This window comes from Carassius auratus, chromosome 44, assembly GCF_003368295.1.
Source record: "Carassius auratus strain Wakin chromosome 44, ASM336829v1, whole genome shotgun sequence".
Lineage (NCBI taxonomy): Eukaryota > Metazoa > Chordata > Actinopteri > Cypriniformes > Cyprinidae > Carassius > Carassius auratus.
The window spans coordinates 2,990,491-3,061,039 of record NC_039286.1 but is presented as its reverse complement, the minus strand read 5'-3'; the positions used below and the strand labels follow the sequence as shown (position 1 = coordinate 3,061,039).

The following is a 70,549-nucleotide window of genomic DNA, read 5'->3' as shown; positions in this document are numbered from 1 at the left end:
AATGTAAATCAGAAAGCATTAAGTATTCACTAGCCACTGTCTAAGTACATTTTTGCTTTGTGTATTATAGCTAATAAGAGAAGACTTCCTGCAGAACTATACTAACCTGTTATACTGTAATAAAAATCTATTGTCCTCTATTTGAGGTCATGTCCCTTATCAGGAAGAATGTTGTGGAGTAAAATCAGAAGGTTATTTTAACACTTATCAAAAGTTCCTTACAGTGGCGGCGTTTCACAAAACCATTATGGAAGTGGCATAAATTACTAAGCACTGGAGTTTTCATTTATATAATTAAAAACTGCATCGCCAGAGTTGGTATGTGGCTTATCAGACACTTGCACTTAACATGAAAATCAAGCTCAAATGGAGTTGACGGAGATGTGTTTTGTCTGTCATTACAATGGCCGCATTCTCTGCTATTTAAACACACACACACACACACACACACACACACACACAAACTAGTGTATTAATGAAGATAATGCTGTAATTGTTCAAACATCAATTATTTATTATTTATGCTTGCGTTGCAAACAAGCTGAGATCTGTCTCCAAGCTGTGTAAAAAATACCCATGTACCCATTTTTTCTAAATCAAGGGATGTGCTCTGTTCTCTCTGTGCTGCATGATTTAAGTACTGGTGCTAAAAGAATCAATTAATCTTAAGAAAAATACATTTTAAATACCTATCTCTCCCATTTAATCATGTATGCATTCTTGCATTATACTTTTGATGTACATATTTTATTAACAGATTCACAAGTATTCAGCATTGACAGATGAGAGGCAAATGTTTATTGTTGTATTTCACAAGTGCGCACTTACCTATAATCAGATTGAGCAAACAGTAAGCATATTTGGCGCACTGTCCAAGGGGAGGTCTCAGAGCTCGAAATTGTGACGATCTGAGACCCAGTGAAACGCAGGAGACGATAGATCCAATCGCAGTATGGGTTTATTGGGTAATCCAAAGAAAAATGAACAAGCAGGGGTCAAAACCAAAAATCCATCCGAACAAACAAACAAATAAATAAACCGAAATAGGAACAGGAACGGGAACAGGAACTCAGAAGACTAGGACTCGGAAGACAAGGAAAATGGGTAACAGAATGAAAGGACTCCATGAAGACAAACAGGAAAAGACTGGTTAATATAGGGAGGATAATGAATAATAAGTGAAGATACCTGAGTGCAATTAACAGGAGTGCAATTACTGTGATGAAGAGACAAGGGTGGGAATTGTAGTGCCTACGGTGAGGTGCCTATGGGGAAGTGAGACCACTAGTGGAGACTCAGGGAAACAGAGACCAGACAGTGTGACATTACCCCCTCCTCCACGGAGCAGCTACTAGATGCTCCACCCGAACCCAAGAAGAGACCAAGGAACACAGAGACCAGGAGGGTGGTGGACTGGCGGAGGATCAGGGGGAGGGACGGAGGGCCAGGTCCATAGATGGAAACAGAGAGAAGAGGAGCAAAAACAAAAACAAAACACAAGTCCAGGAAGGTCATAACGTTCAGTCCCCAGGGCCGAACTGACAGGGCAGGAATCCAGAGAGAAGCAAGGTGGAATTGGAGCCCTGCAGTTGAGACAGAAGCCCACCAGGGCGGCGCAGAAGACCACCACATCCATGCGGTCGAGACAGAAGCCCACCAAGGCGGCACAGAAGACCACCACATCCGTGCGATCGAGACAGAAGCCCACCGCATCCGTGCGATCGAGACAGAAGCCCACCAGGGCGGCACAGAAGACCAGCACATCCATGCGGTCAAGACAGAAGCCCACCAAGGCGGCGCAGAAGACCGCCACATCCGTGCGGTCGAGACAGAAGCCCACCAGGATGGCGTAGAAGACCACCACAGTGGGATCGATGACACAGGAGAGCAAGTCTGGTTAGGCAATTCTGAAACAGAGAACATGAACAAGTTAAGGGTGGCCTCCGTGGCCACGACAGGATCAGTCGAGAGCTCAGAGAGTTCGGCTGAGATGTGATGAGGCTCTGGAAGTTCCGCAGAGGCGAGGAGAGACTCTGGTAGTGGAGCCGAGACGAGGAGAGGCTCTAGTAGTTCAGCAGAGATGTGGAGAGGCTCTGGTAGTTCAGGAGAGGTGTGGAGAGGCTCTGGTAGTTCAGCAGAGACGTGGGGAGGCTCTGGTAGTTCCACAGAGACGTGGAGAGACTCTAGTAATTCCATGGTGTTTAGACTGGATTCAATAAGATCAATGCTGACTTTACTCTGCTCATGAAGATCATTGGAGGCCTGACTCTGCTCATTAAGATCATTGGTGACTTGCATTTGTTTATGAAGATCAATGGTGACTTGCCTTTGCCCATTAAAAACACTGGTGACTGGACTTTGCCCATGAAGATCATTGGTGACTTGCCTTTGTCCATGAATATCACCAGTGACTTGACTTGACTCCAAAGTGTCAGCGGTGACTAGCCCTGACTCTGGAAGGTCAACGGTGACTAGCCCTGACTCTGGAGGGTCACCGAGCACCTGACTCGACTATGGAGGGTCCACGAGCACCTGACATGACTCTGGAGGGTCAACGGGAACCTGACTCGACTCTGGAGGGTCAACGGGAACCTGACTCGACTCTGGAAGGTATATGAATAGTTTGGAGTGTGGAGTTGGGGCAGAGGAGGGATGCCAGAAAATCTTGTGGGACAGAGGTAAATTGGCTGTATTCATATATTTATTATGCCACTTAATTTTATTACCCGAATGAGCTTCACCAATGCTGAAATAGTTGATTATCTGAATGTGCTCCTACCAAACTTTGTTAGTAAAAAATTATTTAATGGAGATTAACCCCATCCCCAGCAACAGGTTTGGCAACAGTTTTAAGGAAGTAAAAGAACACAAACCTTCCTTGTAACTAATGGCATGGATCTCATCAGAAGTACAGTTTGTTCTACTTTGTTTAAACACTCTTGGATTCAAGACAAAAATGCTACAAAAAAGATTTTAGCAAAACACCAAAGTGATGCCAGTCATTGGGATTACCAGTAAATGTTTTGGTCAATCCATTTGGAAATTTGTATTTCACTAGACCCAGCTAAACGGCTGTGTAAAAATATTGACTTTGGCCAGAGCTGTGGTTTGAAAGATGTGCAATTCAATTTTTCTGCTTAATTTTATGTGCATTATTTCAATTTAAACTCTCAGTCACAGTGAAACCACCGAAACATGACTACGTGACAAAATGCAATCGCTAGAGACTGAAAGACAGTCTTCTGTGATCCAGTTTGAACACAGTGAGTAGCTGGTCATATGCATTAATTCTCAGGCTAGAACAAGCTTGAAACTCCTCAAGAGGGACTTCAATGATGCACTCCCCCAGAGCTCCCAGCTCCAAGACTGCTTTGAGTACAAATAAATAAAATGTGTTTCATTTTGTGTATTCTGTTGTTCATACTAAATAACATTCTGATGGTCCTTTAAAAACCATCTTGAATGACTAAGCTAGCTGCATCCCATTAAATGCACCCTCTGTTCAACACATCATTTATCTTCTTCTCATACAGGAACTAACACTATTGTCATACAAGAATGCCAACTGTGGCGGGGAGAGTGATCACACTCAACTACCTCTCCTTCTCCTCTGCGTAAAGCTGTTCTGCTGATGAGGTTCAGGTGTCTGTGATCACCATGCACTCCCCAGTGTTTGCAGTGTGAGCGCTGTTTCCTGGACGACGCTAATCCCTCGTTAGCTGGCTCACCCCCCCCCCCCAAAGCGCCGTCCTGCTACTGCGTGAACATCTGTGGAGAGACCAGGGAGATTGGGGGGTGGGAGGGAGTGGCCTGACCATAGTGACCACATCCTGGAGAGCCCGTCGGCATTGCCATGAGCCGCCCCAGCCCGATACTGGACCCTAAAGTGGAAATCCTGGAGGGCCAGGAACCATCTGGTGACCCTGGCATTAGTATCTTTGGCCTGGGCCATCCACTGGAGCATGGTTTGTGATAAGAGTGAAGGTTCGGCCCAACAAGTAATACCTCAACTCTAGGATGGCCTACTTGATGGCAAACGCTTCTCCACGGCTGCGTATCGAGTCTCTGCTGGGGTGAGCTTCCGACTGATGTATACGACTGGGTGCTCCTCTCCTCCTTTCTCTTGGGAAAGGACTGCCCCCAGGCCAGTGTCAGAAGCACCTGTCTGTAGGATGAATGGGCAGCTGAAGTCCGGGGCATGTAGGACGGGCGAATATGAGAGCGCCTCCTTGAGGGTTTGGAATGCGGCTTCCGCTGCCGCCGTCCACTTCAGCTTTTCTGGCTGCCCTTTACTGGTCAGGTCTGTCAAAGGGCTGGCTATTGAGGAGAAATTCGGTATGAAGCAGCGATAATAACCGGCTAATCCCAAAAAGGTATGCACCTGAGTTTTGTTGGTAGGCCGCGCCGCTGGCTGAACCGCCCCTATCTTTCTGCTCTGAGGTCAGATTAGCACCCGGCCAATCTGGTAGCCCAGGTATTGTGCCTCTGCAAGCCCTAAGTGGCACTTCTTTGGGTTAGCAGTAAGTCCAGCTCGCCGCAACTCTGTTAGTACTCTCCGTAATGGATCGAGATGTTCCTCCCAGCTCACCGAGTGGATGACCACATCATCCAGGTACGCAGCGGCGTAGGATTGGTGTGGTTGCAAAATGATGTCCATCATTAACTGGAATGTGGCAGGAGCCCCGTGAAGGCCAAAAGGGAGAACCGGGTAATGCCAGTGGCCACCAGGGGTACTGAAGGCAATCTTCTCCTTTGAGTCAGTGGTGAGGGGCACGGGGCATGGGGTCTTGAGATCGAAGCTTGAGATTTCATTCAGCCGTCTGAAATTGTTACAAAACTGGAGAGATCTTTTTTTGGGACCATTACGATGGTACTGGACCAGGGGCTGCGGGATGGCTCGATGATTCCCAGCTGCTGCATCCGGGCTACTTCCTCCTCAATAGCCTGCTGGCGAGCCTCCGGGATTCAGTAGGGCCTCTGCCGAACGATCTCACCAGGGGGCGTGCGGATCTCATGTTGTATAATCCGGGTTTGCCCGGATAGCGTATTGAACACATCTTTGAATTGTCTGACCAGGGTGGTTATCTCTGCCTTCTGCATCAGAGAGAGTTGTTCCCCTACCGCGACCACTAGGGTCTCCTCCTGGGCAAAAGCTGCCAGTTGCTCCCGGGGAGCCACCCACCTCTTGAACAGGTTGATGTGGTAGATTTGCTGCTCCTTCCAGCGTCCCACCTGGCGAACACGGTACATTACTTACTGGCCCCACTTTCTCTATGATGGTATAGGTCCCCTGCCATGAGGCTAGGAATTTGGAAGTCGCAGTCGGCACAAGAACCAGCACTCGGTCCCCAGGTTGGAATTCCCTTGGCTGGGCTGGCCGGTCATACAGCCGTTTCTGGGCGCGCTGGGACTCAGCAAGGTGTTCTCGGACAAGGGACATCACCCGTTCAATCCTCTCACGCATCTCTCGCACATGTTCGATAACTGTTCTATGGGGTGCCGGCTGTTGCTCCCATGCCTCTCTTGCCACATCCAACAGCCCACGGGGCTGTCGGCCGAACAGCAACTCAAAAGGCGTGAACCCAGTGGACGCCTGATGGACCTCTCGGATGCCGAATAACACATAGGGGAGCATCAGGTTCCAGTCGTGCCCATCTTCCGCCACTACCCATCGCAACATCTGTTTCAGTGTCTGGTTGAATCTTTCAATCCATCTGTCTGGGGGTGGTATACTGAAGTGTGGAGCTGCTTCACCTTAAGGAGCTGGCAGAGCTCCGCCATGAACTGAGACATGAAGGGGGTTCCCTGGTCAGTCAATATTTCCTGTGGTATTCCCACTTGGCTGAATAGCATGAACAACTCACGGGCAATGGCTCTGGAAGTGGCCTTCCTGAGGGGCACGGCTTCGGGGTACTGGGCTACATAGTCCAGTATGACTAAGATGTGTTCATGACCCCGGGCAGATTTTTGCAGAGGCCCAACTAGGTCCATACCGATGCGGCTAAAGGGCACCTCAATGATGGGTAGTGGCACAAGTGGGCTGGGTGGAGGCTGACGAGGGGAGGTGCGCTGGCAGGTTGGACAGCTCTGGCAAAATCGCTTCACTTCCGCCTCCAATCCTGGCCAGTGAAACCGGTCTCAAATCTGCTGTGTGGTGTTAACGCCCAAGTGTCCAGACATCGGGTGCGAGTGTGCTAGCTCGATTACCTTCTCAGTCTTGGTCCTTGGCACCACTAAGAGCAGTTTTTTCTCTCCCCGCCACTGGGAAACACAGAAGTAAGGGGTGGGGTGCGGCGGGGGCTGGCGCACCTCCTCCTCTATTACACGAGTCCAGCAACTCTTCAAGCGTGTGTCCTCCCGCTGCTCTCAGCCAAACGACCCCCCTGCTGTGATCTGTTGGAACAAGTTCATATACATATTAGTAGAATAAGCACACTCACCATCCCCCTCGCTGTGGGTGGCCAGAAGGGCTGGTCGGTTGCCTTCATTACGTTCTGCTCATTTTTTGTGGCGAGCCTGGGGGTTGGGTCCTGGCTGCATCGCGGTGGCCATTAGCTGATCAAAACCTTGCCAGTCTCTTCCCAGCAGCACCGGTACTGGGAGGTCTTTAACCACCCCAACCTCCAGTTGCCATGTCCCGGTGCTGGCTGAGATGGTAACCGCTGTGCGGGAATGTTGCGGGTGTTTCCATGCACACAGGTTATGGGTATCATAGCTTTTCCACTCTGTCAGGGTCGCAGTACCCCAGGCTGGACCAACGTGATCGAGCTGCCCGAGTCTAGGACAGCTCGTACGGTTTCCCCATCCAGTTAGACGGTTCGCTCACGGGCACCTTGTGGGACTGCTCTATGGACAATACAACCAGCTTTCCACACGCAACCTCCTGGGGATGGCGGCTCAGTGGGCATGGGTTCATCGGTTTGTCCTGGTGCGGGTACCACTGGTCCATTAACTGGCCTTGAGGTGCCCTCTGCCTGTCGTCGGTCAAGCTTGGTCTTCTGTGGCGGTGCCGCAGCTCTGTCTCCTGCCTCGGGGGCAAAGGATGCCTCTGCCAGCTCCACCGCTTCCATCAGTTCCGCCAGACTGGAGGGGTTGCGCATGTTCACGAGCCTTCGGTAGTGACGTGGCAGGGCCTGAAAGCAAGCGATCTATTGCCACCCTCTCAGCAACCTGGGCCGCCGCTGGGCCGTCGCGTAAAAGCCAGAGGTGGGCGAGGCGAGTCAGTCAGGCAGCTTGAGCTCGGATGGAGAGGTGCTCGTCATAGGTCCACTGCTGGAAGTGTCGAGCGGAACACAATGGGGACAGCCCCACCCTGGCAAAGATTTCTTTCTTCAGTGCGTCATAATCCTCATTTCGGGGTGGTGGGATGGAGTAATACGCTCACTGGGCTTCTCCTGTCAGGAACGAAGCAAGCAACTGTGCCCACCGCTCTTTCTCCCATGCCTCTCTGGTCGCAATGACCTCGGAGGTGTGTAAATATGCCTCCACGTCATCCTGGTCATTGAGTTTAGTGAGGTGTTGATGGGCTTGCCATCGTGGCTCAGGGAGTGGGGTTCGCTGGCCCATGGCACCACGCAGCTGCTCTAGCATCTGCTCCGTCCTCTCATGCAATGCTGCCAGCTGCTCAGAGAATTGCTGCTGTCGGACCATTATTTCCGTGAGTCTGGGAATAATCTCCTCTATTTCCAGCCCCAGAGGTACAACGAGCCAAAAGAGAGAGAGAGCAGGGTTCTATGGGGACACTTACGCTAACTGTCAATCCGGGTTTGTGGGGAAGGGATCACTCTCTTACTGCCCGCATTCTCCACCAATGTGGCGGGGAGAGTGATCACACGGACGACAGTAATGCAGTGAAGTCTCCAGAGGGGCGATTTATTGAGCAGTGGGTGCAAGTAGATTGTGCAGTGCTGGGGTGCTCTGGTGTAGGAGTCTTGGTTGTGCAGCACAAAGTATCAGTAGGTGCGGCGTGACGTGCTGTTCCTCAGACACCTGAATCTGAAAGAGAGCCAGAACACAGTGTTAGTCTAGTTCTGGAGTCGAAGCTCAACTACCTCTCCTTTTCCTCTGCTTAAAAGCTGTTCTGCTGATAAGGTTCAGGTGTCTGTGATCACCATGCACTCCCCAGTGTCCTGGGCGACGCTAATCACTCATTAGCTGGCTCGCCACACAACATTCTGCCCTAAGTGAAATTACATCAACAGTAATCAATTAAATGACTGTAGCTTGGGTAAAAGAACACGTTGACACCTCTTCAAAACCTTAGGTATGTGGATGCAAGTCAGGTAGAATTAGGACGTGTTGATAAATAAAGCAGTGATGATAGACTCTTATTTACTGTCACACAAGGATGAACTACTCTTTGTTCTAAAGGTTCCTACTGTTTTCACTACATTTTTACCTGGCTTATGCTTACTACCAAGGATAGCTGTGACTTTTTGGCCTTTATTACTCACAATGAACCATTTTTGTCATGTTCCTTATGGACTGGCTTTAGCATTTGTGGCATTTCAGAAGATGACCGTAATCCTGACTTGGTTGCCAGTGGTTGAAAATTACCTGGACGACATTATCATCCATGGACATGTCATGTCCGATTTCAATTCAACACAATGCAATTCGATGCAATGGGAAAAATATGATCACTTCTAATGCCTTGGGTCCTGTTTCATTAAACCAGTTTACCAAGTAAGTCAGGCTTATTTCAGTTAGTCTGACCCATTGTCAAATGATTTGGTACCATAAACCATACATTTAACATGTGTTTACTGTAGCTCAAACTCTCTCACACATATTATAATTTGACTTATTTTATTGGGGCAGCTGTGGCCTAATAGTTAGAAACTTGGCCTAGTTACCAGAAGGTTGCTGGTTCGAGTCTTGGAGTTGTAGGTGGGGGGGAGTGAATGAACAGTGCTCTCTTCTACCCTCAATACCCATGGCACTGCTCCCCAGGCGCTGGGTTTATAGCTGCCCACTGCTCCGGGGGTGTGTTCACTATGCACTTGGATGGATTTAAATGCAGAGCACCAATTCCGAGTATGGGCTACCATACTTGGCAAGTGTCACGATTTTCACTTTATTTACAAATTCTAGCCATGCAGTATTCCTCTCTGGTTTTATTACAGCTGTACCTTTAATAGTTAGCAGAACAGATAGCAGAACATTACAATCTAAAAAAGCTATTTAAAGCATTATAACAACTAAATTCAAAGTTAAAATCACTGAATTAAAAATTAAGATAAATAATAAAGAAAATGATTATATTTGAACTGGTATTAGAAACACAAATTAATTTATTTGAGCTTAGTCCCTTTAGTGTTAGCCTACTGCTGTCATAAACATACATTCATATGTAGGCTTAAAATTCTACAAAAGTCCAATGTCCAACAACAAATATTTTAGCCAAATGTATTTTTACTTAGAATTATTATACTACTATTCGATTGCGTTCCGTTCCGGGAGGTTAGAAAGCAGGGTTTCTGAAAGAGAGCTAACTTATACTCAGAGTCAGTTACTCTAGTAACTTACTCTATGAACCTAACCTGGTCCGGAGCAGGTTTTCTTCGATAAGCCCAGCATTTCCTTTGATCTCCTCCCCCTTTTTAAACATTTAATTAATGCACGCTGGAAAAAAGGTCTTCTTACTAAGTAGTTTTTTCCTAAGTTCTTTTTTTTTTCCCCAAGTAAAAAATAAATAAAAAATGTGTGTTTGTTAAAGGGATGTGCGCATGAACGCAGGTAGCGTAAAGTTACAATAGACTAATCTCGCTGGTGGGGTAAGAGACTTTATTGTGAGTTCTTTTGGGAAGAGAGAAATTATTTGAAATGTTTAATTTGTTTTTGTTTTCAGGTGTGGCTGTTTTGTATACACTTCTCAGAGCTGTTTAATTTAAAACCAGTTTATATTGCTGGTTTACAGTTTGAACCGTGTGGATGTCACGGTTGTAAACCGCTGTGTTACTCTGTGTTTTTAAATCTCTGTTTAATATCTTTGAGTAAGGACTTAGATATTTGTCTCTTGTGCAAGTGCATTAAATTAATAGGCTTTGTATTTTTGCTCAGTGAAGCCATTCAGGCGCTTTTTAAATATTATTTGGGAGTTACTTGTTGTTTTGTATTTTTTCTTTTTTTACGTTTATACAAGTGTATGTTACCATTTATATAAATATATCCACCTGTGATTATGCGGACTTAGCAGAAGGAGAGAGTATATTTGTGTTTGGTTTGGTTATTTTGGTTTATCACTGCTTTAAGAATTATGCACTGATTTGCTGTGTGGTTTGTCCCTTCTGTTAAATTGGATTTACTCTAAAATGTGTCTCTTATCAAATTGTGGGTAAATAACTGGTAAGCTATACATGGTATTTTAAAACCTTTTCAAGAGTAAATCCTTTTTGGTAAAATAAATTTGTCCTTTTTTTTAAAGTCACGTCTCTGTCTTTAATCCCATCAAAACCAGCAGGGTTTATTGTAATATTTGTTTTTGGTTTAATCTTTCTTTTGGGTTTAATTTATTTTCGTGTGTAAAGAAATAAACCAGGTGGCACAGTCGGATCTTTTAATTTTTAATACTTTTAGCCAAAGGTTACACATGGCTTTCTAACATCAACAGAGGAAAACATACATGTGACATGTCAGTTATGCACTCAGCTTCTCAAATGCATTAAATTTATTCACTTTTTGCCATGGTGGATCAATTTGATCCATGATCAACATTAAGGGCTTCTTAAAGGGTAAGTTCACCCAAAAATGAAAATGATGTCATTAATAACTCATCCTCATGTCGTTCCAAACCCGTAAGACCTTTGTTTATCTTCAGAACACAGTTTAAGATATTTAAGATTTAGTCCGAGAGCTTTCTGTCCCTCAATTGAAAACCTAAGAAAGGTAATAAAAACATAATCAAAGTAGTTCATGTGACATCAGAGGTTCAGTTAGATTTTTTTGAAGCATTGAAAATACATTTGGTCCAAAAATGACAAAAATTATGACTTTATTCAGCATTGTCTTCTCTTCCGGGTCTTTTGTGAGCACATTCACAACCCTGTAGTGTAGTGCTATCCGGTTCGTGAACGTATCATTCGATGTAACCGGATCTTCTTGAACCAATTCACCAAATCGAACTGAATCATTTAAAATGGTTCGCGTCTCCAATAGGCGTTAATCCGCAAATGACTTAAGCTGTTAACTTTTTAAATGTGGCTGACACTCCCTCTGAGTTCAAACAAACCAATATCCCGGAGTAATTAATGTACTCAAACAGTACACTGAATGAACTGCTGTGAAGGGAGAACTGAAGATGAACACCAAGTCGAGTCCAATAACGAACAAAAGATTGACACGTTCTCAAGTCAAGAACCATTTCTGTCAGATGCGTCGGATTCGAGAACCGAGGAGCTGATGATACTGCACATGTGTGATTCAGCGTGAAGCGGACTGACATACAGAGCGTCTGAACCGAACTGATTCTTTTGATGATTGATTCTGAATGGATTCTGTGCTAATATTATGAGTCGAGGTAAACCGTAGGCTTAAATCAATGGCAATAATCTATAATGAACTCATTAGGTAGAGCACAAAATAACCAGTTAACTGTTTTCTTCAACCAGCTTAATGAATCGAACTGTCCGAAAGAACTACCGGTGATCCGAAAACCGATGCAACCGGGTTCTTGACTCGAGAACGAGTCAATGTTTTGTTCGTTATCTGGCTCGGCTCATTGTTCATCTTCAGTTCTGTCTTCACAGCATTTCAGTCAGTTTACTGTTTGAGTACATGAATTACTCCGGGATATTGGTTTGTTTTAACTCAGAGGGAGGGTCAGCCACATTAAAAAAGTTAATGGAGATGCAAACCGTTTTAAACGATTCAGTTCGATTTGGTGAACTGGTTCAAGAAGATCTGGTTACATTGAATGATTCGTTCGCGAACCGGATATCACTAAACTGTTGAGTTTTGAACTCTCTCACAACAGACAGGGAAGAGAAGACAATGATGAATAAAGTCGTAGTTTTTGTTGTTTTTGGACCAAAATGTATTTTCAATGCTCCAAAAATTTCTAACTGACCCTCTGATGTCATATGGACTACTTTGATGATGTTTTTCTTACCTTTCTGGACATGGACAGTATACCGTGCACACAGTTTCAATAGAGGGACTGACAGCTCTAGGACTAAATCAAAAATATCTTCAACTGTGTTCCGAAGATAAACTGAGGTCTTGCGGGTTTTGAACGATATGAGGGTGAGTTATTAATGACATAATTTTGATTATTGTGTGAACTAACTCTTTAAATAGAGAGTAAAAAAACTACACTCTCTAAGTGTTCTTTCATTGAAAAGTATGGATTTTGTTTATTCACAGGCTATGTAATGATCCGGCCCAGGATCATTCCACCCTTCAACCAACCTCCCACCCGCCCTCCCACTGTTCTGCCTCTGCTCCACCACCCTCCTGTAGTTATGCTAGCGTCTGGAAGCCGCTCCTTGGGGAGGGGCTATGTAATGATCTGGCTCAGGATCATTCCATCCTTCAACCACCAGATGTAACCATATCATGACTTGGACACCAGTACCTTTCATACTGTTGTACCACACCCAAACTACATTCCCCATGGGTCAGTGCATCACAAATCACCTTGCCACACCTGCACCTCATTCATCAGGCAATCTCCTTGCCACACCTGCACCTCATTTACACACACATATAAGCAGCACTCACAGCCAGACACATTGTGAAGTCTTGATTTGATAGTCAGTCATTTCAAAGCGATTTCTACCTGTCTCATGGTTCTCCTTCTAGTTTCCTGTTTGGCTCCCCGACATTGGACTGTTTATGATCATTTTCTGCCTGCCTCGACCCTAGCCTAGTTATTGTTTCTGCCTAAGCCCTGTGTTTTGACACTGCTTTTTGTTTCTAATAAAAACCTGTGAATGGATTCGTATGCTTCTGTCTCATACGTTACAGGCTATTTGGTTTGACCGCCATCAGTCCGTAGCAGTGAATGAAGAGGTATCATATCGATCACAAGTGCAGTATGGAGTACCTCAAGGTTCAGTACTAGGGCCAATACTCTTCACGCTTTACATGTTACCCTTGGGAGATATCATCAGGAAACATGGTGTTAGCTTTCACTGTTATGCTGATGATACTCAGCTCTAAATTTCTTCGCAGCCCGGTGAAACACACTAATTTAAAAAAACTAATGGAATGCATAGTCGATATAAAAAAAATTGGATGACGAGTAATTTCTTAATGCTAAATTCTTAAAAAATAGAGGTGTTACTTATAGGACATAAAAACTCTGCATGTAATAACCTAGAACACTCTCTAAGACTTGATGGCTGCTCTGTCAATTCTTCGTCATTAGGAATCTAGGTGTGCTATTTGATCGCAATCTATCCTTAGAAAGCCATGTTTCCAGCATTTGTAAAACTGAATTTTCCATCTCAAACATATCTAAATTACAGCCTATGCTCTCAGTGTCAAATGCAGAAATGTTAATCCATGCATTTATGACCTCAAGGTTAGATTATTGTTATGCTTTATTGGGTGGTTGTTCCGCATGCTTAGTAAACAAACTACAGCTAGTCCAAAATGCAGCAGCAAGAGTTCTTACTAGAACCAGGAAGTATGACCATATTAGCCCAGTCCTGTCAACACCGTACTGGCTCCCTTTCAAACATTGTATAGATTTTAAAATATTGCTTAATACTTATAAAGCTCTGAATGGTTTAGCACCTCAGAATTTGAATGAGCTCTTGTTACATTATAATCCTCCACGTCTGCTGCATTCTCAAAACTCAGGCAATTTGATAATACCTAGAATTTCAAAATCAACTGCGGGCGGCAGATCCTTTTCCTATTTGGCACCTAAACTCTGGAATAACCTACCTAACATTGTTTGGAAGGCAGACACACTCTTGCAGTTTAAATCTAAATTAAAGACCCATCATTTTAACCTGGCTTACACATAACACACTAATATGCTTCTAATATCCAATTCCAATAAAGGATTTTTAGGCTGCATTAATTAGGTAAACCGGAACCGGGAACACTTCCCATAACACCCGATGTACTTGCTACATCATTAGAAGAATGGCATCTACGCTAATATTAGTTTGTTTCTCTCTTATTGCGAGGTCACCGTAGCCACCAGATCCAGTCTGTATCCAGATCAGAGGGTCACTGCAGTCACCCGGATCCAGTACATATCCAGACCAGCGGAGACCAGGAAAACAAAGAGCCCCAGATACAGATCCCCTGTAAAGACCTTGTCTCAGACAACCACCAGGACAAGACCACAGAAAACAGATGATTCTTCTGCACAATCTGACTTCACTGCAGCCTGGAATTGAACTGCAGGTTTCGTCTGGTCAGAGGAGAACTGCCCCCCGAACTGAGCCTGGTTTCTCCCAAGATTTTTTTTCCATTCTTTCACCGATGGAGTTTTGGTTCTTTGCCGCTGTTGCCTCTGGCTTGCTTAGTTGGGGTCACTTCATTTACAGCTATATCGTTGACTTGATTGCAAATGAATGCACAAACACTATTTAAACTGAACAGAGATGACATCACTGAATTCAATGATGAACTGCCTTTAACTGTCATTTGGCACACTGTTTTCCTAATGAATGTTGTTCAGTTGCTTTGACGCAATGTATTTTGTTTAAAGCGCTATATCAATAAAGGTGACTTGACTTGACTTGGTTGAAACAATACTTTAGTTAAACATTAAGTGCCATTGTTTAAAAGAAAATGCTTTATTGACTAATGTTTCATAGACCTTCAGTTGTTATGCTTTAAAATCCCATGCCATTTATAATTTCACAGTATACCCCCCCCCCCCACCCCCCCAAATTACTGCCCCAATTCTGTAATGGTACAATTTACTCATGCCGATGGCATTTTTTTATAACACTATTTAATTTTATTAGATTTTTTTTTTTTTTTATAATTGTAGCCAACATAAATGGGTGAAGCAAAATAAATATGAAAACTTTTTAACTGCATGCAGATATAGGCCTATATTATTAAAAATATATTATCATTACAAATATTTGGATCGTCCCTTATTCTGTACCTTATCTTCTTAAAGAATAAACACTTATTTTCTACAAGAATAAAAGAAAGAACCTCAATTAGCCCTTATTTTCCATTTGTGAAGTTAACTGGCAACTCTAATGAGGATGTAATTATCTTTTGATTCCCCTGACAGTAGAACCTTCTTCACAGTTGTATGAGATATACGAACGAATAATCATAATATCATAATCATTATGAGTAAAAATATGCCAAAGTAGACCGCTGCTCGCACCGAATAGCACAGTGAATGACTGCATTGTTTCCAATTTATAATTTTATAAATTTTACCCATTTTAATAATTATACCCATTCTGGTTGTTCACCTACTGTATCACCCTGCAGCCCAATACTGGTTGTCCACTGAAGTTAAGCAAGGTTGAGCCTGGTAAGTACTTGGATGGGAGTCCTCCTGGGAAAACTAGGTTGCTGCTAGAAGAGGTTTTAAAGAGGCCAGCAGGGGGTGCTCACCCTGTGGTCTGTGTGGGTCCTAACACCCCAGTATATTGACAGGGACAATATACTGTCAACAAGCACCATCATTCTGATGAGAACCGAATAGGCTCATCAGTTTATGAACAGAATAGGCTCATTCTCCAACTCGCCCAGAGTTAATAAGTTGAGTTTTAACTTTTCTGAATGCATTCAGCTGATCCCTGGGTCTGGGGATAGCACTTTTAGCATAGCTTAGCATAAAGTGAAGTGACATTCAGCCAAGTATGGTGACCCATACTCAGAATTTGTGCTCTGCATTTAACCCATCCGAAATGCACACACACAGAGCAGTGAACACAAACACACACACTGTGAGCACACACCCGGAGCAGTGGGCAGCCATTTATGCTGCGGCGCCCGGGGAGCATTTTTGGGGTTCGATGCCTTGCTCAAGGGCACCTAAGTCATGGTATTGAAGGTGGTGAGAGAGCTGTTCATGCACTAACCCCACCCACAATTCCGTCCGGCCCGAGACTAGAACTCACAACCTTTCGATTGGGAGTCCAACCCTCTAACCATTAGGCCACGACTTTCCCCCATTGAGGTCATTGAGGTCATTGAATCCAATCAGACCACTAGCATCGCATTCAAAAATGACCAAAGAGTTTCAATATTTTTCTTATTCAAAAATTGCCTCTTCAGTAGTAACATCATGTACTAAGACCGGCGGAAAATGAAAAGTTACGATTTTCTACGGCGATATGATTAGGAACTACACTCATTCCGGTGTAACAATCCAGGAAGTTTGCTGCCGTAACATGAGTGCGTCATCTGTAATCACTCCCCTCCAATTGTCAGTGTTAATTTCAGAATGAAATGCTTACTTTACAACATCTAATCAGTTCGAATTAGAAATAAAAAAGCTGCACCCTTTTCTTTTTTATCATTCAGTATTCTGTTTCTCTCGGAAGTACGTCAAAATAGGGAAATAAAATTGATTGCAAACTTCTGTTTCATCCGGACTTTAAATGCAGGTTTGTTCCTTCACATCTCTGCTTCTTGTGTGTCAATTATAACTGCATGTTGTGTTTTGTTCTATTTAGCAACATTTCTATGATGCACAAAGTGGATCAGGCTTCCTGGCTTGGAGACTGAAGACTATACAAAGAAAGACAAAGCTTCATCCCTCCTCATCTAGTACTTCTAGCTCAGCAATGGTGACAGGAGGTGGTCTGACACTCATCAGGAGTATAAACAACAAACATCAACTTAAGGATGAGCATTGCAAGCAGGCTATTTCTTTGATGACCCATACCAGTGATCAGGAGACAATTTTCCAGAAGATGTGAGAGACATTTGAGTATCGACAGAAACTGATCCACAACATTGAAACCTCATCTACAGTTCTTTCAGTGTTTCCAAGACTGTTGGACACAAAATGATTAGTAAGTTTACAATTATTGTGTATATTACTTTTAATAAAGTGTCAGTAAGAAAGCATAAAATTAATTCACACAATGTAACTGGTAAGTTCTTTATTTTTATTTTGGGTGAACTTTCCCTTAAATAATGCTCCTTGCGTGCTTTTTTCCCTACCCTATGTATCTTAATATTTTAGGTTCTTCAAGACTTCAGCCTTCTCTTTTGAAACAGCGAATCCCTTGGGATCAAAGCTGGGAGTGCATAAGCTTGGATGTTTGTATTTCACACTTAGAAATCTTCCACCTCATCTCAATTTCTCTCTAATGAACATATATCTTGTTTCAATCAGAAGAAGCTAAAAAGAATGGTTTGGATAAAATACTGAGTCCTTTTTATAGAAGACGTGAAGAAGCTGAAAATGTTTGTGATAAAAGTGTCATTTTCTGAAGAACCACTTTATTGAACCATATGTCAGATCACAAGCGACAACTTTGGTTTGAACAGTATACAGTACTTGGGTATGTTGAGCCTTTCAATGCCCATTACTTTAGCAGGTTGTGTTAAACCGCTAAGACCACAGCTCAAACATGATATCACGATAACATGATAATGAGCATGACCCCAAAGTAGTTTTGCGGTCTCAGCAGCTAAATGAGCAGCATTACAAAAATCTTGAGGACTCTGGAGACAATTCATATTACGGTATCAAGCGCAACAGCATTCTCAATGAGTTAAAATATTTTCATGTTGCTGTAGATTCTACTACTTACTTCTGCTTGATATTGTAATTATCATTTTCTCTCCTTGTATCACAGAGGGAATGGCTGTTTATTTAAGGTGTTTGATTGCTGAACATCACAAGCTATTTAAAGAACTGTACCCTGCTCATAATTTGATCCCCAAACATCACCTGATGATTCAATATGTCAGTTTGATTAAAAAAATTGGTCCTTTGCTTCATATTTGGACTATGCGATTTAAAAAAAAAAAAGTCTTTAGCACTGAAGCATCAATTATATATAGCTTATCATTGGGAGTCACTTAACATCAGAGATATTGAGACAGGGCCAGTGAGAACTCAAATGTTGGGTGAATTTGATCATGATGAATTGGTTTGTGCACATTTTCAAACTGAATGGGTAAGATGCAGTGGAATTGAATGGATCTGTTGTTTGTATTGATGTGGCTGATGAAATGCATTCACGAGTTCACATCTACGTATATTAATACCGTAAGTTTATGCGTATTTAGCGTGCTGTCCGGGTGGAGGGCTCTGAGCTCGGGATGTGGCCTGAACCCAGAGTACTGCCCCCCGGTTGTGGTAAGAGTAGATGGATCTATGAGTGAGGAGAAATGGAGTGGAGGAGGGATGCTGAAAACTGTCAATGAACAGAGGTATGTTCTGCTGTTATTTATACCTTGTCATGAATTGATTACTGATTGGTCTCCACTTGTGTTAATCAGGTTAATGAACTGCGACTGTTCACCCGAACTTTGTTTTAAAACAGCATTTCACGAGTTCACATCTACGTATATTAATACTGTAGGTTTATGCGTATTTGGCGTGCTGTCCGGGTGGAGGGCTCCGAGCTCGGGATGTGGCCCGAACCCAGAGTACTCCCCCCAAAACAAGAGAGCAAAAGGACAGCCGCCGGACTACGAACCCCCCAAAATGCAGAGATTTGGCGGGCTGACGTTTTTAGAAGTATGGTCGTTTGACCAGGAGATCTCGCATTGCCTATGGCAGAAGCAGAGGAGCAGGCAGGTCCTGTTGGTTAATAGATGAGGAAGAAGCGGTTACGATGTCGGGAAGACAGGCTCCACCGTCTGCCTGCGAGGTGTAATGATATATTGACTAGATGCGTAATGTGTCCGCTGGGAGGCTGAGGCTCGCTGGACAGATAAAGGAAACAAATAATATTTCTGCATCCGCTGGAAGACTGGCTCGCTGGATGAAGAACAGAAAGAGATGAATGCGTACTGCGTCCACTGGGAGGCTGAGGCTCGCTGGATGGATAGAGGAAATGAATAGATATTACTGCGTCCACTGGGAGGCTGAGGCTCACTGGACAGACAGGGGAAACCAATAGATATTTCTGTGTCCGCTGGGAAACTAGTGCTCGCTGGACAGGCAGGGGAAACCAATAGATATTTCTGTGTCTGCTGGGAGACTGAGGCTCGCTGGAGAGACAGGGGAAACCAATAGATATTACTGTGTCCGCTGGGAGACTAGTGCTCGCTGGACAGGCAGGGGAAACCAATAGATACAGGGAGTGCAGAATTATTAGGCAAGTTGTATTTTTGAGGAATAATTTTATTATTGAACAACAACCATGTTCTTAATGATTCCAAAAACTCATTAATATCAAAGCTGAATATTTTTGGAAGTAGTTTTTAGTTTGTTTTTAGTTGTAGCTATTTTAGGAGGATATCTGTGTGTGCAGGTGACTATTACTGTGCATAATTATTAGGCAACTTAACAAAAAACAAATATATACCCATTTCAATTATTTATTTTCAGCAGTGAAACCAATATAACATCTCAACATTCACAAATATACATTTCTGACATTCAAAAACAAAACAAAAACAAATCAGTGACCAATATAGCCACCTTTCTTTGCAAGGACACTCAAAAGCCTGCCATCCATGGATTCTGTCAGTGTTTTGATCTGTTCACCATCAACATTGCGTGCAGCAGCAACCACAGCCTCCCAGACACTGTTCAGAGAGGTGTACTGTTTTCCCTCCTTGTAAATCTCACATTTCATGATGGACCACAGGTTCTCTATGGGGTTCAGATCAGGTGAACAAGGAGGCCAAGTCATTAGTTTTTCTTCTTTTAGACCCTTTCTTGCCAGCCACGCTGTGGAGTACTTGGACGCGTGTGATGGAGCATTGTCCTGCATGAAAATCATGTTTTTCTTGAAGGATGCAGATTCTTCCTGTACCACTGCTTGAAGAAGGTGTCTTCCAGAAACTGGCAGTAGGACTGGGAGTTGAGCTTGACTCCATCCTCAACCTGAAAAGGCCCCACAAGCTCATCTTTGATGATAGCAGCCCAAACCAGTACTCCACCTCCACCTTGCTGGCGTCTGAGTCGGACTGGAGCTCTCTGCCCTTTACCGATCCAGCCACGGGCCCATCAAGACTCACTCTCATTTCATCAGTCCATAAAACCTTAGATAAATCAGTCTTGTGATATTTCTTTGCCCAGTCTTGACGTTTCAGCATGTGTGTCTTGTTCAGTGGTGGTCGTTTTTCAGCCTTTCTTACCTTGGCCATGTCTCTGAGTATTGCACACCTTGTGCTTTTGGGCACTCCAGTGATGTTGCAGCTCTGAAATATGGCAAAACTGGTGGCAAGTGGCATCTTGGCAGCTGTACGCTTGACTTTTCTCAGTTCACGGGCAGTTATTTTGCGCCTTGGTTTTTCCACACGCTTCTTGCGACCCTGTTGGCTATTTTGAATGAAACACTTGATTGTTCGATGATCACGCTTCAGAAGCTTGGCAATTTTAAGAGTGCTGCATCCCTCTGCAAGATATCTCACTATTTTTGACTTTTCGGAGCCTGTCAAGTCCTTCTTTTGACCCATTTTGCCAAAGGAAAGGAAGTTGCCTAATAATTATGCACACCTGATATAGGGTGTTGATGTCATTAAACCACACTCCTTCTCATTACTGAGATGCACATCACCTAATATGCTTAATTGGTAGTAGGCTTTCGAGCCTATACAGCTTGGAGTAAGACAACATGCATAAAGAGGATGATGTGGTCAAAATACTAATTTGCCTAATAATTCTGCACACAGTGTATTATTGCGTCCGCTGGGAGACTGAGGCTCGCTGGACAGATATGGGAGACGAATTATGTCCCTTCGTCCGCTGGAAGACTGGGCTTGCTGGACGAAGAACAGGAAGAGATGGATGCATACTGCGTCCGCTGAGAGACTAGTGCTTGCTGGACAGGCAGAGGAAAAATAGGTATTTACAGTGTCCACTGGGAGCCTGAGGCCCACTGGACAGATAGAAGGAATTAGATATTTACTGCATCCGCTGAGAGACTAGTGCTCGCTGGACGGACAGGGAAATCAATGGATATTTCTGCGTCCGCTGGGAGACTAGTGCTCGCTGGACGGACAGTGGAAGCGGATAAATATTTACTGCGTCCGCTGAAAGACTAGTGGTCGCTGGACGGACAGTGGAAACGAATAAATATTTACTGCGCCCGCTGAGAGACTCGTGCTCGCTGGACGGACAGTGGAAACGAATAAATATTTACTGCGTCCGCTGAGAGACTGGTGCTCGCTGGACGGGCAGTGGAAACTAATAGATATTTGGTTGGTGTCGCTGTTGGACAGTGTTTTCTCTACTTCCTGTTGGTTTTCTGTAGCTAATCGTAGCTCCGTGTAGCTGTTTTTTTTTCTCTATAATCTTTCTTATTATCACTGTCTGTTTGTTTTTGTAAAATATAACTTAATTCACACCAAATTTCTGATATTATCGATCAATCTTGTCAGATTAACTTTGATCGTTCACTTTTCTGTGAGTGCAGTACACCTGCAAAGCTTTAGCACTCGTTAGCTTGTCATTAGCATTTTCTTTTCTCCTCTCCTCTCCCACGCTGCAGTTTTCCACAAGTTCATCAAACAACCGCAGTAAGAATATTTCATCAAGCACGGTGAGTAATGGCTTCGCCTGCTATCCTTATTTGCACCTCTTGCCACATGTACAGTTTATCTATCTCTGTCACTGATGAGGGATTCACATGTGATAAATGCAGGGAAATAGTTAGGCTGACAGAGAAGATTTCAGAATTAGAGACACGCATCCAAACTTTAATTGAGGACAGTAAGAATGTTAGGGCTCTAGATACAGCTTTGGATGCGTCTAGCTCAGGGATTCCTGTACATTGTCCGGTTCCGGCAAGCAGGGCAACTGGGTGACGGTGAGGCAGCGTAGTCGTGGGTCAAAACACCGCTCTTCTGTTCTGATCAAAACATTAAACAGGTTCTCCCCACTCAGTGACGCACCCACCGAGAAACCTGATGGAAGTGCTCTAGTTATTGGTGATTCTAATTGTACGGAACGTGAATATAGAGACACCAGCCACCATAGTCAAATGTTTACCGGGAGCCAGAGCGCCTGACATCTTGGCAAATTTAAAAGTGCTGGCTAATGCTAAACGTAAATACAGTAAGATTGTTATTCATGCCGGCGCTAATGATGTTCGACTTCGCCAGTCTGAGATCACTAAAAATAACTTTAAAGAGGTGTGTGAACTTGCAAGCACGATGTCAGACACTATGCTCTGGTCCCCTCCCTGCTTACCTTGATGACGAGATGCATAGCAGATTGTCATTACTCAATGGCTGGATGTCTAAGTGGTGCCCACAGAATAACATAGGTTTCAAAGACAATTGGACGAGCTTTTGGGGCAGACCTGACCTGTTTAAAAGAGATGGTCTTCATCCCTCCTGGGGTGGCGCCACTCTTCTCTCTAGAAATATGGCAAATAGTCTTAGTGTTTATACTTGACTAACTGGGGCCCAGGTCATGAAGCAGACAGACTGGCTAAACCGACCGTCTGCTAGCTGCCTCCCGTCACAGAGGTCAGTAAATTCTCAGCACATAGAGACTCTTTCACCTAGATATCACACTATAGAGACTGTGTCTGTTCCCCGAACTAGAAAGTACAAAAAACGTCCAAACCAAGTTAAGGCTAACAATTTAATTGAGGTTCAACAAATAAAAAACAAATGCAATATGCATAAACAAATGATAAAGCTTGGCTTATTGAATATCAGATCCATTTCTACGAAAACACTTTTTGTAAATAATATGATAACTGATCATAATATAGATGTGCTCTGTTTGACAGAAACTTGGCTAAAACCTGATAATTACATTATTTTAAATGAGTCCACCCCCCAAGATTACTGTTATAAACATGAGCCGCGTCTAAAAGGCAAAGCGGGAGGAGTTGCTTCAATTTATAACAACGTTTACAGGATTTATCAGAGGGCAGGCTATCAAGTATAGTGCTTCATATAACATTATCCAGAGAAACCAATGTAAATGATAAATCCCCTGTTATGTTTGTACTGGCTACTGTATACAGGCCACCAGGGCACCGTACAGACTTTATTAAAGAGTTTGGTGATTTCACATCCGAGTTAGTTCTGGCTGCAGATAAAAGTTTTAATAGTTGGTGATTTTAATATCCATGTCAATAATGTAAAAGATGCATTGGGATCAGCATTTATAGACATTCTGAACTCTATTGGTGTTAGACAACATGTTTCAGGACCTACTCATTGTCGAAATCATACTCTAGATTTAATACTGTCACATGGAATTGATGTTGATAGTGTTGAAATTATTCAGCCAAGTGATGATATCTCAGATCATTATTTAGTTCTGTGCAAACTTCATATGGCCAAAACTGTAAATTCTACTTCTTGTTACAAGTATCGAAGAACCATCACTTCTACCACAAAAGACTGCTTTTTAAGTTATCTTCCTGATGTATCCAAATTCCTTAGCATATCCAAAACCTCAGAACAACTTGATGATGTAACAGAAACTATGGACTCTCTCTTTTCTAGCACTTTAAATACAGTTGCTCCTTTACGCTTAAGGAAGGTTAAGGAAAACAGTTTGACACCATGGTATAATGAGCACACTCGCACCCTAAAGAGAGCAGCCCGAAAAATGGAGCGCAGCTGGAGGAAAACAAAACTAGAGGTATTTCGTATTGCTTGGCGGGAAAGTAGCAAATCCTATAGAAAAGCATTAAAAACTGCTAGATCTGATTACTTTTCTTCTCTTTTAGAAGAAAACAAACATAACACCTGGTATTTATTCAATACAGTGGCTAAATTAACGAAAAATAAAGCCTCAACAAGTGTTGACATTTCCCAACACCACAACAGTAATGACTTTATGAACTACTTTACTTCTAAAATTGATACTATTAGAGATAAAATTGCAACCATTCAGCCGTCAGCTACAGTATCACATCAGATAGTGCACTATAGACCCCCTGAGGAACAGTTCCACTCATTCTCTACTATAGGAGAGGAAGAATTGTATAAACTTTTTAAATCATCTAAACCAACAACATGTATGTTAGACCCTATACCATCTAAGCTCCTAAAAGAGGTGCTTCCAGAAGTCATAGGCCCTTTTCTGACTATTATTAATTCCTCATTTTCATTAGGATATGTCCCCAAAACCTTCAAACTGGCTGTTATTAAGCCTCTGATAAAAAAACCACAACTTGACCCCAAAGAACTTGTTAATTATAGAATCTCCCTTTTCTGTCCAAGATACTAGAAAAGGTGGTATCCTCACAATTATATTCCTTCTTAGAGAAAAATGGTATATGTGAGGATTTCCAGTCAGGATTTAGACCGTATCATAGTACTGAGACTGCTCTCCTTAGAGTTACAAATGATCTGCTCTTATCATCTGATCGTGGGTGTATCTCTCTATTAGTTTTATTGGATCTATGTGCTGCGTTTGACACAATTGACCACAGCATTTTTTTGCATAGACTTGAACACTTTGTTGGCATCAGTGGAAGTGCATTAGCATGGTTTAAATCGTACTTATATGACCGCCATCAGTTCGTAGCAGTGAATGCAGAGGTATCATATCGATCACAAGTGCAGTATGGAGTACCTCAAGGCTCAGTACTAGGGCCGCTACTCTTCACGCTTTATATGTTACCCTTGGGAGATATCATCAGGAAACATGGTGTTAGCTTTCACTGTTATGCTGATGATACTCAGCTCTATATTTCCTCGCAGCCCGGTGAAACACACCAATTTGAAAAACTAATGGAATGCATAGTCGATATAAAAAAATTGGATGACGAGTAATTTCTTACTGCTAAATTCAGAAAAAACAGAGGTGTTAATCATAGGGCCTAAAAACTCTGCTTGTAATAACCTAGAACACTGTCTAGGACTTCATGGTTGCTCTGTCAATTCTTCGTCATCAGTTAGGAACCTAGGTGTGCTACTTGATCGCAATCTTTCCTTAGAAATCCACGTTTCTAGCATTTGTAAAACTGCATTTTTCCATCTCAAAAATATATCTAAATTGCGGCCTAATGCTCTCAATGTGAAATGCAGAAATGTTAATCCATGCATTTATGACCTCAAGGTTAGATTATTGTAATGCTTTATTGGGTGGTTGTTCTGCACGCTTAGTAAACAAACTACAGCTAGTCCAAAATGCAGCAACAAGAGTTCTTACTAGAACCAGGAAGTATGACCATATTAGCCCGGTCCTGTCATCGCTGCACTGGCTCCCTATCAAACATCGTATAGATTTTAAAATATTGCTAATTACTTATAAAGCCCTGAATGGTTTAGCACCTCAGTATTTGAATGAGCTCCTTTTACATTATACTCCTCTACGTCCGCTACGTTCTCAAAACTCAGGCAATTTGATAATGCCTAGAATATCAAAATCAACTGCGGGCGGCAGATCCTTTTCCTATTTGGCGCCTAAACTCTGGAATAACCTACCTAACATTGTTCGGGAGGCAGACACACTCTTGCAGTTTAAATCTAGATTAAAGACCAATCTCTTTAACCTGGCATACACATAACATACTAATATGCTTTTAATATCCAAATCCGTTAAAGGATTTTTAGGTTGCATTAATTAGGTAAACCGGAACCGGAAACACTTCACATAACACCGTACTTGCTACATCATTAGAAGAATGGCATCTACGCTAATATTTGTCTGTTTCTCTCTTGTTCCGAGGTCACCGTGGCCACCAGATCAAGTCTGTATCCAGATCAGAGGGTCACTGCAGTCACCCGGATCCAGAACGTATCCAGACTAGATGGTGGATCAGCAACTAGAAAGGACCTCTACTGGCCTGAAAGACAGCGGAGACCAGCACAACTAGAGCCCCAGATACAGATCCCCTGTAAAGACCTTGTCTCAGAGGACCACCAGGACAAGACCACAGGAAACAGATGATTCTTCTGCACAATCTGACTTTGCTGCAGTCTGGAATTGAACTACTGGTTTCGTCTGGTCAGAGGAGAACTGGCCCCCCAACTGAGCCTGGTTTCTCCCAAGGTTTTTTTCTCCATTCTCCATTCTCCATTCACCGATGGAGTTTTGGTTACTTGGCGCTGTCGCCTCTGGCTTGCTTAGTTGGGGTCACTTCATCTACAGGGATATCATTGAGTTGATTGAATCCTGTGCAAAGGGAACAAAGAGCCATTTTATTTGTGCTCTGTTTAAAGTATTCTCATACTTTTAATAACAGTGGTCTCTGTTTGTGATAGAATGCAACTTTCTTCATTCGCAGTATGCCATTATGCGAGATGTAAACAGTGTGACGCGTCCACGCATTTCACACGCGTCGACGTATTTTTGTAGTCGACGTAAACGATGATGTCGACGCGTCGTTGCAGCACTAATTAGTGGTGGAAATTATGATTATTTCTAGAGATTCGTTCATTTTCAGTTCATTCACCAAAATGATTCGTTCAGATTTGTTCAGTGATAATTTTTTCGTTTTACACAAAATATGCCAGCAGGTGGCAAAAAGAGTGTATTATGTGTTATGTCTTAAGTCAACGAACGCGTTCACTTGTTACAAAAAACTGATCTGGCTTTATTAAAATGTGTGTATAATCGCATTCAATATATGAAGTCTAATTGAGTTGTTCAGATGAACAAAGCACAAGGTTTCTTGCCTAATTAGCATTTTAATTGTTTGGTCAGACAGTTTGTATATTATATATTCATATCCATAAATCAGGGATTAAACCTTTCTTTTACGGTCTATAGATTAAACGTGGAGTTGGTAAATATCAAAACGAGCGTATGTGCACAGTACAGTACCTATAACTGCGCTTTGCATTTTCCGAGATTGACATGCTAAATAGCAGACTAACCCAGTTTACTCTAATTCATTTCGTTCATGAACAAGATAAGCTATGTGCCAGTTCATTTCATTCACAAACGACATTGTAACAACAATGAGTCTTACAGAATAATTAACTCAAATGATATATAGGGAATTTGAATAATTAATCAGGAATATGATTAATTTATATCTCAGATGACAGTTACATTAAATTTGATTGATTATGAAAAATAGCTCAATTGCCTATACCAATAAATAATCACAGGGCACTGTAATTTACTCATTAATATGTCAATATTCCATTCTCCATATCAATTGTTGAGATATGCCTTACTGTAAATTACTGCAAATCAAATAGTGGTTTGACCAGCAAACCAAATTGACTATCAATTTCCAATAAAGTTATCACTTATTATAATTCAAGGAAAAATATTCTCTGGCCATGAAAACATTATCCTATCCTTATGATAAATTTAGTTTCTAAATTTAAAGCTTGTAGCTAAAGATCAGACATCTCAGTGACTCGTAATGTGAGTGGGGTGGAGTCCAAGCCAATCGTCAGTATATGGGTTTTTAATAATTAAACTAGTAATACATCAAACTACAAATCACACAGAGTAAATATGCGTACGACAATACAAACAGTAAGCTTTATACAATACATAACGGAATCCAAATAAAAGAGAGAGAGAAAGAGAGAGAGAGAGAGAGAGAGAGAGAGAGAGAGAAAAAATAGAATGAGATCACATAAGGAGCTCAGGTATGGAAATCATAGTCAGTAACTTTTGGAAGCCAACAACGATCAGATCATAACAACACTTTAAAGCAGCATTTAAATCTCCATAGAGAAAGTGATACTTGCAAAGTGTCCAATGTGCATGAGCTGGACATTGGGGCGCGCTGCTTTTGAAAACGCGGGCATGTGCCGGAGGCCATGTGACGCGCGTGCACGCTGCGCTTGATCTTGGCGTGAGCGTGGAGCACGTGGTCCTTTGTTCTGTCCTCGCGCGGTATTTGAAAGGTTCAACAAACAATGTTCCAGAATTCGTCTTCCTTGCGTGGAGAGGTGAATAGTTTAATAAACTTAGTAAAGAAAAGAAAAGAAACAACAAAAACAAAAGCTTCTATAGGAGCCATTAAAATGGCTTTTTCTCTCAGCCCCTGTGCTGAGGGGGTTTGCGCTATGAGCGCGGCCTATGGCCGCGCGGAAGCAACGTTGGAGAGCAGCGTGTCCGAGAGCGGAGAAGGAGAAGAAGAGAGAGAAGAGAGGACCTTGTTCGGTCGTTCTAATGGCTTGAGATGGCCCCGCCTCTTTTCGCGTAAACAACCAATGAAAGTCCGCGATCTGAAGCGGAGGGAAAAGTTCCTTTGTCTCTGTGGAGACAACCCCCTGGTGATCTAGTGCTTGTCCGATTCCATCAGGGATATTTCTATCGGTTCGTACTTCAGATTACATACATTTTTCCATTACTTTGCTCTAGATAAATGGGTCTGTCAGAGCATGACGATTAGAACAAGACTAAACATAATAGGTATATGTGATCAAAACATGAAGTTACATTCAAATGTAGAATTACACATATTTAAAGATTTGCTTAACACATGATAACACTGCAGATGTTGGGAAACATCTAAATGTACCAAAAGGGAATACGTAATACATTTATAAAACATAAAAACAGAAAGTTAATGAATACATTCCATAGAATGCATTGTTCAAAAGAAACCAGTGATTTGGCTTCTCTCCTGCCCTGTGTGGTCGTAAACTTTTACGACCTGCAAAAGTGGGGGTTGCAGAAACATGGCTCTCTTTGAGGAAGTTAAAATGAGGAGAGACATTTCCTAAAGTATAAGCTGGCAACTTATACTCTTCACATAACAAGGATTAACCATTTTATGCAATCCATAAACAGATTTAAAATACATATTAATAAGGACTTACAAAAGTAAGGAACTTTACGAAAGGTTTCCTTTTGTGTATGTTGGAATGTGGTTGGTTTAGTGTCTCCTTTGAGGTTTGCCCACGTGACTCTGGAATTTCTTGTCGTAAATAACTGTCACGTAAAGCAGGATGTGGCTGACTTCAGGGCGGCCAAAATGGTGAATTATGTAAACAACGAAGGTCCTTGTTTACTCACGTTCTGGTCTTTTGCTCCGAACGTGTTAAGAGTCAGGAATTCACTAGTATGGACAGATGGCTGAAATACCATCAGCTCATTAGTGTTACAACATGTAACGTTATCCGTTCATTCAGTTCGTTTACGAATGACGTGTGCCAGTTCAGTCATTTCACTCACGAACGATAAGAACTCTAGATCTAGTTCAGACTCATATGAAACTCGTTCATTGAAGGGCGTATTCATTACTACATTCAACAAATCACATACTCTGTCACATCTAATACTCGAAGGCTATCGGCTCGAGGTTGAGTAATTCTTTGACAGGATGAAATGATTGTTACCCGGTTCACTGAGCTGCGCATGCGCTGCTTATAAGCGCCGCGCTGCTGTGCAGGGAGGAACTTCACTGACCGAGAAATATGAATCTGTGGATTACGTGAACAATTCATTCACCTAAAAGATTTTTTCAAAAAGAACGATTCATTCACGAACGACACGTCACTAGCCCTAATGGATACATTTGGAACACTGGTTTCACATTGTAGTATAGACTGTGGAAACCGAGGCTTCTGAAAACTATGAATATCATTATACATTGAATATCATTATGTCTGTAAAACATACCAAGACATGATTATGGCAATAACGTTAATTGCAGTTATGTGCCATTCACTTCCAAGCAGTTCTAAAGATATTTATTTGCATGCTTTTCATATTACAGTCCTAGAAAGACAACAGGATTTTACTCACACTGCTGTCCTGCGGCAAACGAGGGTAGTGATCACGCCAGTAGATGGTGAACTATGCCCCTAAATAAATTGGTCCTGCCAGAATAAATTGCATGAAACTTATGTCTGTAAAACCTCAGTGAGGTTTAAACGTGCACGGTAAGGCAGATAATATCTTTGGACATTTCCGTGTGGATGATGACTACGTCATAGCCTCATTTAACAAACTTTAAGCCTCCTTTCCACAGCACATGACATTTGGAAACGATTGTCGCATTTCTCCCTCTAGCGGCAGGCGTGCAGAACTTTCAAACTGGTCGTGCAGCAACTGTTACCTTGACATGTTCACCATGGTAAAATTAATAATCAGTGTTGGGCAGTAGCGTCGCTACAAGCAGCGAAGCTACTAGTTTAACTACATTTCTCGGTAGCTTGGTCGTAGCTTCGCTACTTCCTGAATCGAATAGCTTTTCAGTTACCAAGTAGTGCGGTAGCTTCCACACAAGCTACATTTCGCAAACATTTCTGAAGCTAAAACTCAAATCGGGAAATACAACTGCTAATATCGCTGATCCTGGATCAGTAGTGACGCTCTTGTTCGTGTTTAAGGTGGATAGCAACCAATCACCTTCTGCTCCGGATGGTACCACTCCTTGGCCAGTCACGCAAAAAATTATTTGATGAAATGATGGCATAGGATGAGGTCGGAGAACAGTTAATCCCGAGGAGTGAGTCGCCGTGGCCGTATCTCGACAAGTACGTGACACTGACTGAGATAACAGAGAGAAAATATGTTTTCAGATGCTGCTTGTAAAAATTATCAGGGTCCCCCCTTACGAAAAGAAAATATATTTGCCGATATATTTCTTAAAGTATATTGTGATATATTGTAATATATTATTTTCCTTTTTATTTCTAATATTGAATATATTTAAATACATTTAATAATAGTTAACAAGATATAGGTAATTCTGACCTCGCACTGATAAATCGTATTAGAATACATCACATCCGGTCTGGCGTTCGTCCACGGTCTAATCGCGGAAGTTTAAATATTTGTACGCATCCGAGGCTCAATTTGGATCTGAAATTCCACATACGTATGTGATCGGAACTCCACGCGGCTCCCGCACTACTTTCTAGCCGAAAACCTGAATTTAGCGTCTTCAACCTGAAAATGTATTAATTTATGACGCACGGTCTGCGCCGCTAGAGGAGGCAGCCTCAAACTGCGCCTTGGCCGGAAAAGCCGCGGTGAAGGGCTGAGACCCGGCGGGAAGTGAGAGAGGCCTGCTGCTGCTGCAGTAAGAACTGAGGAGCGAGTTGGTTGAATGCCTGCTGGAACTGCGATTCCAGCGCTCAAAGAGAGAATCTTGATCGGATCAATCGTGGTGTCGAGCGAGGCGAGCTCGGGCTTGCACAGTCTATTGGCCACTACGTGTGGCTTGGCGAGAAGAGCCGCTGTCGCGATGACGTTTGATGGTGCTCAACTGCAGTGTTTAATGATCATGGGTGTCAGCAAAAAGTAGCAGATCTGAAAAAAAACCCCGGTATGGATCTCCTTGCTGGAAGGAAAATCGGGTCTGTGATGAGATGACAGACAGCGCGAACCGGGATGCTGAAAACTGTCAATGAACAGAGGTAGGTTCTGCTGTTATTTATACCTTGTCATGAGTTGATTACTGATTGGTCTCCACTTGTGTTAATCAGGTTAATGAACTGCGACTGTTCCTCCCGAACTTTGTTATAAAACAGCATTTTGTTTTGTAAAGTAGTTGCAATTATCCTAAGAAAGGAAGAAATACATTTCCTTTTGATGCAAATGGATGCAGTTTTTATTGAGCATCTGCGCGCATTTCAGGTTGATGAACTTGATCAATTTTTTTGTGAAGCAAAATGAAATATGGCACCCTTTGACCTTCAGATGTCATATGACTCTGATTCATTGTTACATGTTGTTACTGATTGTTGCATTTTATAGAGCACTGAAACTGCATGTGCTATGTTGTTAAATAAACAGTTCAAATGTGGTTTTCAAGGGTTTTGTTATACCTTTTTCCTTTTTTTAATTCTCAGCATTTAACAGTTAAACATTTTACAGCAATTTAGTGTTTAAAACACGTATTACAGTGTTATAGTGTTACATTTTAACATCCTATTGTTGTTGAAAGTGTCAACACTTTTTTAGTCACTTTGTTACTTGTAATACATAAATGACTGCTTTTGTTTTATGTTTTTATATTTTTGTGGGATCTGAAATGTCTGCAGACTGGTGTAAGCACTGGGGATTACTTTACTTTAAATATTTACAAAGTGATGAATCTTGTGTGAATATGAGTGGTCTGATCGATATAAAAATGGGTCATGAATTTTAAAACATCAACTGTATAGCATTTTAACCTGTTTAAATGTTTTTCATGTAGTCATGCTCATGGAGAGCAGGAATACAACTGTTTAGAGCAGACACGGTGGCAGCCAGATTGTCCTACACGTGTGCTCCCACTCTTGCTTCATGAGGGTTTCAGGGGGGGCGTCATTAAGGTCTTCCTCATCCTCTGGCTCAACGATGTCCCCATTGAGAAGAGCGAGATTGTGAAGTGCAGCACAGCAGTCATTCAGTATACTGCAAGATAAATGCCACTTAATGCAAAGCTGTAGATTCTGAATTACTTTCTTACTGGCCTCTTCTAGCCTGCCACTGTCCCTGTTCATATGATATAGAATTATGTAACATCACTTCATGACCATCACACATGAAACACCCATAATGTCCTTTAACTAGTTTATGTTTCCTAATGCATTTGTAAAGGGTATAAAAAGTAACACTGAATCAGATGTAGTTAATTATATGATTCATTGATTAAGTCACTGTTAAGCCAGCAACACATCTCATAATATTATAAAACAACCAACAAACTACACATACTTCAGTCACTGAATAGCTGCTTAAGCTCAGCGCTCAATCGCCAAAAAAACTTAAGACACAGAGGAAATAATATGAAACATTAGCTACAGTATGTACACCTATCAAAAATATTGTTTACCCTTCACATGCAACTCATACCCAGTCACTCTCAAAGAATGTGTCATTTACCGGTCATTCAGCACACATACACGCCCATCACCCCATATTTGTCTGATAATGAATTTATATTAAAAGGTGAAGATGCAACACAACAAGCACCACAAATTCAGATACAAACTCATTTCCATATATGTTGTTGCAACAAATATTTATGCTATCTTGGGCCATGTCCACACGAACATGGGTATTTTCTAAACCACAGCTTCTTCTATGCAGTTTGGCCATTCGCCCACACGGAAACACAGTGTCAGGTCACTGAAACAGAACCTTTTTGAAAACTCTTTCCAGGGTGAAGATTTTAAGAATCTCTAGTTGCAGTGTTGTCGTGTAGCTGGTGAAACTGGAGATTTTGGTTTGTGAAGCCAGAGTGTGTGCCTGTTACAACCGGTAACATCCTATATTTTCATTGGCCAACATGGCTCTATTGTTAGGGTTGTTTGCATTTTTAATTGGGTTCGATTTTCTTTTAAACAAAGGTGAAAGGGTATTTATTAAATTATGTATTTATTAAGGGCTAGACCTTGGTCATACAAGTAACTACCTGTACTAGATACAAGGAAAAGAAGAACAGCCAACAAAATCAAGAACAAAATAAACTTTAAAATGCCCAAATGCTGACAGAAGCTCAACAGGCAATGGTAACAGTTCAAACAGAGACTGTGCTGGATGTAAAGGGTCCAGAGTGATTTTGCCAGCCCTTTTGCTCACTCTGGATGTGTTCTTGGAGAGTGGGGAGGGTTGTACCAGTGATTCGTTCAGCAGTCCGGACTACCCTCTGTAGTCTTCTGAGGTCAGATTTGGTAGCTGAGGTGAACCAGAACGTTACTGAAGTGCAGAGGATGGATTCAGTGATGGCAGAATAGAACTGTTTCAGCAGCTCCTGTGGCAGGTTGAACTTTCTCAGCTGGCGAAGGAAGTACAACAATTTTTAACAATGGAGCTTGCACTTTAACATGTATAGATATATTCAAACTCAAATAATATGAATTGATTCCTTGTGTTCTTTTTACTATAATAAAATTGTATGTATTTAACAGACATGACTAAATGTAATTATGTAATTTATGGTACTTTACACAATCGGACAAGTCCTGTATGTTGCAAGGTGGTGCAGTTATCCATCAAACTTGTTTCATCTGGATTGAGGACTTGGGAATTTGGAGACCAGGGCAACACCTTGAACTCTTCATCGTCTTCTTCAAACTGTTCCTGAACAATGTAAGCAGTGTGGCATGGTGCATTCTGCTGAAAGAGTCCACTCCCACCATGGAACACCATTGTTATGAAGGGGTGTAACTGGTCTGTAGCAATGCTTAGGTAACAAGCACATCTCAAATTTATGTCCTAATGAATGGCATGTAGGTTTGGCACCAAGGTTTACCAGCAGAACTTTGCCAAGCGCACCATACTCCTTTTACTGGATTGTCATCTTCCCCGCAGTGTATCATGTTGCAAGCATATCTTTAAGTAAACATGATGTAAAAGAAAACAGGACTCTTCAGACCAGACAGCTTTCTTGGTGCACTTTGGTGCAGACAGAATAGTAAAAAAAAATTATACTCAGCATTTAAAACTACAAATAGTACAAAAGAATATTTATTAAAAAAAAATGTTTTAACCCTTATACCTTCTTCAAGAGGATTTACAAATTCAGGGAAAAGTGTGTGTGGAATCAGATATCTTCCTTGTAGCTTTCCAATGTACGGAAGAGATTTAGGTCCAAGTAATAATGAAAACAAAAATAAAACTCTCTCAAGATCAAAGTCATTATATATATGAGATTTCACTTGTTAAATTTCAAGAAAAACTTTGAAAAAATAATCATTGGGTTTCAAGATAAAACTTAAATTGAATAAAATAAAGTCTGCACTAAATCAAAATTGACTTAACTTTAATTTACTTAACTAGCACACATTGCTAGTCTTGATGTAAACAATTAATCTGTGTAAATTGATCCACTGACAAAAATCCACTGTCTTCGTAATCTTTAATCAAAATTTGACCATTTACCTCCGCTCTGGAATGGCATTCCTTTTCTGATGACGTCACTTTGATGGCTTGGGCAGAATATCCTTAAACACAGCCTTCCAACCATTTGATTGGTACGAGTGAGAGACAGGGAGGAGGAGCGCTAACATAAAACCATGCACTCTATTCTACATACCATGTCAGATGGAAATACGTCACTACACTGAAATAAAGTCAGCAGCAACTTCTGGTTCATGCTGACTTTAAATTACGACAAAAAAGTTTTGAGGAAAAAAAGTTGAATTAAAAGTTTGAGAATAAACACACTCATGTCTTGTTCATTTTACCTTGTTGGACAGTGTAAGTCAGTGTCTGCAATGGTGTAGGTTGTAGAGAGTGATGCTCGTGGATGAAGCATGTGTGGTTGACTAGAGTTCGAGTTCGACTTCTTCCCTTATTCCTTCCAAATAGCTGAGTTTCAGAAGTATATACCTATTTACAGGTGCTGGTCATATAATTAGAATATCATCAAAAAGTTGATTTATTTCACTCATTCCGTTCAAAAAGAGAAACTTGTATATTATATTCATTCATTACACACAGACTGATATATTTCAAATGTTTATTTATTTTAATTATGATGATTATAATTAACAAATAAGGAAAATCCCAAAATCAGCATCTCAGAAAATTTGAATATTACTTAACACAGATAAAAAGAAAGGATTTTGGCCGACTCAAAAGTATGAGCATGTCCAGCACTCAATACTTAGGTGGGGCTCCTTTTGCCTGAATTACTGCAGCAATGCGGCGTGGCATGGAGTCGATCAGTCTGTGGCACTGCTCAGGTGTTATGAGAGACCAGGCTGCTCTGATAGTGGCCTTCAGCTCTTCGGCATTGTTGGGTCTGGCATATCTCCCTTTTCACAATACCCCATAGATTTTCTATGGGGTTAAGGTCAGGCGAGTTTGCTGGCCAATTAAAAACAGCGGAGTAACCTTTGTGATTCTTCATAGACATAAACAGAGAGAAGTAGTTCCGGCTACGATGTTCTTCTGCAAGACGCAAGCAGTTCTGTTTATTAACCGCTAGAGCGTCAAAAGTTCCCTACTGCAGCTTTAAAGCAAAAGACATCAACACCAAGATAAAATTATTAAAACATCAAAACTAACATGCAACAAAATTGGTTTATTATAGACCATAGGGCTGGACGATTATGGCCTAAAATCAAAACCTCATTTAATTGAACATTTTACTTCGATTACGAAAAAATGAACGATTATTTTGTTTCAGTTTTTTTTTTTGCCCTAATAGTTCACTGACAAGGTTTGTACTGTAAATATGATTGACTATCAGCAGTTATTTTATCTATGTTCATAACATTTCTTACTAGGGTTGGGTATCGTTTGAATTTTATTGATTCAGATTCTTAGCGATTCCTAGTTTCGATTCCAATAAGAAAAAAAAAATCCAATATAAAAAAAAAATTAAGTCAAAAATTTAGATGTCAGACATTTTTACAAAGCATTCTGTTGCAGCTGAATAACATGAGCAAAAATCAGCAGCCTATAAAACACTGCAAGAGGAATTTTGCCTGTGATTAAAAAAATATCATAGCAAAAACAACTAGATTAATATACATTTCAAAAATTAAAGTGGTAAAGACAAGTAATAAGATAGGTCAGTTATAAGAAAGGAACAAAAAAATCAATAAGCAACATCATAAATAAATACAACTAAACTAAATTTCAGGTACAGAAACTGTAATTAAAAGTTTAAAAACACTGCATAGTTTTCTTTTTATAAATAAAATAAAGATTAATCAAGTGAAGTTATTAAATATAGTCAAGATCATTGAATGATTTTCTTTTGTTCTTTGATTAACATTAATGACAGGCAGCGTGTTTGTTAGGCTGTAGTCTCTTTAAGCAAAAAATACTGCACATGTGAGTTTTCTTTCTCATCGATTTATGTTCACGTAAGATAAAAACGGCTTCGTTTATGATGATATACTGATGTAGTTTTCTGTCTCATAGTTTCGACTCAGAACAACCTTTTCTATAGTTAAAATACAGTCCGAGAGCGGACACAAACCGGGAATATGTTCAGACTCATTTTCAGCACTGTCAAGTTTAAAGAGTGGAAAATCTCCAGTATATCTCCAGCACGTGCATTCAGATCAGGGTTGCCAGGTTTTCACACCAAATCCTGCCCAGTTGCTTCTTAAAACTAGTCCAAAACTAGCCCAATCGTGTTTCCGGGAGGTTCCCCGATAAAAATTGCTTCCCAGGGTTAAAATATACAAGTTTTGTAAGGGTTGCCCTGGTAAAATTCACATTTTAAAGGCTAAATATCACGTTATTGGTATTGGGGTTGCTTCAAACCGCGGACTAGAGGCTGACATTTTTTCGGGAATCCCACGGGTCACGGGGATTCCCGTGGGATTCCTGCAGGATGGGAGTCATCTTTGCTATTAATCACGGGATTTGGACGGTACAGGATAAATGGTTAACGGGAGCAGACGGGAGCGGGAATCAACCAATAGCAAAGACGACAAAAAAAGAAAAAAGTAAATGCACCATTTTGTAGTTTCCTTTTAATACGCCTACAATGTAACGCAATAAAAAATAACTACACGACCCAGCCGTCCCAGAAGCCATCAGTTCTTTTTGTCACGCCTTCCCGCCGGAATTCAAAGAGCAGTGATGGAGGGAGCTAACAGCGGCATAGAAGTCGATGTGGCAAAAAATGATTTACAGCGCAAAGTCAGAAGTAATGACATGTCTATTAAGTTCACAGAACTGGTCGGAAAGTCTGAAATATTAATTAAGTTTATGAGAGTAATATGTGACGGTGATAGCACGATGTACGCTGCTTGTAAGACATGCTTAGTCTTAGTCAAGTACACAAGTGATTCAGGGACGAGGGGTCTGAAGAGGCACACTTGCAAGGCAAATTCGGGAAAGAATCAGCCAAGCATCGCTTCGTTCATCAAGCAAAAATTGCCGTCAGGTGTCAAGTCTGTCTGACCGACAAAATTGCTCGCATGTGCAGCCAAGATCTCCGACCCTTGCTGTGGTAGAGGGGAAAGGCTTTACCAATGTAGCACAGGAGCTGCTCAACATTGGAGCCAAATATGGAAGTAACGTGCAGGTGGAAGACATGCTGCCATGTGCACGCACAGTTTCCCGTCACGTAGAAGGGGAGTATGAGAAAATAAAACTGCTGTTAGTCTTTTTTAATCTTTTTTTTTTTTTTTACTTCACACAGGAATTTGGCATCCTGAGCAACAACACCGCTTTTGTAACGGATAATGGCTCAAATGTGGTTGCAGCATTCAAGGATTATGTCCGACTCTCCTGTGCTGGCCATAATATCAACTTAATCTTAAAACATGTATTTGACCACTTGGACGAGGACAACCCAGTGCACAGCAACATCATCAAGCTGTTTAAGGAGACAAAGACCCTTGTCACACACTTCAAAAGAGCAGGGTAAAATAGCATACAATGTTATGTCTTCCTGGTAAAGCTGCTTATATAATCTGAAAGAAATTAAAGTGAAATAAATAAAAAGAAGCTTCTGTAACTTATACCTGCCACAGGTCTTTGTTTTTTTTTACTCAATTTTAAATAAATCTCTTTTTTTTTTTTTTTTTTAAATAAATGTTGTTTTCCAAAAGAGAGGCCAATGAATTGAAATTATGTCACCATAACATCCATTTTTCTTGTGCAATCTCTTTATATTTTAGGTTGCAAAAAGCACTGGACCAGTCACTGAAGCAATCTGTGGAGACGAGGTGGAATACCAGACTAGCAATGCTCCAATCTGTTAATGATGCTCTGAGATCTGGGAGGCTGCATTACATCTTGCTTCGCCGAAACGAGCTCCGTTACCTCAACAACATAGACTGCGAACTTCTTGAAGACATCATCCAACTCCTGAAACCTTTCGATGAGGCTACCAGGCATCTCTCCACTGATCAGACACCTACCCTTCACCTTGTCCTCCCGACCAAGGCTACTCTACTGAGGGGTTTGTCGATCCAGGATAAAGACAGTGTGATTGTAAAAGAGGTAATACAATACATGTCTGATTTTCATTTAGTTGGTGGTCATTCAAGTAGCAAACATAAGCACAGTGCAATGATGTTGCATGTATCGTCATGCTCCTCCTCCCCTAGCTGAAAGGGAAGTTAGCCCAGGCAGTGGAGATGAAATTCAAAGTCCACCTGTACCATAAGGTAGCCCACAGCTCTCTTTCCTAGCCTGAGGAGTTTCTTAAGGAAAACTCTCAATGGTCAAGAGTATGAGGAGGTCATCAGCACCCTGACAGCACTCACAAGAAACGGCAGGGACAGAGGAGAGAGTGAGAGGCCTTGTGGAGAAAGAGGGTGAATAACACTAGCATCAACAGCATTTGCAGAGCAAATGACAAAATTTATTTTTCATTTATTAGAGTGACACACACATACAGGACAGGTGTGAGGATTACCTTATAGGTAATGTTTAATATAGGTGTGTTAGACAATTGAGTATGTTAGACTACAAAGAACTAGATTGTAAATGACAATGTTCTATAAGAATCTGTCTTTTTTCCTGAAGATCCACCCCAGAGCAAGGAGCTACGGAGGTGCATAACTTCTTTGCAAGTTGTGTAGAAGAGGAGGAGAGGAAGGAGGACAGTGGTGATATGGAGTCACATGGTCGCCAGTTGGTGCTGCAATACATGAGTGACACTAAGTTGACACGTTTCCAGTGTCTTCTTGACTTCTGGCGGGAGATGTCAGGTGGGCTCGTACCAGTTGCCAAGAGGCTGCTAGCTATCCCCGCAACAAGTTACTCCTTCTGAGCGTAGCTTCAGTGTTGCGGGAAAGACTGATAGAGGAGAGGCGTTCTACCCTCAGTCCAGAAAATGTAGATGCACTTTTGTTCCTACACAGCAACATATAACTAAGATGGACTCATTATGCAAGAGCATAATTAATGAAATCGTTAACATGTAATTAAAAAAACTATAAATGTAAACTATAAATGTATTGTTTACTCAACAATAAATGAGTAAATGCAGCTTTATGTGTCAACAATAAATGAGTAAAATGCAGCTTTATGTGCTGTTTGGGTTTATTAAACTATTGTAGACATGGAGTTGAACTATGTACTGTTTTTCTTTTATTTGCTGTATTTCCATTTTCTGGAGAAAATGTAGAAACGGGCTCAGCAGCTGGTCCAAACAGGATGGAGAGCAGATTAAATCAAATTTATGTATGAACTAAACACTAGTTGAAGAAAAAATATATGGGAGCGGTACAGGAGCGGGAGTCAGTTTAAACAGGAGCGGGATGGAGTGGGAGTCAATTTACCAGGAAAGGATGGGATGGGATTATTTTTTAAACTTTGGTCTGGAAATGTGACGGGACAAGATTTATTTCTAAGGGAGTGGGACGGGACAGGAGTGAAAATTCCACTCCCGTGTCATCCTCTACCGCGGACATGAAAAACAATCGCAGACTTGACGTGGAGCGGCTGTTACTACACAGACCGTAGTCTACCAACAACTAACACAAAATCGTTTTCAAAATCGACAAGAATCGCCTGTGATTGTAACATCGATTTTGTGTAGATTGTCAGTGAATTACGGCTCGGTGTAGTAAATGCCAACCGGTGTTGCCAAGTCTTTGGTTGTTTTTCACGTCCGCGGGTCAAAGCGACTCCAATACAAATAACATGATATTTAGCCCCTAAAATGCTAATTTTAACCCTGCTAAAAAACGTATATTTTAACCCCCGGGAAGCAATTTTTTATCGAAGAACCTTCTGGAAGCTCGATTGGGCTAGTTTTGGACTAGTTTTGAGAAGCAACTGGCCAGGATTTGTTGTGATAACCTGGCAACCCTGATCCGAAGGCACGTGCTGGGATATACTTCTAATTACATGAGCGTCTTTACTGATGAGATGTGCATGAAAATAGCATTCGATTTTTTGCACAGCCCTAGTGCACAAGCTTGTGCTTCATGTGCGCTGCACACAAACATGCTATAATAAGTTTTGAGATTCTAAGCTACTTTAGTGATAAATCACAGGACAGCGATGACAACTAGTTTCGGTGTTCCTCTAGTGCGCGCGATCTTCATAGCTACTGTTTATATTAGTGTTCGTGCCACAATGCAGCTGCGCGAACATGGTAGCTCGATATAAAAATACACATCCGTTCATCTAATCGCTTGAATGTCCAAACCATAAAACATATACAACTAACAAAGTTTAGCGAAGACGCAAGGCTCACGTGCCATCACTATGTCTTGAACTGGCGTTCACCTCAGTGATTTGCTTCTATGCCACTGACTGGACGGGCCACAGTCATGTAGCTACACACGCGCTACGCTTTTAAGGGGAAGTGTTAACAGGATAAAAAAATAATAATAATAACCGACATGGGAAAATTACGTCGGTTAGAGGTTATGAATTTCAGTTTTGATTATTTTTTGATTAATCGTCCAGTCCTAATAGACCAGGGCACGTATTCGTAAAGATTCTAAGAATCCTCTCAGAAAACTCTTAATTTAGATTAAAAACGTTTATGTAGGAGTCTTAGCTTAAGAGCGATTCGGGACCAATCTGAGAGCAACTAAAGAAAAGACAAAAACTTTCATCTTAGTGAGGAGGCGGGTTGACCCTGTCATGGTTCTGTTGGACTCACTAGATAACAGCACTCTTGAAACGCTTCTTAGATTTAAGAAATTGTTGTATAACTTACTATACAATATCATATGAATTGCTGATACTTGATGAGCGAGTTAAAGTGTTTTTTTTATTATTATTATTATTGTTTTTATTATTTAATTTATAAATGATCTTGGCAAAGGGTATTAATAACTTGATTTGACCTTGAACGTTCAACACTAAAGACTTTCTACACATCTCATTCAGTGAAAATCCTCCATTGTGGTACAGTTAGCACTTACAGCCAAACCCATCAACGAAAGGCCATTGTCAAAGCACATCTACTGATGCATGCAAAATAAACATTTTTTTTTTGGGTGGAGTACATTTCCCCATACTTCTCTGACAGTGGTCAATTTCAAACAGGAAGTACAAGCTTATATAAAATCACTGGTGTTTCTGTAAAGAATGTCACAATAATTTACCTAAAGGATAGCAGACTGTTCATTTAGCTTTCCTTTGCGGAGAGTTTGGAGCAGCTCTTTGTTTCCTTTATTTGGAATAGAACAAAGAGCCATTATGCAGACGAAAATAGCTGAGTAAACTGTAATTACACAGCATTACAGGGATTCAGACCAAGCTCAGGGGGACAGAGTCGTCAGATAAGGAGAAAGTACACATATTCAGGATGTGAATTAGTCTTTTGTCTCGTAGATGGCTCTCTGTGGGCCAAATAGCATGGTAGTATGCGAAACGACTGTTTTATTCACGAAGAATGATATAGATCATGATTGTTGAGACCATCTCTTATACTCTTTGCAGGAGAGTTCATGGCTGCTGTCGTTGTCGGCATTGTAGTTTCACTGCCACGGACACCACGGCGCTGCTGGACCACTTTAACTCCGCCCACTGCCAGGACTCTGCGGATCCAGCCTCTGCTCCTGCCAACGGCTGCTCTGCTCCCTCAACCCTCCGCATCAAAGAGGAGAGCAAAGGTGATCTGAGACTCTATAGTCTGGTGCCCACAGTGGGCAGCAGAGCCGAGCCGCTTCCCGGCTCAGAGGTCGTGAAGAGTGAGGCCCAGGATGAGAAGGAGAAAGGCTGGGTTGAAGCGCTGGGACCTGTGACTGGCAGTGGAGTCCGAGGTGGGGAACAACATGCACAGAGCCTGGTGTGGGTGCCCAAAGAACGTGCAGGGGAGATTCTTAGGGGAAGCCCAGCCCCGTTCCCCCAGGCCACACTGGGTCTACTGAATGCTGTGGCAGCTGGGTTAAAGACCAGCAGCAGAAGGGGGCGACCATGCTTAGAGACTCATCAGGACTGATCTTCAGCCTCAGCGCAGATGCTAAAGGCTACCTGCCAGGGACACCAACTAGCGGTGCAGAGAAAGCCGGGCAGCAGTACCCAAGTTTCTACCAACGGCAAGAGCTCCAAGGAAGAGTCTCAGTCACTCTTAAGGTAAGCAATGTTCTCTGCCTGTCGACTCTTTCGAAGTCTTTTCAGAAATATCTGAATTTCTTTTTCAGTTTTTAAGCTAGAGGTGCTCCGATCACGATCGGCCGATCGTTAATGCACATCTCGTCAGTAAAGCCGGTTATCTAATCAGCAGTTAATTCCATCAGGTGCGTGATTTCACATAGAGCAGCTGTTACTACACAGAGCCGTTGTTAACTGAGAAGATGCACCAAAAAACGCTGAAAATGAAGTGGATTTGCGCATCTTCTCTATTAACAACGGTTCTGTGTAGTAACAGCTGCTCTATGTGAAATCACGCACCTGATGGAATTAACCGCTGATTAGAGAACCGCTTTACTGACGAAATGCGCATAACGATCGGCCGATCGTGATCGGAGCACCCCTATTTTAAGCCATGTGACCAGGCTCAACAGGATTTCTTTACCGCTGCTGGCATCTTTTTTTCTTGCTCTGCTAATATTTTCACTGGCTTCATTACACAAACAAAGCAAGCAAACAGATAGACAGACAGATAAATAAATAAATGTAAATAAATAAATAAAATAAATGTATTGCTAAAAAAAATTAGAATTATAATTATACAGCTTATATTAAAATATAACAATGATAATAATAGTAATAATAATGGTTGATTATGTTAATTGTATTGCAAATATAATTATATTTTATATTTCTATGTAATATTTTGTTTAATTATATAATTTGTATAAAATAATAATAAATGCACACAGTTTTTTTTTTATATTAAATTTTTTTAAAATAATAAAATAAAGGAAAAAATGTTTTCTGTACAATAAATTGTACAAATGATTTAATGAGTATATGTACACGACCAACAGGTGTGGAATGTATTGACCGCATTTCACTGACCTGTTCCAACACTGGCCATCCATCCTTGTTTTTGGGTTTCTCTTATTATGGAGCAGCAGTGCCCATGACGCTGAAGAGTTTTCAATTGCTTCTCCATTCCTTTCATACTACTGCTGGGGTGGGATCTATGTAAGGCTTAAGTTGTTTGTGTGTGTGTGTGTGTGTGTGTCTTTTGGTCTGTGTGATCGTGGGTTTTAATGAAGTCAGTATGTGCAGAGACCCTCTGCAGCTCAAAAGCCTGGCCAGACTAATTGAAGTGGTTAGAGAGCTGCAGACACAATAACAGAGCCATTGTGGTCCTCAATGCTTAGAGACAAACAAAACCAAAAACTGGAACATATACTTTACCTGAACTTTGGATAGTGGACTAAAAACTCAAATCCAATGGAAAGACCTCTTCCCATGGCGCTGGATTCATGAGTGATGGATGCAGCTGGCGTTGTGCCCTGTACCCTCAGAATTTAGATTGCACTGCACACCTCAGTGAAGGAAATTATGACCGATACACTTTGTGAGGAAGCAGTGCTCTGCTTAATCTGGCCTGGTGGATTATGTCATTAAAATAGCTCATACAAGAGATATTATTACCTCTTTCTTAAATCACTGTATTCATAGATATGACACTATTTCTTTTCATTTTTAATGTTTCACTTTTAACAGTAGTAGTAGTTTTCTGTCACGCAAGAACAGCCTAATCAAAGGTAGCCAAGAGAGTTATAGAACAAAACTACCATTCGTTCACAAGTCCGTTATCAATTAACTTACAGTTAGTGAAGGCGGGCTGGGTAGAATCACGCCGAATGACAAACCAGAACCGCTGTTTTTTCGTGCGTGCACACACATGATCCCAGTTCTCTTCAGACAGGCCGTGATCAGTTAGTTGTCTTTATGCCTGAATTGTCAAATACAAAGTGAAGGTAAAGTGAACGTAAACAGGTTGCCGAAAACTGGATATGTGTCAGTTTATTACATCCATGCATTCTTAAAGGGACAGCAGCCTAATTAAATACCCGTCTGTGTCATGAATGTTAACTAAACAACAAAAGATGTTAAATAAAGTATACGTTTCAAATAAACCTACTGTATTTGACAAACAAGTTTATTTATTTGTCTTAGGATTAGTAATTTGATTCTTTGATTCTTATTTTTTTTAACCAAAAAAAAAAACTCTAGATACTGTATTTTTCGGAGTATAAGTCGCACCTGAGTATAAGTCGCATCAGTCCAAAAATATGTCACGATGAGGAAAAAAAACATGTATAAGTCGCACTGGACTATAAGTCGCATTTATTTAGAACCAAGAACCAAGAGAAAACATTACGGTCTACAGCTGCGAAAAGGCGCTCTATGCTGCTCAGTGTAGACTACAGGAGCACTGAGCAGCATCTCTGGCAGCATAGAGCGCCCTCTGGCAGCTGTAGACGGTAATGTTTTCTCTTGGTTCATTTCTCTCGGTTCATGTCAAATAAATTTTGATAAATAAGTCGCACCTGACTATAAGTCGCAGGACCAGCCAAACTAAGAAAAAAAGTGAAACGTAAAACAATGACCTGTACATAATGGCTGTCTTATATCGGTAGCAATGTATTTGTGTTTGTCATCTGGCTTCCGATATTCCTCAGTCTCTTCCTTCACATGGTGAATCTGACACAGTGGCTTCAGCTGCAAGGAAGCATGTGTTATGATGAGCATATAAAAATCAGGACGTATAATGTCTTTAGTGTCACTGTGATTTGGGTAGTGAATCGGGTTTTTTCATGCAGTTCTTAAAGGTGAGCATGCGAAAAACGGCAGACGGAGACTGCTTAAAGATGCACAGCTAGTGAAAGCGAGAGTTCTACAAAGGCTTTTTCATGTAATGCATTCACTGTCTGACATTTGGAGCAGAATTAGGCTGTGGTTGAATGTTTTCTTCAAACTCAAGGTCGTGCGATGGTGTGGATTCAACAGCTTGGCAATGTATTCTGTGTATTTATGTATACGTTAAAGCTCCATGTTCCTTTTTGATCACCAAGTCGGCTGACAGCGAGAAGGAGTGGCTCTCCCTCAATTTTCTGACATGATTTCCGTTCACTACCCTTCTTGTTTGCCTATGTTTTAAGTCGGTCCCTTAAATGCAGAGCTCTGAGTAACAAGAGGCCCTTGCTGGGAATCGTTCCTTCATGTGCATCTCCCATCCAAAAGGCATCATTGATGTAACACGCTGGCCCAAAAAGAAAAGGAAGTCAATGGGAATGGGGTTTGCAAGCCATACGTCCTCCCTGGATGGTTCTGGAAACCGGTTTGGCAGGAGAAGAGGGCAGGGCGTGGTACGTTCAGTGGTTAAGTCATTAGGCTAGGCGTGTCAGTGAGTGTGTGAAAGCTTCGGGGTGGAGGTGGAGGCCTCTAGCCCTCAGGAAATGTTGAATCAGAACATTTTTTTGGGACTGCTAGGGCTTAATGGGACTCAGAAGGAATCTGAAGTCCGTCACAATATTTTTTGAGTTACCATGACTTGGCGTATGAGTCATCTATCGCATTATAAAACGCAGCTCAGCCAGGGAGGGGTTCCTTATCAAAGAACCTGAAGAACCCAGTCTGGAGCCAAGGCTCAGACCTGTTTCAGCACTCAGATCTGGAGAGGAGATTGATAACTGAGACGGAGACTTTGTGATGAAGGGGTTTGGCTTGGGAGTTGCCTTTTTAGAATCCAGAACAGATTTTTTCTTTAATGCTCTTCTTGGATTTTGTTGCATATTTGATAATGAATACTTATTTAGAGGCATAAATATTGATCTACTGTCTTTTTGAATTGTGAAAAAAAAAAGTGTTATAATTATAAACCACTTTTTGTTTCTCACGTTTAGCTAACATTTATTAGTTGATTGCAGCAATAAAAAAATAAATAAATAAAGATCTGCATCGCCTACAATATTATCATCTTCCATCCTCCCACTTAGTGACTAAGTTACCACAACATTGTAAAAGTTGATAGAGTGGATAAATAAAAATTTGATTTTAGTTTATGCAACAAATTTATTTTTGACCTAGCTTTTAAAATAGCAAATAAAATGAGCCTTTAAATCACAATGAAAATAAAATGTTTTTCCAAGTTTTTATTTGAGTCGATTCGATTTTTGTGACTCTCCAAAGAATATGTGATTTCATCTAATCTGGGCTAACATTTAGAATATTAAACTAATGACACTGTATGATGGTAATGAACATAATTTTCCCTCAACATAAATCATTGAGAAAAATGGTAAGGGATGTGGAAGTCAGCTTTTCTTGTGGAGCAGAATTTTGTGTCATTTTTGTCCTTTGAAACATAAAAACCCATTGTATTCATTGCATGTCAATGCATTGTTTGATTTATGTTCAGATCTATATATAAATACTATATCTAATCTATATATATCTGTACATTAATGGTAAGAAAGGCCATTGTATTTTAAGCAGTCTCTAGAAATCTCCCTTTTCTCTAATGTCTTAAATTGATGATTAAACAACATGCCTCCCTATTTTTTAAATGCCTGTTTGCCCTTGACTCTGAATTCCAGCTTCCTCCTGTCTTGCCACATACCCATAGAGAGGCATTCTGTCCCTGTGGCAGCGTTCGGCCTGCTGGCCCGTTACCGGCATCGCCTCATGTCAGAGCTCATTATTCCTGGTCTAGCGTTCTCCTGCATGCTACCCAGAATCTGCCTGCTGGCGCCTTCTCTAGCCTGTCCAGCGATCAGCAATTAACCCCCAATGCATTGTGGCTGAACTCTGCCACACAGTCATTGTTTAGGGTTGTGTTCAAAAGGTACGCTTTTTTTTTGCAGCTGACCTCCTGCCAGTTGCAGGTCACGTTAATTGCCCCAGATTGATATTCCCGCTGTGCTTGGTGCTGGCATTGGTCAACCCCTGGAGCAAACGGATATGCTTTTTCATCTGTGAAGACTAATCATGCGGTTATCCTTTTATGTAGTTTCTTAGAACTTCAGCATCTCTAAAGTTAATCCTATTGTTATTACATAATTAAGCCTCCAGCCACAACCCTGCAGATCATACTGAACTTTGCTCCCAGTGGTCTCTACTTAGACTTCGCAAACTTCATCTTCTGTCTTTGTAGCACTGAATAGCATTCAGCTAGTGTTGCATGAAGATCTTCAGAATAGTGTTTGATGTGATTTGCATCAGCCCAACCTTCATTACCTATTGTTTTATTATTTTGAGAATGTATTTTTTTTTAAACCCCTAAAAGTCAACAGATGTGAAGGATGACTGATTGAGAACATATTAAAAAAGTACTGAATTAATTGGTAGGTTATCAGGAGATGTTTTACTACTGCCTTTTAAATTATTTTATTTGTTTATTTATTTATTTTTAGTTTCATTTTCTGTTATTTTAGATTCATAAAAAATATATATTGTATATTTTTAAATGAATAAAATAGATAAAAATAATTTTATTAATGTATTTATTATTTTTACACATTTATATAATTAAAGCTATACAGTTTTATATACTATACAAATGTAAATATAATTCTATACTTCTTTTTAAATGTGACAGCCAAAGTCCAAAACTCCTACAAGGTCAGTGACGATCTGTTTGTGTCATATTATGCGAGAGAAGGCATGTGAAACCAAACTAATGGCTTTCAGCTCCATTTTTTTTTCTTCACCTATTTCCTTTTGTTTCTCTTCATGTGTGGTCAGCTTCCCTGGAACGCTTTCCATCCCAGATTCCTATTTAGATATGATTCTGACCACATTTGATCCCAATCTGACACCAAGCCTGCCTGTGGATTCCAGAGTCCAGTGCCGCCTTGCCCACGTCAAAGAGACAGGAGCCCCTTTTTGTTCCTTAATGAATACAATCTGCTCTTGAATTTTTGCTGAGTGTTGGATTAACTGGGCCTTTGAGGAAGGTGACATTCACTGTTTTCTCCCTTCCTTTCCCAATTTTTCACATGCTTTTCCCAAACACCCAGTTCCCCCTTTGGATTTATAGTTTAGTTGAGTTCAGGCAGTCAGTTAGTTCACATTTAACATGCTGTATGGATAGACAGCAGGAAAGGAATGTTGTGGAAAGAGGAATAAAAAGGGGAAGGTGTCTTGGTAGCTGCTGATTAGCTTCTCTTTGCAGTCTAATGGAGAGACGGCTTACCTATTATTCTGCTGTATATAAGGTGCCAGGCTTCAGGAGACGACACTGGTTCAGTAATGAGTTGTGGGGAAGTTTTGGCCTAATGGTTAGAGAGTTTGACTTCTAACCCTAAGGTTGTGAGTTCGAGTCTCAGGCCGGCATTAGTGTCCCTTGTTCACAGTGTGTGTGTGTGTTTGTGTGTGCGCACTTTGCATGGGTTAAATGCAGAGCACGAATTCTGAGTTTGGGTCACCATACTTGGCTCTATGTCATGACACTTTTACTTTCAAAGTCTGTCATCTGGTTGCGATGCAACAGCAAGCTCAGTAGCAAGGGATAAGGGGGAGGAGCCAGAGGTCTCTAAACAAACACAAACACAAGACAGCTGTGCTTGGCAGCCAGTAAATGTGTGATTACCTCGCAGAATGGGGCAGGCACATCAGGCAGGTGAGGCACAGGGGTGCACAATGACATTAAATCCAACAGCTGTTGTATAACCCAGGTAGCCTCTTCTCTAAGAATGCTTTACCAATCCTGTTCTGTGAAGTTAATGGCATGTTTGAGCAGCTGTGTGGATGAATGTGGGAGATTATGTATTAATTGCTGCTTTGGTGTATCCATGATATGGAGTGGCAGAAATTGGAATGATTGGTGGCACAGGTGAGGAGGGTGAGATGCTTCGTACCTTTCTGCAGACAGATGGTTACTCCCTGGAGAGCCTCCCTCCCTCACCTTTCTCCACCATTTCTGCTTTCTGAACTTTCAGACTTCTGTCTGGGTATCTTGCTAATAAGGCAGCCCCTTTGTGTAGCTCCTGGGGCCGGTTGCATAAATCTATTTAAGACTAGTCTTGCAAGTTAGTCGTCTAATTTTTTTCTTTAAGACTGGTATTTACTTTTTAAGTCAGTTGCATAATATTTAAGACTGGTCTAATTTAAGACAAAAAAGTAAGACTGGTTCCCCCTTGACTAACTTTCCTTTACAATCTATGTTGCCATGGAAACGAATAAACTGTCAAGTGCTCTAGATTCACAAATGTGGCCCGACTTTGTCTTGCGTTATGGCACATTTTAATATTTGCTTTTATGAAAGGGCAATAAGAAGAGAAAGGGTTTTCAAAGATCGTTCAAACCCATTAGAAGTCCTTTCTTAAAAGAAACTGCTGGAGAAGCTAAGGTTTCCTAGACATGCAATACAAGAACTAGCAATTGACTTGGAGGAGCATTTGAGGCCTGAAACTTCAAGAAATTTCAGCATCTCTCCACTTCTACAAGTATGTCTAGCTCTACGCTTCTTTGCCACAGGATGTTTTATAAACACAGCTGCAGACTTAATTGGGGTACACAAGTCTACAGCATCAAGAATTATTCATCAGGTTGCCTGTGCACTGTCAGGAAGACTTCCACTTTATCCGACTGATGTCTCTACCTTGAACAAGGTGAAGGCAGATTTTTTCAACATTGCAGGATTTCCAAATGTAGTTGGAGCCATTGATGGAACACACATTAGGATTCAAGCACCTTCAACTCATGAGCCATTGTTCGTTAATAGGAAAGGCTATCACAGTATTAACGTGCAGGCTATTTGTGATGCCAAACTAAGAGTGCTCAACTGTGTTGCTCGTTGGCCAGGATCAACCCATGACTCTAGAATTTTAGTGAATTCCCAAATTCATGATGCATTTGAGAGAGGAGAATTGCATGGTGTGCTCTTGGGTGACTCTGGTTATCCACTAAAACCCTGGCTACTCACACCTTTCTTAAATACAGTCAGTGTGCCTCAAGCTCGGTACAACACAGCCCATACCAAAACAAGAAATGTTATTGAAAGGTGTTTTGGAGTCCTGAAACGAAGATTTCATTGTCTGCATGCAGAGCTCAAAATGAAACCAGAAAAAGTCTGCAACATTATCTGTGCATGCGTTGTTTTGCACAACATGGCAAGGTAATAAATATGTTTTTAACTGTAATTAAAACTCCTAGCTACATATTCCCCAATGATTTTAAATTAAATGAGTAAAATATCATTTTCCATTTAATAGAGATCTTGCACTCCCAGACTTGGAGCATGACCAAATTTGTGAAGAACCCACTTTGGAGATTACTGAGGCAGGAGGGGAAGATGGATCTGGGCGTTACATTCGACAGATGATTGTAGAAAACATTTTCTCAGTTTGACTGAGAACAATGAAAGAATTTATACTTTTAAATTAAGTGGACATATTATAATTTATTAATTGAGACAATACTTACAAAATATTTGATGCATAGTATCAGTACAATCAGCTGAAATATGATACAGTGTTAATTTTGACACTAAATTTTAATTTAGTTTTAGTCTTAGTCTTTTGACTATAATTCTTTTTAGTTTTAGTCAAGTTTTAGTCATCTGATTTGTTTTAATTTTAGTCTTATTTTAGTCGACTAAAATTGCTTGGTATTTTAGTCGACTAAAATTGCTTTGTATTTTAGTCGACTAAAATTGCTTGGTATTTTAGTCGACTAAAATTGCTTGGTATTTTAGTCGACTAAAATAAGACTAAAATCAATAACAGATTTACTAGACAATTTTTTACAGCTGGTATAGGAAACAAACTTAACCAAAATATATAAAACACAAATTCAACTTAAATTCAACTTAATTACTGTGTCTTTATTTTGATTCAAAAGCTTTTATGCAGCAACAAACACTGTCATGATAATGTAAACAATAACTAGCTGCCAATTGACCATCAATAATAGAAAAATAACGTTAGGTCCAGGACCTTAAAGCTTACAGCTGAGCTGAACAATAAGTGCATACATTTAAAGTAAATATTTAATAAGTTGGGTGGATAAAAAAAGTAACAAGATTTTATAAGGTATTCATTTGTCTAGCAATATTGTATGTTTTAAATACTACAATATTGCTAGATTTGTATGTATAATGATAGGATGTGAACATTCATGTTTCACATGACTAATATAGAAATATTTGTGATATTGTCAACAAGTAGAACATTATAAAATATACTAAACATTAGTATTAATCAAATGTATTTATCATGATATTACGTATTAGTATTGTGCTCACATCTAATTTGAAGAAGGGGCTATTTTACAGTACTTTTCAGTTCGTAATATTTAATGCTACAACATCTACGCACTGCACTATTCCAATTTTGCTTATCTCAATAAACAAAAGAACATCGTTGTGAAATTACATTTGAGAAAATGTCCGGGTGGCTCGTCTGTAAATGTCTTTTCAAATTGGTTGTGTTCTTGCCACGTATGAGCGCTCTGCGTGCTTTACACTTTGTTTTGTTTTGTTCGTCGTCAAACGTGAAGTGAGCTGTGGACATTTTGTCGCTCTTTTAGACAGTAGGGACTTTAAGCAACAGCTGCGAATGGAACGGCTACAGCGACCGGAAGTTTGCCGTCACACCGCTGTAGCCAAGAACGTAAAAGTCACTAAGCAACGGTAAAACAGAACAGCGCAACGCAGCATTAATTCATTTATTGAGTTGAGTTATGGAGTTTTTAATATTGTATGATGTAAATAAGTCTAAAAACATAACATTTATTTACCTAACCTCTCACGTTGTAGCGACTCCGGCAAATCAGCTGTTCTCCCGTAGTAGACCGTTAAATTAGAACGTCACAAAGTAGCAGTTAAATTCGCGCAGGTGCAATACAACGCCAGAATGGCGTTGCCGTTCCACCAGAGGCTGTTGCTTAAAGTCCCTTCACCTCTTCGAATGCCGACTTCCCGGGAGCTCATAAAAACTGAAAACCTTCGCTTCACGTCTCAATAAGTCAGACTCTGTTTGGTTCTCTTCTCTCATGCAGTCTGTTCTGTTTTGCCGGTTCTTTTGCTCATTCCTCGCATCTCTCCCGTCTGCTGATTTGATTTTCGTCACAGTCTATTTGCGTCTCGTCCTTTATTCGTTGACGATAATGTCAATCAATTTAGTCATAGTTTTAGTCTCCATCAGTGCCTTCTATTTTAGTTTTCGTTTCGTTTTCGTCGGCAAAAATATATTCGTGACGAAAATAATGACGAAAATATTTAGTCAACGAAATTAACACTGATATGATATAATCTTCAAATCACTACACATTAACTTACACTAAAATTCTTCAAATCTCTTAAATATCTCTAAAGATTCTGTATGTAAACATTACATGTGTAAATTCAAAATTAAATACCAGTACTTATTAAATAGACAATTGTTTGATTAGTTATTGGACAATGTTCGATGAGATCTATAGTTCATGTCCAAGTTTTTGTAGCTCCAACTTTAGCTTAGTTTTCTCTAATTCTAGTTTTTGTATTTCTAATTTTAGTTTAGTCTCTTCCAGTGTTAATATTTGATATTGTTTTTCAAGTATATTGTTCATGGTTATCTTGCTTGGAGCATCTTTCTGTCTCTCGGTGTCTGAGCCACTTCCCACAGGTGCCATTTGGGTGCTGTCCAAATCGTCATCTTTAAAAATAAATTTAAAAAAGAACAAGAACAACATTAGCAAAATTTGAAAAGTAACAGGCACTGTATTTTTTGTTGTACTTTTTTTCTGATAAAATGCACTACATGCTACTTCACCCTTTTGTAGTTCATTCATTTTAGACAAAAACACACAAAACAATTACTTAGCTATGTAAACTGGGACACTGCATAGACTTCTGTTTTTTTTGTGTGTCACAGGCTATGTGAACACACAAAAAATTTGTGAAACATTGAACAGGTTAAATGGTCTTTATTGACAAAAGTAGTCTGATTATATATAATCTGAAAACACTGTCCTGCAGCAACTAGCCTAGTGATTGCACAGCACGTGATTTCCCCTAACCTGTGTCCACTTATTGTATTTTATAATATTTGTATTTTATCGTAACCGTTTTAAGCAATAAAGTAGCCTACTCGATGCTAGTGTTGCATCTTGAATAAGTCCACTTAGCGTTGTGCCTTCAGCCGTGACTAAATAAATAGGCTACAGCACAGCCGCTTGTGCGTTATTGCTTACTTAAACACTGTTAATCTGTTTTAACCCTCTGGAGTCTAAGGGTATTTTTGGGGCCTGGAAAAGTTTTGTCATGCCCTGATATTTGTGCTTTTTTCAGTTTCTTATAAATATCTAAATGGGTAAAGCCTAATATCACTGTAATCAGCGCAAACTGGGCTATAATAATATGTGAAATGCATGCATGTACATGATTGTATTTTTGAGGAAAAAAATGTTATAGGGGTGTTCCGATCACGATCGGCCGATCGTTATGCGCATCTCGTCAGTAAAGCCGGTTCTCTAATCAGCGGTTAATTCCATCAGGTGCCTGATTTCTCATAGAGCACCTGTTACTACACAGAGCCGTTGTTAATAGAGAAGATGCGCAAATCACGTTAATTTTCAGCGTTTATTGGCCCATCTTCTCAGTTAACAACGGCTCTGTGTAGTAACAGCTGCTCTATGTGAAATCAGGCACCTGATGGAATTAACCGCTGATTAAATAACCGGCTTTACTGACGAGATGCGCATTAACGATCGGCCGATCGTGATCGGAGCACCCCTAAAATGTTATGCATGGTTAGTGAAAAACTAAAAATGTTAAGTCACTTGAATAAGGCAATAAAACACATACATAAAATTGGTTGCCGGAAAAGCTGAGAACTGGAGCTTGTAGCCTAGAATTTTTCTTTCTAAATTATGTGAAAATCATCTTGTTTACTCATTCACAGAAAACAATATATTGATTTAAATTTTCTAAGACACTTTTTGTTGGTAAAAGTCATATGCGAGTAGGCGTCAACTATCATGAATATCATTGTGATTTACACCTGAGAAGACAAAGGCCCGCATAATGAGCTGCATAATGAGCCTCTCATTCAACTGTGCCACTCTGAGGGAGGACTTACAAGAAAGAATGTGAGGACAAAATAAAAGTATATAATTTTATGTTTGTAGTTTATTAAGAATATATTTAATTATCCCACAACATAATTTAATATCCACTTGGGGGAGCAGTTAAACAGTTTATTAGGGACAATCAAAGCTTACTTTCAAACAAATTTTTTGGCATCCTAACTTCAGTCACACAATCCTTCAGAAATCCTTTTAACAATCTTATTTTCTACCAAATAAACCCCATTTATTATTATCATCATTATTATTATTATTATTAATGTTGAAAAGAGCTGAGAATATTTTTCAGGTTTTTTTAGGGGGAATAAATCGAAAGAACTGCATTGTTTTTACATTTGTTAGAGTTATCTCTATTTGTCACATTTATATTATTTACATCAAGCTTTTGAATGGTATAGTATTGTATATTGTTATTGAAACTTCATAATGTTTCACTTGATTATACATTTAGTCAGGAATTATAGTTTGGAAAAAGTATTTGGAAAAAGTCTGACTAGTAAAATGTTTACACTTTATGTGAAAACTAGTACAAATAAATAAAAAGAGACTTACTCATGTTTATGATCTCTGCTGAATAAAGTGCTTCATTCTTTTTTCTGAGGAAATCCATTTCTCAAATCCTCAACCACATCACATCTTTTTGGAGTGAATTATGTCTTATTCCTCTCATCGCGAAGCAAACAGTAAAATAAAATAAAAACTTGAAGAACAGTCTCGCTGCTTTTTCTTCTGTGTGGGCGTATTCAAGCCGCGCGCTTCAGTTTGAATCTGAATAGCGAGTTCAGCGCGGGGGCGTGGTCACATTAGATATAATGAGCGGAGATATGAAAAATAGACATTGCGTTGTTTTCATATGGATTACTTTATCTCAGAATATTTGTTTTCGGCAGCACTTGTTTAGTTTAAAAGTAGACATTTCAGGCTTTCTATAGATATCTCTCTCATGTCTCTTCGTTGAGTATTCACGGAGTTACACTTCATTTTAATGACGTGTTTGTACATGACGATCAGCGGAGACAAAGACTGCAGACAGCACACTTTGTTTGTTATCTTTAATTTATAAGTGCACAAAGGTTCTTTGTTATTATGTCTGTATCCAAAAAAAACTAGACCCTTTACAGATTCGATGGATGTATTGCTCTTATCTGTACGATTAAAACTGAGAGTGTAATTTAAGTTCTTTTCGGGGTTATCAGGAGAAAATGACTCAAAACGCATATATGCGTTAATCGACTCGAAAGGGTTAAACTAAAAACATTGTTGTGAGGAATAGTAGAGGGCTGAAAGATTGAAAGCATAGCTTACCTTCACTTTGTGTTGTTTGGTCATCCTGGCTTGTAACAGGAGCTTCGTCATTTTGAGAGACCAATATCAGTGTCACCTCGCAGTCAACTATAAGATAATAAGTGTTACTCAATCTAAAACAGAGCAGTAACCTACAGTGTTTAAAATGAAGCAAAAACAATAACCATCGAAACATTATTACTCACGAGACTGTCCAAGCGGGGTTGATGTGACAGCGGTATGAGACTCTGTATCTTTCACCGCTGTGGGTAACGTCCGCCCAGATACTCCGCTCTCCCTCCCCCCGGGGATTCCCCAAAACATCGGAGATTCGTCTCCGTATATTTCGATGATCATTTCCGTTGTCCTTTTCAATTTAGGAGATGGTCCTCCCCCCGTTGCTGGGTTTTTTCGCTTAAATATTTCCTTTTTTGCTTCTTGAACCATATTTTTAAAACCGTTTTTGAACATCTTTGACGGATCGGTTGACAGATGGGTTGACAATGTTAACTCCTTCCGTAATTGTTGTCCAAGCTTTGTGTTTTTTGCCATTGCCGTTGTAATCGTTAAATTTGTTCATTAGAGTCGATTTAGCAGCATTGTATTCCTCTAATATACAAATATTTTCCGCAAAGGAAAACTGTGACGAGCGCGAACTGTCGGCCATTTTGTTTAAGTTGTTTAGCGTCTTATTTTTCCCACAAATCACTGCGATTTAGACTGTCTTAATAAAGATAGGTGTGAGCTTATTTTATGCAATGGTCTTTCTTCAGTGACTTTAGTTAGTCAGACTATTTCTTAGACACAGTCTTAAGATAATGACTATGTTTATGCAACCGGCCCCTGGAGTGTATGGCGGCTAGAGCTTCCCATTTCCCTATTCCCTACGTCGGCTCGGGAGCATTTCCGTGGTTTTAGAAGGGTTGCCAGCTTGCTGCCCATGTCAGCTCCTAGTCAGAATTGCCGTTTCAAGGACCCCAAGTTTTTCTTTTTTCAAAGACCAACCGAGCAACTGGTGTCATTTTCTCCTGCTGATCCCCAAAATACCAATTCATTTCTTTCAGTCAGGTTTCCCTGCACAAAACCGAAGGAACTAGCAACTCATTTCCCCTAGCACTTTGTGTCCACATGTCTCTGAATGCACGATTACCCATTGAGTATCAAAGAGGGATAGTGGCTTAGGAACAGTAAGCTTTGATTACAACAAGCATGTTCTTCATTAAGGATCTATTCGATTCTGATTTGCATATTGATGATGCATATGGATATAAATATATATGTATATTGTAATTTTAGATCAAAGGCTTGTTTGGATACTGCACAAAGGACAACATTTTTGTTTCTTTAAGATGGTTCTAGAACGAAAACACAAGGAAGCGTTTTCCTTCAAAATAATTGTTGGTGTATTATGCAGTTGAATCAGTTATGCAGGAAAAATCGTACTCGTGCTTTATTAAAATTAATTTAAAATTATTAAAACTAATTATTTTAGCTATCAGTGATAATGTGTGAATTAATACTGAATTATTACTGAAAAATAAAATAGAACATTACCTACATTTTAATTATTTTAATTATTTACATCAGTTTTCTGTACTGGGAATTTACAATGTTTGTATCAATCAAAGTGAAAAAGTGAGAAAAAAAACTATGGGTGAGTCATTGAATCATTCAGTCTATTGAGTGATTCAATCTGTTAAATCATTCAGAGCTATTGTACAAAAAAACGATACAACCACTGTGTGAAATTTACTCACTTTTAACAATTTGTAGTTTATCATTATAGTTAATCACATTATAGTTAAAAACAATTTTTTTCTCAGACTATTAGAGAAATCAACTGCATATATTTAAAAAGTGTTATTGAAGAAGTTTTAGTTCTTTACAGTTGCCTCCGATCCTCCTGTGGTTATTCCATTCTTGTAAAATGCAGATGAACTACCATTGCTGTTTCACAGTATTGCTTATTCCTTGCTACTCTTTACTGTTGCAAACTCCTGTGTTTTCTACAGCTCTGCTTTGTGATCTAGTGAAGAGAAATATCTCTGTATTGCGTTTCCCATTTGTGTATTTATTATGTGACGAATACACCTTAAATTCTTTACCCATAGCACTCAATTTACTGTGAAAGGTTCACAGGCCTCAAAGTGCGGGCAAATGCCAGTACAGCGTAAATGAGTCATTGCAAGGAGAAAAGTGTTGTGATAAACAATACGTCAACTTTGGGCAGGCCTGAAATTAAATTCATTAGGTCTGCCATCGTTTACATTTCCACCCACTGCCTCAAATTATATTTAGTGACAGCTGCTTTGATAAGCCACACTGTATGTTTCTGGGACTCCAGTATATTGAATTTCCATTGGGATTTCTTTCTTAATGTATTTCATTTTCTTCTTTATAGCCTTTTCTTTTATTGTTACTCCATCCCCTTTGTAATGGTGTGGAGCCAGACCTTAGAAGGAATATTACACAGATGTAGTTCCACCTCACCAGTGCAGATGAATGGGATGGGTGGGGCTGTTTCCTGTTGAGGAGAAAAAATAGGCAAATGATAAATAATCTTTTCTGCTTATCATTATTATCATAAGTCCGTAATTACTGATGACATTTTACAAATGACTAGGCCCTCTAATCTTTTACTTCGTCCAGGAGTAGTCATTGAAGCCCTACCTGCGCTCCACACATGACCCGTCATAATCCTTCGGCTGTGTGTGTTTCAGCACATGAAGCCAGAACTTCTCTTATTTTCTTTTCTTTAAGTTGTTCACTGTCTGTCATTGTAGAGTACTTGCCACAGAATACAGGGAGAATCTCTCGACCAACCTGGCATACTGGACACTTTCCATAAGGAAGGTGCAAAAAATGGCCATTTTCTTTTCTTTTTTTTTTTTTTCAACAAATGGACATGAATTTAGGTACTTAACCTTTAGAAAGTGCTGACTGTGCGCCCCAGGAGATCAAACTATGCAGAACTTTGCTGTTTTTACAACCCTTTTACCAAAATATTGGTCTAAATACAGAATAATACATTAAATGAAAACTGCAACTTTTTTTATGAGAAGGAACACTTCTGAATTTGTAACATTAGTTAATACATTAGGTATCATGAACTGACAATATTTATAGCATGGATTGAGCTAGATTTCTATTTATTTCAGCACAAAGCATACTAATGTTTTTTTTTTTGCCTCTGGTTGTATAAACATGAATGTATTATGAGCAAACATGAATTATATAAATTAGTAGTAACTGATGCAAAAATTAAGTCTCAATGACACTAACTTATCTTAACCTATTGAATCCTATGTTAGTGTGTTACCATGTAATTAATTAATAAATACATACATGCATAACAAAAGGTAATGGGGTTGCAAATTTAGCCTGAAGTTAGCTGTCACTCAGAAATTGGTCTTTGGTAATTAAAAGGAGTTTGTATTCAAACGTGACAATAAATAGCAGTTTAACAGATAATCGACATCTTTTGTCATTACTTAGCAGTTCAACGGATAATGTCAAAAACATAAACTTAAAATAAAAAATGTAATATTTTGGACACAGGTTAAGACCTCTAAGCTGGGACTTGCCAAAAATTTGGATAATTTTTTGTTAGCATATCTTGTAGTTTTCACAAAATACTAAAATTGTCCTTCTGATGCTTCCAAATTGTTAGACATCAAAATCTTATTCTTGGAAAGTCTACAGATTCCTGTAACAGTGCTGGTTTTTAAGCCACAAGATTGTGGGTCACCAACTAGGAGCACGAGAGGTTGCAATTTACCCCAAAAGCAGCACAACACAGTGTTTATCTTAGTGTTTCTATATCTTGCCAATCAAATACATTTTGTAGATTATTTTCAGGATGGTATAATGTGCAACACATAACGAACACGAGCTTTTTTCCGATATAGCACAGTCCTCTATTTAATTTAACTGGGCTGTGCTTTCTATGCCCAGTTGTTCCTAGCAAAATGGAAGCTTGGCAGGATTATAGGTAGGTTGCCCCTTCAGGAAGTCGCCCCTCACTGGCAGAAAGATGACCAAAGTTATTTTCCTTTCATGATAATAAGTAATGGCTTACATAGATCAGTGAGCTCTAATCACAAATTCCTCCCTGCATCTCATTACTTTAACATTCTTTTAGCTGTATCAGCGGCACCAGCTCTTAGGTGTTAATTTCCTCATCGGTCAGTGCTGAGTGGATCAGAGTTCTGGGCGAGACGCAACAGAATGGCAATCCACTGGCCAGAAAAGGGGAGGCAGAGAACAGCTGTACCTAGAGACTTCAGGGAAAAGTCTGTTTAAAAAAAAATTGCTCAAAGAAGCTAATTAGACCATTAAACTTTTGTAGCTGTATTTTGTAGTTTTTTTTTATTTTTTATTATATATTTTCTATATATTTCTGTGCCTTTTAACCAACACTTTGCAATGCTTTTTTTTAGTGAAGTGACATTCAGCCAAGTATGTTGACCCATACTCAGAATTTGTGCTCTGCATTTAACCCATCCGAAATGCACACACACAGAGCAGTGAACACACACACACACACTGTGAGCACACACCCGGAGCAGTGGGCAGCCATTTATGCTGCGGCGCCCGGGGAGCAGTTGGGGGTTCGATGCCTTGCTCAAGGGCACCTAAGTCGTGGTATTGAAGGTGGAGAGAGAACTGTACATGCACTCCCCCCACCCACAATTCCGTCCGGCCCGACACTAGAACCCACAACCCTTCGATTGGGAGTCCAACCCTCTAACCATTAGGCCACGACTTCCCAGTTTATGAATTTTACTTTTTTTTATGAGTTTCGGTTTATGAGTTTTACTTTTTGTCTTTGCAACATCCCCAAGTAACCTTTTCTGGCCGTGCTGCCCTTGTAGAGGAAGGTGAGTGTTGCAGTGTAGTTTGATTCAAGGATAATACACTCTTCATCACCTGCACTCTGTAAATTTCTTATAGCCTGCAACCCTGCACAAATCAATCTTCGACAGCGCTTCCACTGATTGAGCTGTTTGGTTTTTGTCGGTACTGAATGTTTCGGTTTATGAGTTGAACGGTCTGCTTACACAGAAAAACAGAGACTTTTCTTCTCTAATTGCTATTCTCAGCAAGTTTTTTGTTTATGTCCGTGTTTGTTTTGTCGTAGAACTAGTGTGTGTTTATGTTTTCACGTCTCTTTGTGTTCGAGAATCGTGCTGATGTTGCTCAGACAGGAAGTGGAAAACCTTTCTCCGCATCTCGCAGATGAATTCTGTATTAGAGTGCCACATTTTATGAGCAAGGACGGGAGGGAAGAGAAAAAAAAAGAGGAGAGGGAATGCGACTACCTGCTGCAGTCTACGGTCTGCGGGCAAGCGGAGAGCTTTTCATGACCTCACCGTCTGAGGGGGCGGAATACACTGAGCCGTTTCAACAGTCTTCCAGGACGCCGCTGTTTATTTTTGACTGCTGCAGAAACAAACTGACACCCTTGTGCAGCCTGCCGACCAGGCCAGACCAGGCCAGTGTGCGTGTGTGTATTCGTCCTGTTTCTGAGGTTTGGCTGCACTGGGGCAGGGGGTAGAATGGAAAGGATGGCGAGGTTGTGAGCAAAGTTTGCTGTTCCGTGGCCCATAATGGTCAGATTGTGTTTAAAGTTGAAGCAAAGACATAATCGGCGGTAATTCACTCATGTGTCTGTCTGCCATGATTACATCCTTCTCCACCATCCTAAATCAAGTCCTTTCAGTTACGGCCGGCTGCTCTCATAACATGTTTGCTCAGCGTTGCTTCCACACACCATGTGAATTTCCACCTGTTTTCAACGACCGATTAATTTATCGACTCTGAGTCTGAATGGCACTTATGTGAAGTACACTGCGCCTTCTGTTATGTGTGGTCGCATACCTCACCTTCGCTTATATTCGCACAGAACCTTAACATGTATGGCCTTTACGCCACAAAGAAAATTATTTTGTTCTGAAACCTAATATTATGTGAAACTATCTTTCTAATGAAAGCCCGGATTGTTATATGGTTCTCTTTCTGTTGCTGTATGTGGTAACAGGTTGGACTGTGTTCAGTGTTTTGTGTGCCCACCTTTGAAATGTTCCAGCCACAGCTGCACCGAATCACCTTGGTTAAGTAGTGCCGGAAACCTGCCTCCTTACCACCCACGTCTGCTTTCATTCACCAAACCCTTTATAATGACAATAAATGTCAGTGATGATAAAACTTTGCCAGCCATACATCCTCAGCCCCACCTCTCTGCAACGTTATTTACATTTGAACCCAAGTGAAATGTTAAATGAGAGGGTGTAACGCTATCTGGGTTTGGAGACGCTATGCAAAACACAAGCGCGCCCAAAATGCCATTTGACGAGCATGATTTGTTCACTCACAGGATGGTGGTTAGAGTTATTTTTATTCTTTAATTGGGTAATGCTTTGTGTAATGTTTTTTAATATGAATCACTCATTAAATTCTACAGCCCCATGGCGGATATATTTTTGTGTGTGTGTATCACGTCTGTTTTATATATGTAGATCTTGTTCAAATGATGTGCAGAAAGTTGAGGTGGGTGTGGGGGCTGAAGTAGTCAAATGTAAATATCTCTCTGTGTTCAAACATCTGGTTTTGGAGTGGGGTGTTAGGTGATCTGTGTCTCATCTGTCCTGATTCCATGCACCCACTCCCCCCCACATACACCCCCTCTCCATAACCCGTAATGTTTCATCATCATTCACCCTAAACAATACAGTGGTAACTGGTGTTACTAACATAACTGCAATTTTCACTTATTACATTTCAGAGAAGAGCAGATAAGATGCCTGCGAGTATCATCAGCCATTCACATCTCAGCTTATATTGCACAAAGTTAAATTGATTTCCCTATATTTGTCTTAAATTGACAGCACAACTTACGATGTATGGTCTTTATGAAATTGTATCATTCAGATCTGCAGATTTAAATACTATTATAGTATTGATTTAATATTTTTGAATGAGCTTTTATTTGTATATTTTTAGTTTTTTACTTATATACTTTATACTTTTTTTAGTATTTCTGTTTTTCATAAATTTATTTTTATTTCATTTTAGTTAATTTAATACTTCAACTTGGATTAGTTGTCAATGCAACACTCAAACAAACATTGAACAAATATGATTTTAATCATTTGTTTTAGTTAAAAATAACAGCAGTTGGAAAGCTGAAGAGACTATAAAATCTTTTGTCCTCCATCCTGTATCAGGACTCAGAATTAAAGCAGATCTAAATTTGGATTGGCAATACGTCACTACAGATCATTTCTGCATTTAACGAGGAGGCAATCATTTGGCTTCATTTGAAAAACCCGGTTCGCTCATTGAACAGTGCCAGAAACAGCCAGGTGGCCCTAATAATGCAGGCGGCTCTAAAACCAGAATCCGAGCAGAGCTATTTATGACCTACGGAAGAAGATGAGAGAGATGGGGGGGATGTTACTGCATAATTTGAATGTTTATATGAATTATGCTTTTGATTTGCTGACCAAAGCTTGCTTGTTTGAACACGGAGGTCCAACTCCAGAGCCAGGCCAACTGCAATGAGACATCTGTTTTAACTATGCACAACAAAAGTCATTGACCTGACAGTGGATTTACCAGACTTTTTTTTCTCCTCTTTCTCCATCAATCTGTCCCTCCTCCTCTTTCATGTCCTTTGCTCCTGTCTAGGGTGTGAGACGACAGCCATAGTGTTGAGAGAACCCACCGTTGCGTGTAGATGAGTCGTTGTGCGCGGTACCAGACTGCAAATAAACATCTGGCCGGCATATTGGTTCCATGTGTGAAAATGAGATCCATCTGAATAATGACCAGACTCAATCAGGATTCAAGGGGGGGATGGGGGTGAATGTATGCTGATCCTGATTTGCTTGACAGTTCAAATTGGCAGCACCTTGTATAATTAAAGAGCAGTTGGCTAAGATTAGGTAGGGCTTCGGACCCTGACCAATTGTTAATTTGGAAATCCGTCTCAGGGTCTGGCCCCCTTTTTTACTACACCCCCCCCCCCCCCCCCCCCCAAACCTCCTCTGGAGTTTGCCAAAGCATTATCAGCTGGTAGTTATTTGTCAGGAACCCCCGTATAAAAACCTTAATGGTTTTAGACAAACAAGTAAGCTTCTGGTCTATAGGCTTATTATACAGGAAGACATAGCTTCTTTGATCCATACTATATTCCTTAGTGAAGCCTCTGAAATACTCGAAATGGCCAGTTTATGACTGTGCCACTTGAGAGATTAAAGAGACTCCAATGCTTAAAGGGGTAGTTCATCCAAAATTTTACTTTTTTTTTTTTTTATACACACAAAAATAAAATGCAATTCATACATAATCTTTGAATATATTGTGTATATTCAATGTCTGTTGAATGTGTGTGTCTGTGTTTGTGTAATATATATAGTATATATAGTAGTAGTAGTTTTACTACATAGTAGTTTTATATTAATGTATTAATTTTATATTAACAAATCTTATTGTTAACTGTGAACTTATTCTGTTTACTTTGTTCCATTGAATAGAAAAGAAAATGTTAATCTTAATCCTTAAACTGTTTTTGTCAATAATGAAAGTTAATGGGGTGAAAAACTTTTTGTGTTAGTCAGATACAGGTTTGGTTTGACATGAGGTCAAATGAACGACAATTTTTTTTTTTTTTTTTGTGAACAACTTCTTCAAAACAATCAAGGCAAAGCTTTGCACAGTCATTTCTGCTCTGAGCTTTGCTAAAAAAGGACTGTAAAAATGTTTATGCATGCCGTGTCATTTGTCATATTGCTCAGTGCAGGTGGCATTTGAGGCGAGTGTGGCATAATGTAGCATGAGTGCTGACGGTGGCTGTTATGCTTCATTAAGGGCAGTAAATGCTGCCTTTTTTTTTATTGGTGTCTGCAGACTATTTGGCAGTTGCATTGTAAGGTAATCTTAAGCAAATCCGCTGACAGCTTTTCCAGGTATCACGGTATGACAGCACACCAAGAATGTTTAGAGAAAACACAAGCTGATTTGGCGTGACAATTCGCAGTGTGATACGAATAAACAAAGCACAAACATTCCATTTGTTTACAGGCGTTGCTCAGCAACAGGTCCCGCGCAGCACAGCCGTCCATCAAGGGTTTGGCTGCGCCGATGGTGTCAGTGATGGAACGGGTGCAAGAGAGGAGGAGACGTAATCAGGAGATGTGCAGCAGCCTTAAAATGAAAGGGGCGAGTCCATATGTGTTTTCTCTACCCATAAACAGCTCGCAGCCAATTACAACGTGACTGCAGCTATAATCACAGCAAGATGGACCTGCGCCCGGCTCTCATGACTTCATGTTCTCACTTATACTTGTCGGCACATCTGCGAGCTGAATCTCAGATCACGGTGGAGATCGGTGTTCATGTTTCTTGGCTCGCTCTCACACTGCGCAGCGGTGGCTTCTGGGATCGCTCCCGGCATCTGCAGGAAAAACGTAGCAGCAGGGCATCAAACAAACAAGCCGGCGTGAAGCGTGTACGTCTGCGTACGCCAGGGGCCTGACTTTCTGCCCATTTGTTGTAGATTGCTGCCTGCTCTCCACGTCTTTCTCTTTCATTTCCCTCTATAATCATTTAATCGCGCACCACCTCAGGGATAAGGTGCCACACCTACGCTTTTCAGACCATTCCTCTTCAGGTAGCAGCACGCTCTGATTGTCTTGCTGTGTGTTTATCAATGTCTTCTCTCCGTAACAACAGGAGAATTCGTCTTTTTCTCTCCCACTATCTCACTCTATCAGCAGCTTTGATTAGAAAGGGGCCATGGAAACAGGAGAGAAGAGGGGAAGCACTCTGTTTTTGTTATTAAAAGATGCTTTCACTGAGGAATGTGTGCATTAGCTGTAGATTGTTTCCTATTAGCAGCTTATCTCCAAGGCTTTTGGCTAAGGGCCTGGCCAGAGTTTTTTTCCCCTGAAGAGAGAGAGAGAGTGTGTCAGGCTTGATGAGAAAGAGACCATGTAGGGCCTGGGGAATTAACCACGGCTGCCATAGAAACCCTAAAATCCATGACTCTGGCAGACCAGTCAGTGACGTGGCAACACCCTTGGCTGACCAAGCGGTACTTGTGCCCTCACCTTGGGAAGACTGAAAGCACGATAGAGAGAGGGAGAATGTCAGCATGCTTTCGTTGCACATATTGTTTGAAATCATAATTGAAAGGAAGATGGTGGTTTGTGTATTGGAATGTCAATGACATAACAAAAGATTACAATAGAGACACCGCTATCTTTTAAGGATATTATTTTGCTTCTGTGACACCAAGACTTAATGTGGCTTCTGTTTAAATTCTTTTTTAACAATACAGCGCAATCAGTAAATGATAACCCTATGCTTACAAAAACCTGTGTTAACCTATGATTACATTTTTTTTTTTTACTGTCCTATATGTGTAATACCATGGCACACAAGTATGATAATAATTCAGTACCACAGTGTGCAGTGGAAATGTCTGAGACCACATTTAAAAAGATATTTAAATGTAATCTGAAATGTACTTTATAATGTTTAACATTAATATACATATTTTTATAATTATATTATTATTATTATTAATTACAAATAATTATAGATGGTTTATTACTTAAATAAAATGTCGTTATTATTTTAATTTAGATTTTTTACATTATTTCTTCAGTTAAAGTTTTTACTCAATAAGTATTTAGCATTACATTCTAAATGCATTTTCAGTTTCAGAAGCATTTTCACTTGTGGATAGATTTTCCGTATGATCTCACGCATGTGCACAGCAAACCTTTTAATGCCTATATGTCTTTTAGACATGGCATCTACTCCCAAGTGTAGTGTGTGCTGCTTAACAGATGCTGCACTGAACTAGTTTTGTCTCTGTGTTTCAGAATACAGGAAGCCAGCTTTAACTGTCCCACACTTTCCGCAGGCAGATTGGTGCCGTCCAACAGAAGTTCTCAGAGAGCTTGTAAAAACCATTCCTGAACAAATGTGCGCACAGTTCTCAGCATTCTTCTGCAGCTGCACCGGGTGGCTTTGGAAAGTAGGAAAGTTCGAAAACATGGTGTTCATATTCACTTTTATAGAGGCCTAATTAGGGATTTGTGTGTTTTCACAAACAGGTTGTTCATGGCTACAGATGTTAAGCTTCCTGTGTGTTTGGCCCATAGGCCTGGACTACCGCAGACTATTTGCTCAGGGATAACTTCCTGCTCATCTAGCACATTGCTGTTTCAGCATGCTTGTCTCTTTCTTTTGTGTGCATAAAGTTAGGGATTATATTTTTATGATACAGCATAGATAATTCATGAAATGTGTGTGGGTTTGTGTCAGTAAGTTGCTTAATGTGTGTTACAGAGATGGCCCCACTGTTAATGGGACCCTTGGCAAATCCGGCAGGAAAAAATAAGTCCGGTTTTGCTCTGCCCCCCTGGTCATTGGCTTTTTATTTTTAACTTCATTGTTGTAGAAAGGAGGATCAGTGCTGGCAGCCCTCCTGCCAGCTGCACTTTTATCTCCCTGGCCCTTTTCAGAAGAAATATACTTCCAGAAGCCTTGCGAAACAACTGCACTTCTAGCCACACAAAGAAATAGTTTGTTTTTGTTGTGCATTCAATAGACCGCCTATCCTTTTTAATACTCAAAAACATATAGAATACCAGTCCAGTAGGAGATTTCTCTCCACAAGAGGGAGAAAGATCGCCTGGAAAGCAGCAAATCCTGAAATGAAATTTGGCTTAATCCTCGTCTCTCCTCAAAGCTAACTCCCCACAGATGTCCCTCTGCCGTCTCGCTTCCTGCATGGAAAAGTGACTGGAGGTCACAGACGCGTGCTACCTACTGATAAATCTCAAACAAAAGGTTCCGTTTCAGCCAAACTCTTGTCAAAGTGATTCCGCCAGTGTAGCCTTTTTAAACCCTGTGACTGCTATTGATTAGCAGCTGTGTCGCTGCCCGCTTCTGACAACACCGCTGGGACGGTCCCTGCTATTTCTGGGTACTCGAGTAGACCAGATTTCCTCCCAGAGCATTTTGTGTTTAGAAAACAAAGGTTATTTATTGTTTGCGAAACAGAAGTAGGTAAGAAAGAAAGGTGTACATCTTTAATGAATGACTTTTTGACAGGAAAGGTACAATGTGATTTATTATTCATGCGTGTGAATCTCAGATCACACATGCGCGTGTGTGTGTATGTGTGTGTGTGTGTGTATGTATATATATATATATATATATATATATATATATATATATATATATATATATATATATATATATATATATATATATATATATATATATATATAATTTTGTAAAACTTTTTTTTCCATTCTGGATTCAGCAAACCTGGGGCTAGATCCATGAAACATTCTTAAGAATTAAATAAATTTTAAACTGCTGTTTTAATCATATTTCTTTTTAATTTTCTTGTCTCTTTTTTATGTCCTAAAGACAGAAATTAACAATTTGAATTCCTGAAGAGAATTTTCTTAAACATCATTGTAAATTAGTTATTAAAGTTCATTTCAAACCTCCAACATGTCTTGAAGACCCAAAGTTAAGATTTTTAAGAAAATTGTATGGTTTCAAACATTAAGCATTACAATATTACAGTAGCTACAGGTAAATTTGGGTATGGGCACAAGTATTCAACGATCAATGTAAACTGTGATCCAATGACGTATTCCTTAAGAAAATTTCATGAATCTTAAGAAAATGTTCATTTTTCATAGGTTTTTCACACCGTTTGAGTGTTGATGGTGTGAATACCATTTGTGAATCAGTTGGTTCCAAAAAGTTTTTTTTTTTATTTATTTTTTTTTTATTGCAAGCGATTTAAAAGTAGCTGAATATTCTAATAAAAATAATGTGAATATGCCTCCTCCAGAGTAATTAGTCACAACGTCTCAGGTGATTGGCTTGTATCTAGAGAGCACATTTCTAACTGCCAATGAGCTGAATGGTAATGCTTACAGATAGCTTTTTCCAATTATTATATATACTGTATACTTGTATATATTCTACACACCCTTTTCATGTAAACCCTCGCATTGCTCTTTTCCAAAAACTGTCAGCACTAATGGTTTCATATCCATCTGTTATCCTTCTGACCTCCTCCAGTCATCAGACTGTCTCAGTTTTGTCGTTTCTCTTCAGCGTCTGTGATGTGGCATGTGCCCACTCTTGCCCAGGGGCTCGGGGTCAGTGAATCATCCTCTAGCAGTTTTGTTATGCTCTCGTTTGGGAGTCCGGGGAGCACAGGTCAGCATGAGGACAGAATGTGAAGAGACGACATTAGATTTGGAGTCAGGCTCATCCTAGCCTGACTACGTCAGACTTCGTACTTCCGCTTAATTTTAGTTCACTTCTGTACTCCGTCTGAGAGAGCAAATCAGCTCCCAGATTCTCTCCGGCTCCGCACCAGCCGTCCAATCAACAAACTGAGGGCAGGCTGAGAGTTGTGACGTAGACACTAAGCGCCAAATTTAAGATTGTAGTTTAGGTTAGGAAAATCGAAAACGACATTGAGACATGGAATGCTATTCTCTCTGTTGTGGAGAATATTCCCAGCATTTGTCAACTGAACCCAAACAAGAGTGTTTGTTTCACATGGAGTTGATGTTGTGGCCCTACTCCCGGCAGGTTTTGGAAAAAGTTAAATATATCAACTGTTACCGATCGTCAGCGAGAAACTAGGGAGCCCAAAGTCCGGCAAGGTGATAATTGTGATTGTGAACAGCCATGTTCACTCCGGTATTTCGCTCAATAGTTTTGTTTTCGCAGCATACCTGTGTTTACGGCAGAAGTTTGAGGCGGCTGAGCCGGAAAATAACATGCCTCATAACCAAACATGAAACCCGTAAACCAATGACGTCATAACTACATCATTGGTTTAAGGCTGGTTCACACGGCAGGACAATTCGGCCGGTTTTAGCCCCGATTCACCCCTTCCGACAATCTTAGGATGCTCCGATTATCGTAAAATAATCTGATCAAATATTCCTGCCGTGTGTGGTGTGTTAAGACTGCTCTCCTGTGCTCGGAAGAACGTCGGGACCGCTCCGATCTCAAATCGGGGATATCCAACATGTTGGATTTATTTGGCCTGATTGCTTCTCGTGTGTGGTGTCCCCCGATGACAAACAATCACGCAGCCTGTGGACTGTGGCGTGTAGCCAATCAGAAAGCGCGGTGAGGAAGTACCTGGAGATAATATTTATGCAATTTAACACTCACTGAAAGTTGAATAAAGGATAAATAAAAAATACATTTATAATATTATTCAACAAGCATGTATTAATTTGAGTGACAGTAAAAATATTTACAATTTTACCAAAGATGTCTATTTCAAATAAATAGTTCTTTTGAACTTCCAATTCATCAAATAATCCTGAAAGAAAAAATGCATCACAGTTTTTAAAAAAGAAATGTTCAACAAATCAGCATATGAAGGACCATGTCACACTGAAGACTGGAGTAATTATTATGAAAATTCAG

The 70,549-nt window shown here is 40.4% G+C and overlaps 1 long non-coding RNA gene across 1 annotated transcript; it reads right to left on the bottom strand.

Annotated features, from left to right (window-relative positions):
- Positions 1 to 53,249: 53,249 nt before the first annotated feature.
- LOC113062140 (uncharacterized) lies at positions 53,250 to 56,893 on the bottom strand. Its single transcript, XR_003278505.1, has 2 exons — positions 56,072 to 56,893; positions 53,250 to 53,334 (listed from the first exon to the last, which is right to left on the bottom strand). It is a non-coding gene; the product is annotated as an uncharacterized LOC113062140 (long non-coding RNA).
- Positions 56,894 to 70,549: the final 13,656 nt, after the last annotated feature.